This window comes from Hyla sarda, chromosome 4 (assembly GCF_029499605.1).
Source record: "Hyla sarda isolate aHylSar1 chromosome 4, aHylSar1.hap1, whole genome shotgun sequence".
NCBI classification, from domain to species: Eukaryota; Metazoa; Chordata; class Amphibia; order Anura; family Hylidae; genus Hyla; species Hyla sarda.
In genome coordinates, this window is record NC_079192.1 from 164267041 (window position 1) to 164339129 (window position 72089).

The 72089-nt window shown below is 43.9% G+C and overlaps 2 protein-coding genes across 2 annotated transcripts in view; both read left to right on the forward strand.

The window, feature by feature from the left end:
- Positions 1-7233: 7233 nt before the first annotated feature.
- LOC130368630 (Golgi membrane protein 1-like) lies at positions 7234-46585 on the forward strand. Its single transcript, XM_056572569.1, has 6 exons — positions 7234-7277; positions 13784-13954; positions 18705-18759; positions 40071-40173; positions 41171-41397; positions 45832-46585. The coding sequence occupies exons 2-6, from the start codon at positions 13886-13888 to the stop codon at positions 46470-46472; spliced, it is 1095 nt and encodes a 364-aa protein (XP_056428544.1). The 5' UTR covers positions 7234-7277; positions 13784-13885; the 3' UTR covers positions 46473-46585.
- A 15034-nt stretch (positions 46586-61619) lies between these two features.
- Positions 61620-72089, forward strand: part of MRPL18 (mitochondrial ribosomal protein L18) — a 13807-nt gene continuing 3337 nt past the window's right edge. Inside the window, exons 1-3 of the mRNA XM_056572574.1 lie at positions 61620-61781; positions 65013-65199; positions 69470-69701. Of these exons, the coding sequence (XP_056428549.1) occupies positions 61745-61781; positions 65013-65199; positions 69470-69701 (456 nt within the window). The 5' untranslated portion in view covers positions 61620-61744. The remainder of the gene's footprint in view (positions 61782-65012; positions 65200-69469; positions 69702-72089) is intronic.

Genomic DNA, 72089 nt, shown 5'->3' on the forward strand with positions numbered 1-72089 from the left:
GTCCTGAAGAGAGATCCTGGGAACCTGAGGACAACATCCTAGACAAAAGTCTGCTCCTCAGGTTCTCAGGCTCTAAGAAGAGGGGGAGACCCAAGGGGGGGGGGTACTGTTACGCCGAGCGCTCCGGGTCCCCGCTCCTCCCCGGAGCGCTCGCTTCACTCTCCCCGCTGCAGCGCTCCGGTCAGATCCACTGACCCGGGGCGCTGCGATTCCGCTGCCAGCCGGGATGCGATTCGCGATGCGGGTAGCGCCCGCTCGCGATGCGCACCCCGGCTCCCGTACCTGACTCGCTCTCCCTCGGTCCTGTCCTGGCGCGCGCGGCCCCGCTCCCTAGGGCGCGCGCGCGCCGGGTCTTTGCGATTTAAAGGGCCACTGCGCCGCTGATTGGCGCAGTGATTCCAATTAGTGTCTTCACCTGTGCACTTCCCTATATCACCTCACTTCCCCTGCACTTCCTTGCCGGATCTTGTTGCCATTGTGCCAGTGAAAGCGTTCCTTGTGTGTTCCTAGCCTGTGTTCCAGACCTCCTGCCGTTGCCCCTGACTACGATCCTTGCTGCCTGCCCCGACCTTCTGCTACGTCCGACCTTGCTTCTGTCTACTCCCTTGTACCGCGCCTATCTTCAGCAGCCAGAGAGGTTGCGCCGTTGCTAGTGGATACGACCTGGTCACTACCGCCGCAGCAAGACCATCCCGCTTTGCGGCGGGCTCTGGTGAAAACCAGTAGTGGCTTAGAACCGATCCACTAGCACGGTCCACGCCAATCCCTCTCTGGCACAGAGGATCCACTACCTGCCAGCCGGCATCGTGACAGTAACCCATACACGCTGGTTAATAAAGAAGCTTGCGTTGAATTTCCTGGTGAGCTGCCGGCTTTTTTCTTCTACTTTGTCTTGCGATATACAGCTTCTTGAGCCTTGCACAGCCTGTGCACCACCAGTTTCTCTAGCACCAGCAGGTGACTGTGCCTCTACGACTACGCTGGTCAGAGGAAGATTAAGGTGAGGGGTGTATCCGGGACAGCAGCAGTGCCAGCTGACACTTCTACATTGTACAAATTGGACTCTGCTATATGCTTTACAGCTAGAGCACGCAGCACGCAGGATACAGACACCCACCCCTTGTCCCCTACCGACAGGATCTCCAGCATGGAGACAGATGGGGAATCCTCGACACCTGAAGTCGGCACGGCACTCAGTGTGGGAAGAACAGATGCAGGAGCCTACTTCACCGCATGTGAATGTAAGGATACCTTACAGATGCTCAGCTTAAGAGCCCTTGAACAGAAGGTTATGTCACTCTCTGAAAAAGAGGTCCGTCTATTTTGGACGGTCAACTCCCTGCGCTCATATGATGAATGCAACAGAGCACCGAGGGGTTTGCGGATATATAAGGAACCGTCCCAATTCCTAGAAGATGAAAGCTTCTTAGACGAATGGAAGCAAGCACATCTTGAACATTCGCTTCGATTAATGAGAATTGTCCTGAAAAGGAATGAGGTGGAATATAATCTAGTGGCACAAGAATTGTGCAGAGCTAGGCTAGAACTGAGATCTCGTCATTCCGAGGAACAGTTCACATCATTTATGAAGAAGCTAGAAAAGAAATTGCTGACAACCCAAGCCGAGACTAAGGATCGTAAGAGGGATAAATTCCTCAGGGACAAGATGGATTTCGAAACCGGCCGCATCCATGACTGGGGGAACCGAAAACAGCAGTCCAGAAGAAGAAGTCGTCCCAGAAATAAGAACAATGATCAATGGACCACAGATTCGGATTCCAGCCGTTCAGATGACCCAGCCAGTGGAAACGCCAGCACCCGCCCCGCAGGTGTCCCAAAAAACGGGGGACCAACGGAAGGAGGACACGGCGGGGGCGGGGAAGGGGGTCCAAACCGCAGGCAGAAGAGCCAGAAAAGGAAGCAAGTCTCTTGGCGTTAATGGACATGGGTAAGACAGACCCTATTAATGTTATTAATCTGACTGATGTGACCATACCGGAAGACTGTGTGAATCTCTTATCTAGGGGACTCAACTTTAGTATTACCGAACCTTTTGACGAGGTAGAATTCCAGATAGATTTATTCAAAGCTGTTAGAAAAATGGGATTAAAGAAGTTTTTTTAGCAAAAATGTTATGCCAGCTCCCAATACATTGAGTGGGGAAGCACCCATTCAGATCGGCCCTTTAGGGTTTAGTGTCATGACCAATTTGGATGATGATGTATTGAGGGGGGCTCAAATGCTCATGGACCTGGAGAGTAGTGGTCGAGCCGAAGAGATAGAGCCCACATTTTTTTCTGGGGGCAACAGCTCCACTTTTTGTCCACCTATACAGCCAGGGGGCACTCTGGATTTATTTACCTCACTGGTTATCAAGGATGTTAAAATGTTACTTTACCCTAATGAGGAAGATAATTTATCCTGTAAAGAACAGAGAGCACTGAAATGGTTAAGAGACAGAAAGGAATTGATATTCCGGAAAGCAGATAAGGGTGGAAACATAGTTGTGCTGTCTAGAGAACAATATAGGGAGGAGGCCCTTAGGCAGCTCAGCGATGTTTCCACCTATGTTAAATTGCACAGTGATCCAACCAGTAGTTATGTATCCAGATTGCAGACCCTACTAAGGGGCTATGTGGAAAAAAAGGTGTTGTCCGAAAAGACCGCTTCCAGACTTTTGCCCAAATTCCCCAGGAAGCCCTATTGGTACTATCTCCCGAAGATTCATAAGTCATTGAGCCGACCCCCGGGACGTCCCATTGTCTCGGGGATCGGCTCGGTTACGGAGGGCCTTAGCAAGTACCTGGATTGGTTGTTGCGCCCTCTTCTATCGGAGATACCTACGTACCTTGGGGACACTGGGGAATTTCTTGCAGCATTGGATGATGTCCACTGTCTGCCAGGAGCCAGCCTGGCATCAGTGGATGTAGAAAGTCTCTATACCCGGATCCCCCAAGATGTGGGGGTCCGGGTAATTAGAGAATTCCTGGTAGAAATTAAGCTGGAGGCAGACATGGTGGACTTTATCTGTGATTCCCTCAGATTTGTATTAGAGCATAACGCCTTCAGGTTCGGAGAGCAGTGGTACAGGCAGGTCAGTGGCACAGCGATGGGGACTCCCGTCGCATGTTCCCTGGCCAACCTGTACCTTGCTATCTTCGAAAAGCGCTATATTTTTTCGGTAAGGAACCCATTCACTCGATACATATCGTCCATATTGAGATATATGGACGATGTGTTTATCGTATGGATGGGGGGTGAAGAAGAGTTCATTCAATTTGTCAATTATCTTAATAACAATGATGACATGAACATGAGATTCACTTATGTCTTTGGAGGTAATTCATTAGACTTTCTTGACGTGAGGGTAGAAATTTCCAAGGATGGTTTTGTCACGAGTGGGTTTCGTAAACCCACGGCAGTAAATGCGTTACTTCATTTTGAAAGTTTCCATCCCCCTCACGTCAAGAAGTCTATTCCATTCAGCCAGTTCCTCCGACTTAGGAGACTCAACAACAGAGATGAAACCTTTGAGAAACAGTCAGAGGAACTGGCAAGGAGATTCATAAATAGGGGGTACCCAAGAGACATTGTCCAACTGGCTCTAAACAAAGCCTGTAAGATAGGATATGCAGCAGCCAGATATTCCAGAAAAAAGAAAAGGAAGGGGACGTCTGACAGATTTGTATTCTCCTTCAAGCACAGTCCTATGGACCAGGCCGTGCAAACGGCTGTTGGGCGGCACTGGCATCTCATTGAGGAGGATTGTGACTTGGGGGATACTGCCGTCAACCGCCCCCTCTTTTCGTACAGAAAAACTAAGACCATAGGTAACGTGCTGGGCCCGAATCAATTTAGAGAAAAATCTGATAACTGGCTTAACAAATCGAGACCTCAGGGAAATTTTAAATGCAGGCAATGCCAACTATGTCCCTTTAATGCAGAGAATAAGAGCATCAATCTCGGGGGAGTATCATGGTCAATACGCAATTTTATCACTTGTAAAACTAGGTTTGTAGTATATGCAATTGTCTGCGATTGCGGACTGTTTTACATCGGGAAAACAATACGGAACCTAAACATCCGCATTAGAGAGCACCTTAGATCTATCTCCACCGGAGTGGGCTGTCCTAGACTTATCCAGCATGTTCGTGAAGTGCATAAAGGGGACCAGTCGGTCCTAAAATTTTCCGGGCTGGAAATAGTGGACAATGCCATCAATGGTGGAGATAGGAATAAGCTCCTCTTACAACGCGAAAGCAGGTGGATTCTAAGAACAGGAGCTATGGGCGCAGGTGGTCTAAATGATAAAATAGACATGAGCATTTTTCTGTAATGTATCTTACACTGTTTTTAATCATTGTTTAATACTTTGTTTTAATCACTCATTCACATAGTTGTACTTACCTTCCCCGTTTTGTGTTTCCACCCCAACAGTGCGGAGACAGTCACGTGACGCCGGGTTGCTGTGGATACGAAGGAAGCTCTAGCGGACCAGCTGATGAAGTTCTCTACAACGCAACTTCCGGCATAGATGGCCGCGTCCTGCCCGTATCTACGGCAACGGCGTCAGCTGACCGCGCACTGAAATGATGTCATAACGGAAGTTACGTAGTTGAGATGGTCGCATCTATATGACACTCCTACCCTGTTAGAATCTTGATTGGGGGGAACTATATAAGGGGAGGAGGGATAGTACGACAACGAACCGGAGGAAGCACAGTTAGTGCGAAACGGACGTTGTTCGTGCGGTTTTGGGGTAGAGCACCTGCACTTCAAGTTTTGTAACCCATACACGCTGGTTAATAAAGAAGCTTGCGTTGAATTTCCTGGTGAGCTGCCGGCTTTTTTCTTCTACTTTGTCTTGCGATATACAGCTTCTTGAGCCTTGCACAGCCTGTGCACCACCAGTTTCTCTAGCACCAGCAGGTGACTGTGCCTCTACGACTACGCTGGTCAGAGGAAGATTAAGGTGAGGGGTGTATCCGGGACAGCAGCAGTGCCAGCTGACACTTCTACATTGTACAAGTGCAGGATAGGTTTGCTATCTGTATTTGTTCCAGCTCTGGACAGTTCCTGACATGGACAGAGGTGTCAGCAGAGAGCACTGTGGTCAGACAGAAAGGAAATTCAAAAAGAAAAGAACTTCCTGTGGAGCAAACAGCAGCTGATAAGTACTGGAAGGATTAAGATTTTTAAATAGAAGTAATTTACAAATCTGTTTAACTTTCTTGCACCAGTTGATTAAAAAAAAATGTACCCCTTTAAAGCAAAGCAGGAACTAAAGATGGTTTGTGTGGAAATGGATACTGCTCCGTTGTTAACCATATGCTGCTTATAATAAAACCTATTTTCATGTTTAAAAAGGATGGATATAATATGACGCATGCAATAAAAGCTATGATTGAATTCACTCATGCCAGTTTCCTGTTTTTAGAACACCTGTGCTGATATGGGAATACTGGGGACAGACTACACCCTCCGACCTGGACATGCTATTTTTTGTCTTTTGGTGGCTAGTTCAGTAATACTTGGTTTTAGTTACCTGAGTGAAATGTATCAAAGGATTGAACTTCAGGTAAGTAACCATGCATCTCTGCACATATTCCCTCCTGTAACTGCAATGTAGAATATTCCAAAGATAGTTACTTAAGCATATATATATATATATATATATATATATATATATTCACAAGGCTTCACAACAGAAAGTGAAGTGCTGGCACTGCTCTCCCTCTATATATTCTCCCTTAAACAGTCTGTGTGCGTACTCTAGCTAGCAGCGTATCTTCATGTGGTGGTGCTCATGTACTGCGATAGTGATAGGATGAATGCAAATCCAAATAATTAAGAAGAAAGTACAGGCAACTCACCACGTTGTAGTAACTTCGTGTTTATTGCTGGGACATGCAGGTAAAGCGGCTCCACGCCACACCGGGATGCCGAACACTAGTGCGTTAACCGATGACCGAGGTCAACGGTTAACGCACTAGTGTTCGGCATCCCGGTGTGGCGTGGAGCCGCTTTACCTGCATGTCCCAGCAATAAACACGAAGTTACTACAACGTGGTGAGTTGCCTGTACTTTCTTCTTAATTATTTGGATATATATATATATATATATATATATATACATATACACACACAAATAATAAACCCCTAGACATATGTAGATACAGTGGCAGGCATGCATTAAATGCGATCTGTAGGCGAGTTGTCACTACTATCTTAAAAATAATAGTGGTTCCATTCTTTACAAGATAATTTGTAAGGGGCTATATATACTCCTTCCTATTAATATTTCACAAGTACTGGTGGATTGGTATAGCAAGTGATGAATGAGGTGGTCCATGGCTAGCACCCCCCCCATGAAAATTAGTGGTTGTAAATTAAAGGTGTATACACCTTATCCCCTATCCAAAGGATAGGGGATTTGATGTCTGATCGCCGGGGGCCCGCCGCTGGGACCCCCCTCGATCTCCGTGCAGCATCCGCATTCTAAGCGGTGCTGCGTCTCCAGTCTCAGAAATCTCTTTGTTTCTGGGACGTGATGTCCCCACATGCCCCCTCGTGATGTCCTGCCATGCCCCCTCCATTCATGTCTATGGGAGGGGGCGTGACAGCCATCACGCTCCATCCCATAGGCATGAATGAAAGGGGCATCATGAGGGGGTGTGGTGTGATGCAAATGTTGTGATCACAAATGTCTTTCTGTGTGACATCAATGTGACATTATAACAGTGTTTCCATCAGGTAAACTGTTTTGACATCAAAACTCTGCTTCTATCCGGTAATCCAGCACAAATTTAGACAGTAAGCTGGTGATACTTCTGAAAGGCTGGATGGATTTACTGGGCCAGGTGCAGAACACCCAGCCAAGAGAATCTACTGACAGTAAGCAAATGGTGCATAAAGTATCACTGTCTTACTGTAACAGTACAAGTGGTAGGGACTCCAGTCAAATGACAGGAGTCCCAGTCCCTGTGAAGCAGTTTGTATGTGGCACAGAGTACCACAAAAACTACTGTACAGACTGCTGCGGCCCTAAGATGTTGAGCCATTGCCATATATTTGAAGGTGACTGCATCTGTAACCTACTGTGTGTTTCAGCTAGGTAAGCTGCTGCGACATCATTATTGTGTTTCCATCAGGTTACAGCTGTGACATCACAACTAGTTTACGTCTTATAAACTACTGTGATATGATACAATTATTTGAGTCAGGTCACGTAATGTTACATTACAAAACTTTCTCCAGTAAGTTGCTGTAACATCAGAGGTGAGCTTTAGGGAGGGATATCACACTGTGTAGGTGCATACTATTGGACATCAGCATATTCTTATCAACTAACAGGGTGGTCATCTATCATTGCTAAAAGGGTAGTTAATGTGAACTTCAGGATGAGGGAGAGAAGATCAGCTGTAACGCGTGAAAGTTTGTTTTCACATATTTCCTAAAGACTTATTTCGAGACTCATCAAGACTTGTACTGAGGAAAAGGTGACCCATAGCGACCAATCAGACTTATTTATTTATTTTTCAGAGGCCTTTTCAAATTAAGGAAGCAATCTGATTGGCAACTATTTGCAACTGGTCCACTTTTTGTCTGCACAAGTTTTAATGAATCTCCCCCTTAGACTGCAAGCACTAACTTCAAAGGTGATATGTAGAATGTTCAACCAACACAGCTTCACATTAAAGTGCTCTCTATGAGCAGGGGAGGGGTAAGATGCAGCCAGACAGCTCTGGCAGTGGCTTCTCTCTTCCTAACAATAGGGTTGGGCATTAAAAATCCAAAACACTTGACCTTCTCTCCACCAAGATCATTTGAAGGAGGAGAATCAGGAGGATGCTATACCTTAGAGGGTGGTAACAGTTTCGGAAAACTTTAGTTTATGTTGTATAGGCACCTTTTCCTTGTAAAACTTTCTAAATGTAATGTGTCATTTAAAGAGGTACTCTGGTGGAAAACAAATGTTTTCAAATATACTGCTGCCGGAAAGTTAATCAGATTTTTAAATTACTTCTATATAAAAACCTTACGTCTTCCAGTACTTATCAGCTGCTGTATGCTCCAAAACATCTGAGAGAGTTTTGTAGTTCTTTCCAGTCTGACCATAGTGCTCTCTGCTGACACCTCTGTCTGTGTCAAGAACTGTCCAGAATAGGAGTAAATCACTATAGCAAACCTCTCCTGCTCTGAACAGTTCTTGACACGGACAGAGGTGTCAGCAGAGAGCACTGTGGTCAGACTGGAAAGAAATACACAACTTTCTTTAGAAAATACAGCAGCGAATAACTATTGGAAGGATTAAGATTTTTAAATAGAAATAATTTACAAATGTGTTTATATTTCTGGCACCAGTTGTTTGGCAACATTTTCACAACAATAACATCAACCCTTAAAAACTTTGTTAAAAGCATCATACAAAATGCCACAAACATTTTTATTTTCCTTGCCTATGAGGTGTACCTTTTTTAATTTTTTTATGATGACTTAGCCCTAACAAAGTTTGTTTTTGTTTTTTTGTTTTATAACAGCGATGTCAAATTTATAGGATTTTTTTGGTTGTTTGATTTAGTAGTTTGGCACAATAGAAACACTTTTTATTGAAAAAATAAAAGAAAAAAATGTGTCATGTATCTTCCATCAAGATACATGGAGGGGACGTGTTGACTCTGTGCGGTGGTTGACACTGCATTGTGCATGGAGCAGTGGTTGCTCTGTGCTTGAGGAGATCTGGGGTGCTGGGCAGGAGATTGGGGGGGTCCCAGCGGTCATACCCCCCACGATCAGACACTTATTCCCTATTCTGTGAATAGAGGATAAAAGGTTCGGTATCAGAGTTCCCCTTTAACATGCAGAAAGATAGCGGATCCACAGAGGAATTCAGCAAAGTTTCCTTGTTGGATACTCTCAGTGTGTACGAACCCTAATAATGGGCCTGTCAGATTTTGGTTTCTTACGGGAAAGAGTTGTGCAAATGCAGGCACAACACAGAAAAGCATGCGTGAAAAGTTAACCATTCATTCAGTTCATCCATTCACTGCTTCACGGCTAGTCTCCACACATGGATTTCTCTAAACACCACTACTACATTCCAAAATGATGTCAACTTTTTTATTAAAGGGGTATGCCGGTGGAATATTTTTTTTTTTTAAATCAACTGGTGCCAGAAAGTTATACAGATTTGTAAATTACTTCTATTAAAAAATCTTAATCCTTAATCCTACTTATCAGCTGCTGTATGCTCCACATGAAGTTCTTTTCTTTTTGGATTACTTTTCAGTCTGACCACAGTGCTCTCTACTGACACCTCTGTCCATGTCAGAGCAGGAGAGGTTTGCTATGGGGATTTGCTCCTGCTCTGGACAGTTCCTGACATGGACAGAGGTGTCAGCAGAGAACACTGTGGTCAGACAGAAATGAAATATATATATATTAAAAAAAAAAGAACTGTAGTATAAAGCAGCTGATAAGTACTGGAAGGATTAAGATTTTTTTTAAATAAAAATAATTTACAAATCAGTTTAACTTTCTGGCACCAGTTGATTTAAAAAACAAATTCAGGTGTTTCCGGCATGGAAATCTGTTTCCCGTGTCCCCATGATGTTGTGATGTCTGACTCAAAAAACAAGTCCAAGGAGGGCCTGAATGTTCTGGAAAAATATAATATTACAGGTTATGGATACTACATTTATGGGGATAGAACGTTGATCCAGGGATTTATTCTGATCGCCAAATTGGGGTTTGGAAGGATTTCTTTTTCGTCATGGGGCAATTGGCATCAGCCTCATGCGGTGTTCTGCCTTTCTCTGGATCAACACAGTAGGGTCTTAGGTTGAACTCGATGGACTCTGGTCTTTTTTTCAACCTTACAAATTATGTTACCTGACAGGTTTACTTTCACTCTGAGCCACATTCCTTCAGAACCCTGCCATGCATATCCAGTATATTTGCTTTTCTCAATCTGTAGGAGAATATATACAATAATCACCAAAAATCACTCAGCAAAGCAGTGTATGGAGCATATAAGTATATATAGAGCAGAGTTTCCCAACCAGGGTGCCTCCAGATGTTGCAAAACTACAACTCCCAGCATGCCCGGACAGCCTTTGGCTGTCCGGGCATGCTGGGAGTTGTAGTTTTGCAACATCTGGAGGCACCCTGGTTGGGAAACACTGGTATAGAGCATATAAGTGGTTTATAGCGTCACAGATCTGAAGTGGTAGAATTCACTGTTCTGTCAAGACAATATTGGTTAAACATTCACCATCACTTGTGACTATATAGAGGATAAGTAACCTTTGTCTAGTATTTATTTATACGTTTCCTTGTCTTTTGTACAAAAGTCATAGTAAGCTTCCTGATTCTTTACATCTACATGAAAAAGCTCAAAAAAGCTAACTCTGTTAGGCACTTAGCAACCTATTAGTAACAAAGCTTTTATTGTTACATACTATATTTATGATGCTCCTGTAGCATTTTTGCAAAGCTTGCAAATATGTTGGATTAAAGGGGTACTCAGCCCCTAGACATCTTATCCCCTGTCCAAAGGATAGGGGATAAGATGTCTGATCGCGGGGGTCCCGCTGCTGGGGGGACCACCGCGATCTCGGCTGCGGTGCCCAAGGCATCAGATGCATGGAGCGATCTTCTCTCCGTGCTGGATGACTGGTGATGTGGGACGGAGGCTCGTGACGTCACAGTCATGCTCCGCTTGTGACGTCACGCGTCATTGAGGGCGTGCTCAATGCATTGAGGGCGTGCTCGTGATGTCACAAATGGGGCACGGCCGTGATGTCACAAGCCTCTGGCGCTGCACCCGATGCTCTAAAGGAACGCTGGACGCAGCAGGGAGGTCCTTTGGATAGGGGATAAGATGTCTAGGGGTAGAGTACCCCTTTAAGTGGTTAGAATCACAACAAGCCATTTATGTAAAAACATTTGGCCTTGTCAACAATTATGATCGCTGCAAGTGAGAACCATCTCTGTGTCACTTACCTGCAGGAGCAGCCCTGTACTCTTTACCATACGGTGAATGGTGTCAATTTTAAATCCAAGGAGCAACAAAAAAAAAAAGTGGTATCCAGCTTCCAGTAAAAAAAAAAATGGCTAAAATGAATCCATTATTCAATCCGTGTTAAAATGCAAACATACAAAAACACATTTCACTCTAAAAAGCAGTGAAACGCAGATTCTGCGCCCTTAACCGGAATTGTGGCATGAAATGACATCAGTCATGCAGGGGCTGCTGGATGCATCACAAGAGGAAATGTGAGAACATGTCACATGGCTGCCACTGGGAGACAAGAGATCCATCTCTATAAACATGCTGTTACGCCGAGCGCTCCGGGTCCCTGCTCCTCCCCGGAGCGCTCGCGGCGTTCTCCTCTCTGCAGCGACTGCACTGACACTGACGACGGGGATGCGATTCGCATAGCGGGACGCGCCCGCTCGCGAATCGCATCCCAAGCCACTTACCTGTCCCGGTCCCCGGCTGTCACGTTCTGGCGCGCGCAGCTCCGCTCTCTAGGGCGCGCGCGCCAGCTCTCTAAGATTTAAAGGGCCAGTGCACCAATGATTGGTGCCTGGCCCAATCAGTCTAATTAGCTTCCACCTGCTCCCTGTCCATATAACCTCACTTCCCCTTCACTGCTTTGCCGGATCTTGTTGCCTTGTGCCAGAGAAAGCGTTTAGTGTATGTCCCAAGCCTGTGTTCCAGACCTTCTGCTGTTGCCCCTGACTACGAACCTTGCTGCCTGCCCTGACCTTCTGCTACGTCCGACCTTGCTCTTGCCTTGTCCTTTTGTACCGCGCCTGTCTCAGCAGTCAGAGAGGTTGAGCCGTTACCGGTGGATACGACCTGGTAGCTACCGCCGCAGCAAGACCATCCCGCTTTGCGGCGGGCTCTGGTGAATACCAGTAGCAACTTAGAACCGGTCCACCGGTACGGTCCACGCCAATCCCTCTCTGACACAGAGGATCTACCTCCAGCCTGCCGAATCATAACACATGCTGGGGGCATGTAGGCATCACATGATCGTAGTGACGTACCAGAAATTGGGAGACCCACAGTCACATGATCGGACTGGAAACATAAGTGAAAATAAAAATGCCAGCACATCCTTGACTACAAGGGTTCATTCACACGCTCTTTGTTTTTGCGGGTTTTCCGCTGCGTATTTGAAAGGGTGCGGGCTCTTCTCGACTATCCGCAGCAGATTTTCCACGGAGGAATTTACGCTGCGGAAAATCTGGCGCAAGCCCCATTGAAGTCAGTAGGCACTGCGGCAGATTTTCCGCAGCGTGAATTCTGCCACAGAAAATCTTCTATGGACAGCCGAGAAGAGCCCGCCCCTTTCAAATACGCAGCAGAAAACCCAAAAAAACTAAGAGCGCGTGAACGCACCCTGAGAGAGAAAACTTCCAGGCAAAAAGGTTTACATATCTATTATATACCACACAACAATTGGTTCATAAATAGAAGCACATTGATAACTCAGGTTTCAAATGGCAGGGAATATGCAAAGCATACATGTCATCTGCGTCAATACAGAAGTAAGACAGATACGAATCATAATATAGAAAAACTGTACACACAATATTAACCCCTTAGGCACAAAGCCAATTTTCACCTTAAAGGGGTACTCTGGTGGAAAACTTTTTTTTAATCAACTGGTGCCAGAAAGTTAAACAGATTGGTAAATTGCTTCTATTAAAAAATCTTAATCCTTCCTGTACTTATTAGCTGCTGAATACTACAGAGGAAATTATTTTCTTTTTGGAACACAGTCCTCTCTGCTGACATCTTTGTCCATTTTAGGAACTGTCCAGAGCAGCATATGTTTTCTATGGAGATTTTCTCCTACTCTGGACAGTTCCTAAAATGGACAGAGAGGTCAGCAGAGAGCACTGTGGTCATGATGTCAGCAGAGAGCTCTGTGTTCCAAAAAGAAAAGAATTTCCTCTGCAGTATTCAGCAGCTAATAAGTACTAGAAGGATTAAGATTTTTTAATAGAAGTAATTCACAAATCTGTTTAATTTTCTCACACCAGCTGATTAAAAAAAAAAGTGTTAATCCTTTTTTTTTTGCTTTTTATGGTAAAATGTGGAAAAAGGCGCCATTTACATTTTTTTTGTAGGGGGTTCATAATGTTTTTTAAACTTTTTTTTACTATCTTTTTACACTTTTTATGTCCCCATAGAGGACTGTTTATAACAATCAATAGATTGCTAAAACTATTCAGCATATGCATAGCACTGGTTAGTATTATCGGCAATCTACTTCTCTGGTCTGCTGAAAGGCAGGCCAGAGAAGAAGATGCCGGGAGAGCTGTGGAGGAAGGTGAGGGGATCTCCATCTGCCATGGGTGATCTGATTATCCATTAGAATGCTCTGGTGCTCGTGTCATGTACAGGACATGAATGTACGTGCTGGTGCATTAAGTACTAGGACACCTGGACGTACAGTCATTAAGGGGTTAAAACATCCCAACATAGTGCCACATAAGAGTGCCTTTGTCAACATTGAAAGCTTGAAATATTTTTTTCCACCTCTACTGATCTATAGTGTTATAAACAATTGTATTCACCCCAAGTCTTCTTTTTTTATAGATTTTTTGTTTGTATTTTCTTTTTTTCTTTTATAGAGGTTTTCAGAACTATAGAAGGATCTTGTTTAGCCTAAGGGAAAAAATGTAGCATGAGTTTGTGTGACGCCACCGCCTTAATACAAGTAATGCTACATAAGTAATTTACCTTTTGTTTTCACCGCTTTCAGGAAAAGCTGGAAAGACAGACACAACATATTGTAGCAGAGAGATCGGTTATACAGCACAAGGCATCGCTACTCCAAACTCAGATAGAAAATAGGAATAAAGAGATGAAGAGGCTGCAGGATATACATACAATCCAAACTGATGAGCAAAGATCAATTTGTGAAAAAGAAAGGGTAACTAAGAAACTGTTTATTCACATTGTACTGTAATTGTCAGCAATGTATTCTAAAGCAGGGGTTCTCAACCGGTGTTATGCGTACCCCTAGGGGTAAGCCACCGGCGGTGTGGGGGTACGCAGTGCGCTGACAAATACCGGCCATGCATTGGCCAGTATTTGTCAGCGCATTGCTGAATGCGGCATTGTCAGCGCATTGCGGAATAGCCGTGGCAGCTCTCAGTAAAGTATCGAGGCCACAGCTCCGGCCGCGGCTACTTTACGAGAGCTACGTGGTTACTGGGGAGACGTGTGAAATCCCCTGATGTCGTGCAGAGGTGCCACACAGAGCAGGAGGACGTCACCCTTCTGTGTGGTGCCGAACAGGACTCCGGGAACGGGACTCTGGGACCTGTACAAGCCGGGTAATGTAAAAAAAAAAAAAAGTAAAAACTATACTGTATACAGTATATATATATATATATATATATATATATATATATATATATATATATATATATATTAGCCCAGGGGGATCGGAGGGGGGATGGGTGGGGGTAGAGAAATAATGGCACAATGGCATTAAGATGGAGGGGGAGAGAGGGATAATGGCAAAATCAGAGGGAGGGGGGAATTATGGCACAGGGGGATTAAGATGGGGGGGTAATGATGCCCCCCTCCATCTTTATCCCCTTGTGCCATAATTCCCCCCTCCCTCTGATTCCCTTTTGCCGTATTGGATAATAATGGCCCAAGAGGATTAAGATGGCGGGGGGAATAATAGCAAAAGGGGATCAGAGGGAGGGGGGAATAATGGCACAAGGGGATAAAGATGTAAGGGGGAATAATGGCACAAGGGGATTATGTACCACATGAGTATAAAGGTAAGCACATGCCTTTTGTCTGCGGGTACCCCTCGCGCATAAGTTCCATGCAAATTTACACACAAGGGGTACCCACGGACATACTTACAGCCTTTGGGGGTACAGTCGCCAAAAAGGTTGAGAACCACTGTTCTAAAGGGATTATCCCAAGATTATAAATCATCACCTATGAAAAGGGTAAGTGCTGAACTTGGCTATCTTCAACAGTCCCATAGCAATTGAATGGAGCAGCAGTTAAAGAAGCATTCCAGGACATTTTTTTCTTTTATAGTGCAGCATTGGCTATTATAAGAGAATAATAACCAGACAGAGGGGGTGGAATGTTATTGTTTCAGCTAATTATCTTATTAGGCCCCTTTCACACTGACGTTGTGCCCCGTCACAAACGTCCGTCAGGCACCTTTTTTTTTGCGTCTTTACAGAGGTTTTTTTTTTCATGGGGCACAATGGGAAACAATGGGTCCAGACAGATCCCATTTACTATTATGGGGTCCATCGGGCGCTGTTGTTTTTTGATGGGTGTAGCGGGAGGAATAAATGTTGCATGATGTATTTTTTCTCCCGCTATTCTCCCCAGGTTCTCCAACGGACATCACACTGCCGTGTCACAATGGCAGTGTGAAAGAAGCCTTACAATGCTGGTGTTAGAATTCAGCCAGGTGAACTCATTAGACTCATAAGTTGGTTAAGGCCAGTTCACTATGTGCAGTTTTCATGTGTTTTCTTATTAAAAGTGTGTTTTTTAGAGAAATATTGCTATTTAACCTAGTTGAATATGCGTGCTGCCACACCATTTAATATCTAGGGGACTGCCAGAAAGAATCTGAGTACAGGGCTTGGCTATCTTTATTAGTCCAAGTTGAATAGAGCAGAAACGGGCATGCATGGTGACTCAGCTTTCTATTCTTATTATATGTGGGGGTCTCTGTGGCCCCCATCGATCATGAAAGTGATAGGTGAAAATTATGTTCATGGTCCAAATCCTTTAGGCAGAACTTTAGCAGAACTATATTTGTCCTTCCCGCATATTAGGCACTACTAGGAATAGCTGCCTCAATATGAAACATAACATCATGGAAGATAGTCTTGACCATTGTACCCTTTCTTCTGAAAATCATTATTCATGGAGAGCTATAAATTACGCATAAAAGACATCAAAATGTGATTCACTGACATTAGTAGAATGTGAGCATCTGAGCCCTACTACACTGCTCAAAAAAATAAAGGCAACACTAAGATAACACATCCTAGATCTGAATGAATGAACTAATTGTATGAAATACTTTCATCTTTACATAGATGAATCTGCTGACAACAAAATCACACAACAATTATCAATGGAAATCAAATTTATCAACCTATGGAGGTCTGGATATGGAGTCACACTCAGAATCAAAGTGGAAAACCACACTACAGGCTGATCCAACTTTGATGTAATGTCCTTAAAACAAGTCAAAATGAGGCTCAGTAGTATGTGCGGCCTCCCCGTGCCCGTATGACCTCCCTACAGTGCCTGGGCATGCTCCTGATGAGGTGGTGGATGGTCTCCTGAGGGATGTCCTCCCAGACCTGGACTAAAGCATCCACCAACTCCTGGACAGTCTGTGGTGAAATGTGACGTTGGTGGATGGAGCGAGACATGATGTTCCAGATGTGCTCAATTGGATTCAGGTCTGGGGAACGGGCTGGCCAGTCCATAGCATCAATGCCTTCCTCTTGCAGGAACTGCTAACACACTCCAGCCACATGAGGTCTAGCATTGTCTTGCATTAGGAGGAACCCAGGGCCAACAGCACCAGCATATCGTCTCACAAGGGGTCTGAGGATCTCATCTCGGTACCTACTGGCAGTCTGCTACCTCTGGCAAGCACAGGGATGGCCGTGCGGCCCCCCCAAAGAAATGCCACCCCACACCATTACTGACCCACCGCCAAACCGGTCAGGCTGGAGGATGTTGCAGGTATCAGAACATTCTCCACAACGTCTCCAGACTCTGTCATGTCTGTCACACGTGCTCAGTGTGAACCTGCTTTCATCTGTGAAGAGCACAGGGCGGCAGTGGCGAATTTGCCAATCTTGGTGTTCTCTGGCAAATAACAACAAAGACGTGGTCTCAAATAGCAGGAGGTGCTCATCCCCAAATGCAATTGTGCATTTATACTGGGGGAGCAGATCCTGCCCTTGTGGTCTGTTGCTAGGGGCGATCTCCAGCATAAAAATGCATACAATGGAGGATGCCTGCAGCAGACAACAAGTGCCACAATGGCATCCTACACCAGATAAACGGTGTGGATGTACAACAATTAGAATAATACAATACAGGAATTTAAGTGCACTACTGTGGTAGATGTAAACACTGACATTGGCTAACCCTCAAAACTGATGTTAAAATTGAGACATTAGCCAGTATATCCTTATATGAAGGACATACCTGTGCCCGCACACCAACCCCAAGGTTTCTCAAGTGGCACGGGACCTAACAATAACCTACCTGTACCGTGTGAGCAATACCAGGTGCCAGTGGGCAATTACAGCAGCATTACATCCGACTCACAGCCTGCTCCCAGGTTACCTCCAGTGTGGCTGGGCACACATACAACGGGAGGAGGGAGGCAGACTGCGTCTCATGCTACCACTAGAGTGAAAGCACTGCCAGTATTCAAAAGTGACCAAAACATCAGCCAGGAAGCATAGGAACTGAGAAGTGGTCCGTGGTCACCACCTGCAGAACAACTCCTTTATTGGGAGCGTCTTGCTAATTGTCTAGAATTTCCACCTGTTGTCTGTTCCATTTGCACAACAGCATATGAAATTCCTGGGAGGACAGTGTGATTTCACAGAAGTGTGATTGACTTGGAGTTACATTGTGTTGTTTAAGTGTTCCCTTTATTTTTTTGAGCAGTGTATGAGACTTTTAATGCCATTTGCAATCATTACCTGTCCACTAATAGAATTCCTGACATATACCAAATGGGACTGGGCTATTCTCCTCATGGAGAAATCCTTGACCAATGTCAACAGGATTCTCACCAGCCAAGCCAGCGCACCCTGCTCTGTTCTGTAGAGTGGCAACACCCCCAAAACATTGCTGTCTGCAGATGGGTACTCCCGGCTTCTGGAGGGACTTCTGACTTGGCATAGATTCCCAGTTAGTGTCTAAAACTCTGTAGTTGTAGTGAAACACTGATGTTAAAGAGGTTATTCAGTATGTAAAAACTTATCCCCTATCTGTTGGACAAGGGATGAGTGTTGGACCCCCTGCAATCTCCTGCACATCAACCCGACTCTTTGCATGAATAAGGTGTGCCAACCACGGCACAAAGCTGCCGTCAACATGTGCCCTGCCATAGAAATACATGGCTGCAGCTTAGTGTCGTGAAAGACACACAGAAAGGGGAATAAGTACTGGATAACTCCTTTAAGGGAAAAAAAAACTACCTGAAAAGGTGGTGTGCTTAAAGGGGTACTCCACCCCTAGACATCTTATCCCTATACAAAGGATAGGGGATAAGATGTCTGATTGCGGGGGTCCCGCCACTGGAGACCCCCGTGATCTCGGCTGCGGCACCCAAGACATCCGGTGCATGGAGCGAACTGCGCTCCATGCCAGATGACTGGCAATGCCAGATGGAGGCTCGAAACGTCATGGTCACACCCCGCTCAAGATGTCATGGCCACTCCTTTGGATAGGGGATGAGATAACATAGGAGCAGAATACCCCTTTAAGATGTTTTGCATATCCTTTATTGCTATATAAATATAAGAAATACACCATCTAAATTAGGTCTGTCACATATCAACAGCACATAGGCACGCACGCCTGATTTTCAGATATGTACACTTTTTCATTATTTGTAACTTGGAATATTAAATATTCTCTCCCAGGCTGATCTGCTACATAATCTTTCAACAAAGGATGATGCAACTGCAGAATTACAAAGTAAGATTTATCTTCCATTATGGATTCAGGCATGCTTATGTTATATATAGTGAAATGTTATAAAAATGTATTTTAGGCACAACAGCTATTTTCCAACCAATCTGTGATATCTTTATATATGTCCGTGCTTCTCAAACTGTGAGGTGGGTCCTAGTTGTTGGTTAGACATAGCTGGGGAGACAGTTTAACGAAAAAAGTAACTATAAGCTGCCTAGTCCTTTCCCTGGCTAAACAATATCTAGGTTAGCAACGTTAATCACTCATTTTGTACTTGTTCTAATGCTATATATAATTTGGGAGACAAATGGAAGGTAGACCTTTTTTTTTTTCATTTTTGGGCCTTTACTAGGCATCACTATGGTCAATTTCATGAGGCTCCAGTAGAAAAAGTTTTAGAAGCCCGGATGTATATACAACTATATTATTAGGTAAAAAAATTACCTTAACCTTAATGCAAATATTACGGTATATGTGTTTGAGGAGTTCAGTGAACATGTAAGCAGCTAAGCAAGGGTTAAAAAAAAGCCCATGGTTAGATATTGCTTCTCATCAGGATTCTGGACATACATTTTTTTTATTTTAAATCTTTAATAGAAGTAATTTACAAATCTGTTTTAACTTTCTGGCACCAGTTGATTTAAAAAACAAAGGTTTTCCACTGGAAATTTTTTAAATCAACTGGTGGCAGAAAGATAAACAGATTTGTTAATCAATTCTATATAAGAATCTTAATTCTTCCAGTACTTATCAGCTGCTGTATGCTCCAAAGGAAGTTATTTTCTTTTTGAATTTCTTTTCTGTCTGACCACAGTGCTCTCTGCTGACACCTCTGTTCGTGTCAGGAACTGTCCAGAGCAGGAGAGGTTTACTATGGAGATTTTTTTCCTGCTCTGGACTGTTACTAAAATGGAAAAGGTGTCAGCAGAGAGCACTGTGGTCAGAAAGAAAAGAAATTCAAAAAGAAAAGAACTTCCTGTGCAGCATACAACAGCTCATAAGTACTGGAAGGATTAAGATTTTTAAATAGAAGTAATTTTCAAGTCTGTTTAACTTCCTGACACCAGTTGATTTAAAAAAAAAATTCCAGTTGAGTACCCCTTTAAGGATTTTTATAAACTAACATCAGTAAAATGTTTTTTTTTATTTCAATTTTCACATCAGTATGATTACAATGATAGGCAATTTATATAGGTTTTGGTTTTTTACTACTTTTCAAAATGTGTAACTTTTTTTTATGTGACTGTGGGGAATCTATCGGTTCCCATGCCAGCCATGTACCTACATGCTGGCAGACATTACTAGCTGAGTGCTAAGCAATATAATAGAATGTTTTGGTATTAGCAATCTAATAATTGCTCATAATAGTTCCCTATAGAGATGTAAAAAAGAATATAAAATAATAAAAAAAAAAACATTTGATATTGCTTCATGTGGAACTGTATTAATATAACATTCATGATTCATGAAAATTGCTGATTTTTGGTCATATTGCATCCCAGAAAAAAATAAAATAAAAAGACATCTAAAAGTGACAGATCACAGCACAAAAATGAGCCCTCAAATACTCTCATAGACAGAAAAATATAAATGTAGTGGTCAGAATAGGGCAATTTTAACCACCCTGTTTTTTTGTTTTTTTAAACATTATTACATTAATACAAAAACTATATAAATATTGGTATCATTGTAATCTTATTTTCCACAAAATAAAGATAATATGTAAAAGGCACTGTGTAAAAATTAAAACCAAATCTCTTAAAGGGGTACTCCACTGGAAAACATTTTTTTAAATCCTTTTAATCAACTGGTGCCAGAAAGTTTAAACAGATTTGTAAATTACATCTATTAAAAAATCTTAATTCGTCCAGTACTTGTCAGCTGCTGTATGATCCACAGGAAGGTATTTTCTTTTGAATTTCCTTTCTGTCTGACCACAGTGCTCTTTGCTGACACCTCTGTCCATTTTAGGAACTGTCCAGAGTAGGATAGGTTTTCTAGGGATTTTCTCCTACTCTGGACAGTTCCTAAAATGGACAGAGGTGTCAGCAGAGAGCACTGTGGTCAGACAGAAAAGAAATATAAAAAGAATTGTATGTGCATGCCTGTGGATCATACAGCAGCTGATAAGTACTGGAAGGATAAAGACTTTTTAATAGAAATAATTTACAAATCTGTTTCACTTTCTGGCACCAGTTCATTTAAAAAAAAAAAAAGTTTTCCGGTGGAGTACCCCTTTAATTGGCTGGTTCCTCATGGCAAAATGGGCTGTGCCCTAAGGGGGTTAAACTTTTTGTAACACCAGAATAATCATTGTCATATATATATTTTACTATTTAGAGCAACTGTGATTTTCTTTTTACTTATTTCCATTGGCATGAATGTTGTGTCTACAAGCTGTACAAACATCAGAGTTTAATGACATCAAGAGGAGGTCAAGATTTTGTTAACCTGCAATGGAAATAGGCAGTAACTAAAAATCAACATTTCTTGAATAAGGAAAAGTCTGTTTAAAAAGTACATGCAACATTTTTACCAAATATTAGATATATAAATATGTTCTTGTTCTTCTTCTTAATGTGTACCTCTAATGGTTTTTACACAAATGACTATTGTGCAGCACTGTGCACTTTAACTATTTGTGTAAATCACTTTATTTTAAAATTTGGTGCTTAAAACATTTTCCCAGTTCCCTGCTGCTTTCTGCTTAATATTTCGATGCACTATAAATCAGAGTTTCCCGCTCCATCTCCACAGCACCCGTCCCCAATGTGAGATCTAGTGTAATGTGATTGTATGGCATCCATAGGCGTGTGCAGCCTATTGCATTAGGGTGTGCACCCTAAAGCACAAACTCACGCTGTGCGCGTGCATATATATATATGTATATATATACGCACACAGTTAGTATAGTTTCCCCACATTAGGTGCAGTATAGTTCCCCCACATTAGGTGCAGTATAAGTCCCGCCACATTAGGTGCAGTATAAGTCCCACCACATTAGGTTGGCAGTATAAGTCCCCGCACATTAGGTTGGCAGTACAGTTCCCCCACATTAGGTTTGCAATACAGTTCCCCCACATTAGGTTGGCAGCACAGTTCCCCCACATTAGGCGCAGTTCAGTTCCCCCACATTAGGTGCCACCTAATGTGGGGGAACTGTACTGCACCTAATGTGGGGGAACTGTACTGCACCTAATGAAGGGGAACTGTACTGCACCTAATGAGGGGGAACTGTACTGCACCTAATGTGGGGGAACTGTACTGCACCTAATGTGGGGGAACTGTACTGCACCTAATGTGGGGGAACTGTACTGCACCAGTACAGTTCCCCTACGTTAAGTGCAGTACAGTTCCCCCACATTATGTGCAGTACAGTTCCCCTACGTTATGTGCAGAACAGTTCCCCTACATTAGGTGCAGTATAGTTCCCCCACATTAGGTGCAGTATAGTTCCCCACATTAGGTGCAGTATAGTTCCCCACATTAGGTGCAGTATAGTTCCCCCACATTAGGTGCAGTATAGTTCCCCACATCAGGTGCAATATAGTTCCCCCACATTAGGTGCAGTATAGTTCCCCCACATTAGGTTGGCAGTACAGTTCCCCACATTAGGTTGGCAGTATAGTTCCCCACATTAGGTGCAGTATAGTTCCCCCACATTAGGTGCAGTATAAGTCCCTGCACATTAGGTTGGAAGTACAGTTCCCCCACATTAGGTTTGCAGTACAGTAGTGTTGCTCACGAATATTCGCAATTCGAATATTATTCGCGAATATCGCATATTCGCGAATTCGCAAATTTCGCGAATATAGCGCTATATATTCGTAATTATGAATATTCGTTTATTTTTTTATTTATTTTTTTCACAGTACACATCACAGTGATCATCCCTCTCTGCTTCCAGCTTGTGTGGTGTAAAGAAGGCTGTAATACTACTGTGTGAGACTGGCGTGCGAAAATTTGCATATGCGAAAATTAGCATATGCTATTTTTCGCGTATGCTAATTTTGTATATGCTAATATTCTCATAAGTTAATTTTCGCATACGCGAAAATAAAACGAGAATATAACGAATATGCGAATATTCGCGAATATATGACGAATATTCGTCCATATATTCGCGAATATTCGCGAATTCGAATATGGCCTATGCCGCTCAACACTACAGTACAGTTCCCCCACATTAGGTTGGCAGTACTGGCAGTACAGTTCCCCCACATTAGGTTGGCAGTACAGTTCCCCCACATTAGGTGCCACCTAATGTGGGGGAACTGTACTGCACCTAATGTGGGGTAACTGTACTGCACCTAATGAAGGGGAACTGTACTGCACCTAATGTGGGGGAACTGTACTGCACCTAATGTGGGGGAACTGTACTGCACCAGTACAGTTCCCCTATATTAAGTGCAGTACAGTTCCCCCACATTAGGCGTAGTATAGTTCACCACATTATGTGCAGTACAGTTCCCCTACATTAGGTGCAGTATAGTTCCCTCACATTAGGTGCAGTATAGTTCCCCCACATTAGGTGCAGTATAGTTCCCCCACATTAGGTTGGCAGTATAGTTCCCCACATTAGGTGCAGTATAGTTCCCCCACATTAGGTGCAGTATAGTTCCCCACATTAGGTGCAGTATACTTCCCCCACATTAGGTGCAGTACAGTTTCCCCACATTAGGTTGGCAGTATAGTTCCCCACATTAGGTTGGCAGTATAGTTCCCCACATTAGGTGCAGTATAGTTCCCCCCACATTAGGTGCAGTATAGTTCCCCCCACATTAGGTGCAGTACAGTTCCCCCATATTAGGTGCAGTACAGTTCCCCCACATTAGGTGCAGTACAGTTCCCCCACATTAGGTGCAGTATAGTTCCCCCACATTAGGTGCAGTATAGTTCCCCCACATTAGGTGCAGTATAGTTCCCCCACATTAGGTGCAGTATAGTTCCCCCACATTAGGTGCAGTATAGTTCCCCCACATTAGGTGCAGTATAGTTCCCCCACATTAGGTGCAGTATAGTTCCCCCACATTAGGTTGGCAGTATAGTTCCCACATTAGGTGCAGTATGTTCCCCCACATTAGGAGCGGTATAATTCGCCACATTAGGTGCAGTACAGTTCCCTACAAAAGCAAAATAGACATGGAGGCCACCAGCATCTGGGGGTGCTACCTTCCTACTGGCAGGAAGAGGGGGTTAATTTGAGGGTACTACCTTCTTACTGGGGGGGGGTTAATCTAGGGGTACCTGCCTACTAGGGGTCCCAGATTAACCCCCCCTCCCCCGGTAGGCCGGTAGTACCGAAGATTAACCCCCTCCCCCCAGCAGGCAGGTAGTACCCCCAGATTAACCTTCTCCCCTCAGCAGGCAGGTAGTAATCCCCCAGATTAACCCCCTCCCTCCAGCAGGCAGGTAGTACCCCCAGATTAACCCCCCCCCAGTAGGATGGTAGTACCCCCCCAGTTTAACCCCCTCTCCCCCCTGTAGGAATGCAGTACCCCCCAGATTAACCCTATCCCCCCACCCTGTTAGAAGGTAGTACCCCCCTGATGACCCCCTCCCCCCCAGTAGGATGGTAGTACCCCCCAGTTTAACCCTCTCTCCCCCCTGTAGGAATGCAATACCCCCCAGATTAACCCTATCCCCCCACCCTGTTAGAAGGTAGTACCCCCCTGATGACCCCCTCCCCCCCAGTAGGATGGTAGTACCCCCCAGTTTAACCCCCTCTCCCCCCTGTAGGAATGCAGTAGCCCCCAGATTAACCCTATCCCCCCACCCTGTTAGAAGGTAGTACCCCCCTGATGACCCCCTCCCCCCCAGTAGGATGGTAGCACCCCCCAGTTTAACCCCCTCTCCCCCCCTGTAGGAATGCAGTACCTCCTAGATTAACCCTATCCCCCCACCCTGTTAGAAGGTAGTACCCCCCTGATGACCCCCTCCCCCCAGTAGGATGGTAGTACCCCCCAGTATAACCCCCCTCTCCCCCCTGTAGGAATGCAGTACCCCCCAGATTAACCCTATCCCCCCACCCTGTTAGAAGGTAGTACCCCCCTGATGACCCCCTCCCCCCCAGTAGGATGGTAGTACCCCCCCCAGTTTAACCCCCTCTCCCCCCACTGTAGGAATGCAGTACCCCCCAGATTAACCCTATCCCCCACCCTGTTAGAAGGTAGTACCCCCCTGATGACCCCCTCCCCCCCAGTAGGATGGTAGTACCCCCCAGTTTAACCCCCTCTCCCCCCTGTAGGAATGCAGTACCCTCCAGATTAACCCTATCCCCCCACCCTGTTAGAAGGTAGTACCCCCCTGATGACCCCCTCCCCCCCCAGTAGGATGGTAGTACCCCCCAGTTTAACCCCCTCTCCCCCCCCTGTAGGAATGCAGTACCCCCCAGATTAACCCTATCCCCCACCCTGTTAGAAGGTAGTACCCCCCTGATGACCCCCTCCCCCCCCCCCAGTAGGATGGTAGTACCCCCCAGTTTAACCCCCTCTCCCCCCCTGTAGGAATGCAGTACCCCCCAGATTAACCCTATCCCCCACCCTGTTAGAAGGTAGTACCCCCCTGATGACCCCTCCCCCCCCCGTAGAATGGTAGTACCCCCCAGTTTAACCCTATCCCCCCCCTGTAGGAAGATAGTACGGTGCCCCCAGATTAACCCCCTCCCCCCAGACCCAGTAGGCAGGTTGAAATAACATTCACTCACTCAGCGCGGTAATCCTGCGAGCCGCGTACCGTCACGTCACGCTCTGGGGCCGGCGTCCTTGAATACAGCGTGACGTCCTGATGGTCATGTGACGGCAGTAACGTGACCGGACCAATTGAAGGTGAGCCAGAGCGGAGCGGGGCACAAACAGGAGCAGGAGGCAGCACTGTGCGGTGCGCCTGACGGACAGGCGCACCGCACACCGGGGGGGGGGCTGGGGTCTGGGCTGGTGAAGGACGGTCGGGCACAGATGGGGGGTGCTGCGGAGCGTCTTGGTGTCACCCGGTGCGGGCCGCACCCGGGTCGCAACGCCACTGGATTAGGGTGTGCCTGGGCACACCCGGCACACCCCGTGCGCACGCCTATGATGGCATCGGTTCTCATACTGGAGATTGGTACTATGGAGATGGAGCGGGAAGCTAAGTCTCATTGTGCCTAGGTATAGAAAGCAGGGATAGGGGAGAACGGCCCCCCATACAGGGATTTAGGTGCTGAATTTAAAATTCGTCATTTTCAAAAGGCACTACACAATTAGAGGCACATTTTAAAGTACCTCTCATGATCTTGTTAAATTGCCCCCATCATGATAAACCACCCCCTGCCTTTATTTTTATTTGTTTTCTACCTTGAAATTGCTCTGTATTTTCTGCTCAGTCTCAATCAGATTAACAGACTGGGAAAGGGTTGTTACCCAGTAGGTGTGACCTCATCTGAATTCATACACTGGAGAACTTCCTCCCTCACTCTGGTACACACAGCCTAGAGCAGTTCAGTGTGGGATGAACTATGATTGGCTAAGGCTGCACATACCCCTCTCAGCACTCCAGACTGCATTTCCTGATTTTGGACTTCTGAAAGGACAGTCTGTGCAAGAGATGGGGGGAAATGTGCTCTGGACAAGTAGGGAGACACCTAGTGGCAGCTTTTTTAAACACAAATAAAACCTAGATTTTTTTTTCTTTTAAACAAACCAGATTAGAAAGATTTTTTGTTTACCAAATTTTATTTGAAGGAGTCTAATAGCAATAACATTTTTAATGAGAGTGCCCGTTTCAGCATTTCTCATTGCTTAGGCAGATTTGATGCGCAGGATTTGTAACTGCCAATTAGAAGCTGTGCTCAGTCATTCAGTTTACATTGAAATCTTAAGCAGAAAATCATGTGCATCAAATCCTGCGCATCAAATCTGCGTACGTGTAAACATATCCTAAAGGGGTATTTAGCATATGTGCCTAGGCTTCTCCCCTGTAGCATCTATATCAGGGCTCCCATTCTGCGCTGAACTCCACTGACACTTTGCTTCCCAGAGCTGCAGACATTATGTCACATGCAAGTGTCAGAGGAGATCAGCAAAGACCAGGAGCCCAAATACCGGCCACTACAGGGGAGTGAAAGAGGTAAGAATAGGCTTTTTTAAATTTTACTATTCAGCCTGGGCACACACCTTACAACATTATTTTTTTTGCTGGACAACCCATTTAAAGGGGTATTCCAGCTTTAGACATTTTATCCCCTATTCCAAAGGACAGGGGATAAGAAGTCTGATCGTGGGGGGCCCGTTGCTGGGACCCCCCCCCCCCCTGCATCTCCAGGCACGGAAACCGGAAGTTTCCGGGACTAGAGACGTGCCGTAACGGCCCACCCCCCTCGTGATGTCACGTCACGCCCCCTGTGCTTGGGGATAAAATGTTTAAAGCTGGAATACCCCTTTAACTAACATTAATGCTGTCCTACCAGAGGTGGCAGAAAGTGTATGTGAATGTATATGAATGCATGTACAGTGAACGAAAAATTATTTGATGCTGATTTTATCACTAACAAAAAATTAACAGTTTATATTTTAATGGTAGGTTTGCTTGAACAGTGAGAGACAGAATAACAAAAAAAAAAACACACTTTAAATAAGTCATTAATTGATTTGCAATTTAGAGAGTGAAATAAGTATTTGATCCCCTATCAGTAAGATTTCTGGATCCCAGGCGTCTTTTATACAGTAACAAGCTGAGATTAGGAGCACTCTCTTAAAGGGATTGCTTCTAATCTCAGCTTGTTGCCTGTTAAAAGATATCTGTCCACAGCAATCAATCAGAATCCAAACTCTCTACCATGTGGAAGACCAAAGAGCTGTCCAAGGATATCAGGAACAACACTGTAGACTTGCACATGTCTGGTGCAATTATTGACAAATAATTATTCACAAATCACAAAATAGCTCTCTCTCTTGGCCAGGGGCTCCATGCAAGATCTCAATTAATGTAGATTCAATGATCATGAGAACAGTAAGGTATCAGCCCAAAACTACACAGGAAGATCTTGTGAATGATCTCATGGCAGCTGGGACCATAGTCACCAAGAAAACAATTAGTAACACACTCTGCCATGAAGGACTGAAATGGTGCAGCGCCAGCAAAGTCCCCTTGCTTAAGAAAGCACATCTACAGGCCCATCTGAAGTTTGCCAATGAATGATCATCTCAATAATTCAGAAAAGAACTCAGTGAAAGTGTTGTGGTCAGATATGCAAAATCAAGCTCTTTGGCATCAACTCAACTTGAAGGAGGAATGCTGACTTTGACCTCAAGAACACTATCCCCACTGTCAGACATGGAGGTGGAAACATTATGCCTGGCCAGGACAACTTCACTGCATCAAAGGTGCAATGGATGGGGCCATGTACCATCAAATCCTGGGTGAGAACCTCCTTCCTTCAGCATGTCCATGACCCAAAACACACAGCCAAGAAAACAAAGGAGAGGGTCAAGAAGAAGCACATTAAAGTCCAGGAAAGGCCTTGCCATTCTCCAGATCTTAATGTCATAGAAAATCTGTGGTGGGAGCTGAAAGATTGAGTTGCCTAACTCCAGCCTCAAAACCTTAAAGAGTACCTGTCATTAAAAAAACTTTTTATATGTTGCTAAGAAAGCTATTTTTAATAAGTTTCTAAATATATGTTATTTAAAAAAAAAGGTTTATTTCTATGTTTATTTTAACTTGGGAAAACCCACCACTAGGGGTCTCCCTACATGTCTCGGCCGCTAGATTTCGGACTCATGCTGGCCTGGCATGAGTCTGAAATCTGACTGCAGCCGGGACACGTGACGAGCACAGCGCTGCTCCCTGCCTGTCAATCAGACTGGCGGGAGCGAGCACTGTGCCCACAGCAGCTGCAAACATGGCCGGCTGGAGACAGGTGTCAGAGCTGTGGAAGAAGTTCTCACCTTCTTCCAGCTGGCCTGCAGCTTCTCCGCTGCTCCAGAATCCGTGAACCAGCATGAACTGAGGCTGGAAGCTGACCCCCTCCCCTCCTCACATCCTCCTGCCGGCAGCTCAGAGCTTTTTAAAGCTCTTAAATTTTTTTTAAAGGGGGGGGGGGGAGGTGTAGTTAGGGAACATAGCCCGAGTTTGTTTAGGAAAGTTTATTTAGCGACAGGTACTATTTAATGACTTGGAGAGGATCTGCAAAGAGAAGTGGGACAAATTCCCTCCTGAGATGCTAGCAAACCTTGTGGCCAAATACAGATAGTGTCTGACCTCAGTTATTGTCAAAAAGGGTTTTGCCATCATGTACGTAGTCATGTTTTGCAATGTCAGATACTTATTTCACTGAGAAAAATGCAAATCAAATTAGAACTTATTTGAAATGCGGTTTCTGTGATTTTTTGTTGTTGTTATTCTGTCTTTCACAGTTCAAGCAAACCTTCAATAAAAATTATAGCCAGATCATTTCTTTGCCAGTGGGCAAACGTACAGAATCAGCATGGGATCAAAAAACGTATACCTTTTGATGTACATATATGGGTATAACTCCATATTTACCATCTGTCAGTACCTGATAGTATTAGAAAAGTAAAATGTAACAATTTACCAGTAATTGTAAAAGATATACAAAGTTCCAGCTCACCCCCTTGTCCCGTTGCGCACGGACTGGTGCAAACTCCACCAACGTAGTATAAGCAAGCAAAGGAAAATATCCAGCAAAACTCCTTGCCAAACGTTGCACTTTATTAATTGAAACCTCAGTACACAGTCAGTATGGACACAGGTGGCGCGTTTCGGCCCTCACCAATGGGCCTTAGTCATATAAATTGTACATGTACAAATGAATCTTTTATATGGAGAGCAAGGTGATTGCTCTGCACCCAAGGGTGGTACAAGCCTTGCTTTCTTTCTCCAAGCCTAGTCAGGCAGGTGGATCTTGGTACCAATAAGGCCAGGCACACCTACACTGATACGGCTAGGAGATTCCAGTTTTTCTGCATCATGCAAAACATACAAAACACCCAAAAAATAAAAACAGTTAGGATGCGACAGACCAACGAATGGTGGATGCCCCACACATCAAGCCGGAGCACATTCCACAAAGTATTTCTCCACCATTCTCGGAAAACGCATGTTAATAAACATGTAGTGTGAACTGGGTTCTAAAAAACAATTTGAATGAATCGATTGCAGCAGCAACATAGACAACCTCACTAGCTGTTGCTTGTATAAGTTGCCAAATGGCTAATAATTATATCATATCCTTCGACCAATGGGTGCCACAGCCGATTCACATATTACATCATAATAAGATACAGAACAAACAGAACTATAAAATGAAGAGCTAGAGGGTTCTAAATATGTAGCATCCGTTAATGAATAAATAAGTATACATATGTTTTATACTGGAAGAGAGTGTTTGTTATTAGTAATGTAAAATGGTATCCAAACGTTTGTTCAGGCCCCTGGGAATACGGCTTTCTAATTTCAAGATCCAATAAACTTCACGATCCAATAGTTTCTTCTTTAAGTCACCACCTCTAATGTGGGCTTTAACCCTTTCCAGTCCCTGCAACATGAGAGACTCTGTGCTTCCAGCGTGTTTCTCTGCCCAGTGCTTGGATACCATTGATATGTGTTGTGAATTGAAGTGCGGTATGTCTGTTATGTGCTTATGTATACACACACACCTTCAGGGGGTTTGTAGTACACCCCACATACTGCACCTCACATTTATGACACATAAAGACATACACCACAAAGGGTATGTTGAAATTGATGTACTGTTTTATTTTATGTACCTCAGAATGATATGAAAATTTTACAACAGTTGAGTTACACATCAGATTGCAACAGATACACCTGTTACTAAAGCCAGTTAGTTTTTTTTTCATTTTTGTCTCTTTCTGAATACAAGCTAGGCAAATTTTTTTGGCCAATATTCGGGGCCCTTTATGAAATGCATTTATAGCCATGTTTAAATATACTTTCAAAGACAGGATCACTGGTAATGAGGGGCATATATTTATGCAAAATACTACAGAGGTCTTTAAATTCATTGCTGAATTGTGTAGAAAAAATAATAGGTGAGACACCTGACCGCATCCTCATTTTATCAGATGATTTTGCCTTTGGAGCTATTAATGCATGGCGTTCTTTTGGGGCGCTATTCTTTTGCCTCTGTTGATATCCCACGGGGGATATTCACAGGCTCGTAGCCGTCGGTTTATTTGTGCAGCTTCTTTTTCAAAGTCAGAGTCCGCAGAACAATTCCTGCGGGCTCTGATCAATTCTCCGGTAGGAAGATTCCTGGTGACATGTGCAGGGTGACACGAGGATGCATGCAGGATAGAATTAACTGCCATGCTTTTCCTATGTATAGATGTAACAACTTTTTTTGTCTCAGTGTCACCCTGCAAACATAAATCCAGGAATGTCAACCGGCTGTTCTCATGTGAGACTGTAAATCGTAGGTTGCAGGAGTTATCATTCAGGTAGTCTGTGAACTCTGGTATGGTCGCTACTCCCGATCCCCAATAAAGAGGAGGTCGTCTATGTAGCGACCATACCAGTGAACAGGTGACATGAAGGGATTGAAGGGGGAGAAAAGTGTCCCCGTCTCCCACCAACACATGTAAATGTTGGCGAAAGAAGGGGAGAATTCGCCCCCATCGAAGCTCCAGTAATTGAAATAACTTCTGGTTGAACATAAAAAAGTTATGATGAAGTAAAAAATTAACAACTTGTATAATGTATTCCTGCAACCCATGAGAATATTTGGAATATGTTTCCAGAAACCATGACAGCGCACAGGTGGCCAGAGAATGGGGGATCACAAAGTAGAGTGATGTGACATCTGCAGTTATCCACATTAGCCCATCTTGCCATAATATACTATGCATCATCTGTAATACATGTCCAGTATCTTTGATGTATCCTGGCATTTGGGCTATAGTGGCTGCAGAGTCACATCAACCTAGGAACACATCCTCTCATTCAATGATGAAATTCCAGCCACAATTGGTCTGGGGGGGGGGGGTGGGGGGGGGGGGGGGGAAACACTCCTTGTGGACCTTAGGTAGAGAATGTAATATAGGTATTACAGGGATGTCTATAATGAGATATTCCACTTGTTTCCTAAACATTCTCCACACCCCAGTCCACAAGAAGTGTTAGTTCAGTTTTGAAGATTGATATAGGATCCTTTGGCAAGGGCCTGTATGTATCAGTATCTTGTAACATCATCAAGTTAAGTTTACAATATAGGCCCTTGTCTAGGATGACAACTTCCCCCCCTCCCCCCTTTGTCTGCCTGGCGGACTACTATATCATCCATATCAGCTATTTCCTCCAGGGCTCTTTTTTTCTTTTACAGTTAAATTTTGAACCAATTAGGCAAATTTAGAACCAATTCCATAAATTCACGCTCCACAGCCTCTTCTAAATAATCCAGTGTAGCAGTGCACAAAGTTATGGATAAAATCCCGGATTGGATGTTGCAAAAATCGGGGCATCAACATAGTTTTGTTCATTATGTAACTCCTGTAATTCGGACACCAAAACTAAGTCTCTAAATGTAAGACCCTGTGTTGTATTGCTACCTCCCGTGCTTGTCACGCCAGATTCCCCACATATAACACCATGCTTGTTGGTAGATGCATTATTTGTATTTTCAATTGACATATCATAATCATTAGAAGACAATGTATGGACATTAGATGACACAACATTTTCCATGTTACCATCAGAAGACATATAAATCCCTACAATATTGTCCTCACACATTTTAAAATGTCTCTTGGTATATATTTCAGACGAATCGATTTATGTCTAATAATGTCCTATATAAGTCAAAGTGTGTGGGCGGAGAGAATGTAAGTTCTCTGAATTTACAAGTACATATATTACAACATGGTTAGGTGTTCCTTTATCAAACTGCACAAAACATACTGTACTGGCACACTGCCCATCTCCACCATCCCTATCCCACTCTGCCCCACATAATTGATATAAACAGCAGGCAGTTCTAACATGTCAATGTTAGAACTGCTTGGAAATGTGCTGTCTCCATAGAGCGGATTCCACAGAAAGTGGAGGCCAGAACCGGGATTTATGCAGAAGATGTTTCTGCCGTAAAAATTCCCCAGTGGGCATGGTGCAGCAAAATCCCATTGAAAACAATGGGACTCTGGTGCAGTAGAACTTCTGGGCTGAATTTTTCAACCAAATTCCGTTATGGATACTAGATTTCTGAAGATAGGGCGTGAATCCAGGGATTTACACTGGTTGCCATATTTGGCATTAGGAAGGCATTTTTCCCTAGTTTGGACATCATAAGGGTTTTTTTGTTTATTTTTGGTTTAACACTCTATGGTTATAAATTACATTCAATGGACCCTTGTCTTTTTCTTTTTTGTCAACCTTATCAACTATGTAACTTTTTAAGCTGTAAGATGTTTTTATGCAAATACATTTGTCTGCTATGACAAGTTCTTTCAGTAGATTGGTTATTTCAGAACTGGCTGCGTACGTGAGATAGAAAAATACTCTACTGGGAACTAGGATAAACACAACTTTGAATCAGAGGAGAGTAAGATATGCATGTACTCCAGTCACACAATGACTTGAACCATATTGCAGTTACAGGAGAACATAGCTGCATGTCCAGTCTACAACCCACATTATCTAATCTGAGAAGACAGTTTATTTGTCGCTATTTATAGAATGAAATTTTGTCTCAAGAGCAAATTATAACCATTTAAGATCAAAAGCCTGTCCTTACTGACCCTTCTGTATATTTATTTATTCAGCTGCTGTATTTGAGCTTGTTAGACTATAAACGAATCCTATCTCATCATTGTGATTTAACCATTTGAGTTTAAGACAAAACCTAGCCTAAGGTTTAAACAAACTGCTAAGGCCTGCATGAGACTAGCAATTTGAATGCATGTATAAAAAACAAATTGTCATGTTTAAAGGGTTACTCCGCTCCCCAGCGACTGCAAAATTCCACGTCACGCCGGAACATTGAGTTCCTGGATGCTGTGTGTGGGTTACCGTGTTCAGGCCCGCCCCCTTGTGATGTCATGGCCTGCCCCATCAATGAAAGTCTATGGGAAAGGGGTGCAACGGCCGTCACGCCCCCTCCCATAGACTTGCATCGAGGGTGCGGGACGTGACGTCACATGACGGGGCATGACGTGACCAGGGGGCGGGCGCGAACACGGAAGCCCACACACAGCATTCAGGAACTCAATGTTCCGGACGCTGGGGAGCAGAGTAACCCTTTAAAATACAAGTACACTTGTAGCTTGTCAGCAACATGGCAGCAACTCAATGCACTTAGTCACGTAGATGTGGTCAAGACATCTTATTGAAGTTCAAACGGGTATCAGAATGGGGCAAAAGGGGGTTTAGGGGACTTTGAACATAACATGGTTGTTGATGCCAGTCTGGCTGGTCTGAGTATTTCTGATCTACTGGGATTTTCATGCACAACTATCTGTAGAGTTTGCAGAAAATGGCCCGAAAAAGAGAAAATATCCAGTGAGCAGCAGTTGTGTTGATGTCAGAGGCTCGAGATGACAAAAGAATAACAGTAACCCAAATAACCACTTGTTTCCACCAAGGTGTTCAGAATACCATTTCCTAATGCACAACACATCCAAACGTAAGGTAGCAGCAAAAGACCACTCCAGGTTATACTGCTGTCATATAAGAACAGAAAACTGAGCCTACAATTCACACGGGCTCACCACAATTAGACAACAAAATACTGGAAGAATGTCGGATGGTCATGAGTCTGAATTCCAGCTGCAACATTTAGATGGCAGGGTCAGAATTTGGGGTAAACATGGATCTATCCTGCCTTATGTCAACAGTCCAGGTTGGTGGTGATGGTGTAAAAGTGTGGGGGATATTTTCTTGGCACACTTTAGCCTAGTTAAAGGGTTACTCCACTGAAAAACATATTTTTTCCCCTATACAAAGGATAGGGGATAAGATGTCCTAGTGAACTCCACTCCGTGCCGGATGACGGGCGACTATAGCTGCCACGCCCCCTCCATTCATGTCTATGGGAGGAGGTGTGACGGCTATGTAGTCACACCCCCTCCCATAGACGTGAATGGAGGGGCCGTGGGGTGACGTCACAAACACGGGTGCTTTAAGCTTCTGTGTTGCGGATACCGCTGCTGCTGGCTCGGGGATCGTGGGGGTCCCCTATGGCGGGACCATTGCGATCAGACATCTTATACTTCGGATAGGGGATAAGATATGTTTCGGAGGGGTACCCCTTTAAGCATCATGAGTATTGTTGCTGACCACTGATGGCTACTTCCAGCAGGATAATGCACCATGTCACAAAGCTCAGATAATCTCAAACTGGTTTCTTGAATATGACAATAAGTGCACTGTACTCCACTGGCCTCCACAGTCACCATATCTCAATCCAAATGGTGGAACGCAAGAAATCTACAGCAACTGTGTGATGCCATCATGTCCATATGGACTAAAATATCTGAGTAATGTATCCAGCACCTTGTAGAAAGTATGCCACAAAAAATGAAGGCAGTTCTAGAGGCAAAAGGTACCAGCAAGATGTATCTAATAAAGTGGCCAATGAGTATATGTTCACACTTGCCATTTTCTTTGCATATCAAATTTCTTATAGAAAATCTGCAGTGAGGTTTTAAGAAATCCAATCTCAGTACTGCTTAAAGGGGTACTCCGGTGAAAACCTTTTTTCTTTTAAATCAACTGGTGGCAGAAAGGTAAACATATGTGTAAATTATTTCTGTTAAAAAAATCTTAATCATTCCAGTACTTATTAGCTGCTGAATGCTACAGAGGAAATTCCTTTCTTTTTGGAACACTGATGACATCACGAGCACAGTGCTCTCTGCTGACATCTCTGTCCATTTTAGCAACCGTGCATAGCAGGTGTATGCTAAGGGCAGCATGGTGGCTCAGTGGTTAGCACTGCTGCCTTACAGTGCTGGGGACTTGGGTTCAAATCCCACTAAGGACAACAATAAATAAAGCGTTATTATTATTATAATAACGTCAGCAGAGAGAACTGTGCTCGTGATGTCATCAGAAAGCATTCCAAAAAGAAAATAATTTCCTCTGTAGCATTCAGCAGCTAATAAGTACAGGAAGGATTAAGATTTTTCAATAGAAGTAATTTACAAATATGTTTAAATTTCTGCCACCAGTTGATTTAAAAGAAAAAAGGTTTTCACCGGAGTACCCCTTTAAAAAATATGCACAGAATCTTTGCAGAACTTGACATCCGAGTAGAAATTTTAAATCAGTAGCAAGTTCATTTATGTTACAGATATGTTGTGATTTTGTTAGGAGAAGTCAAATTATACTACAGGGTTAAATAAATAGTCTGTGTCCTAGTTAGGTTAAAAAATCTACCGATGATCGCTCATTTATATGTGTGTCAAATGTCTTCAGCTTCTGCCACTTATAGAAATTAACTATTGTCACAGCTAACATGTACTAATTGATCATGGTCCACCTTTTCCAGCGTTCTTTCTCTGGTAAGTTTTTTATTATTTGTGCCGTACCCTCTGCACCCTCTCAGATGTAATGATATCCCATAACACCCTACTTGCTTGATGCTATGTGCTGCCATTGACATGTGCAGTGGATGATGATGATCTGGTGACAATAGGTATATTAGGCAGGAAATGAACAGTCAGCTACTGAAGTTAAAGGGATATTCTGGCTTTATACATCTTATACCATAGCCAAAGGATAGGGGATAAGATGTATGAGCTGGGGACCCCCACGATCTCGGTGCAGCCCCCAGCATTCTGTGCTGGCCGCTGACTCCAAGATAGGGACGTGACATCACAGACATGAATGGAGGGGGTGTGGTGTGACATCACTAGGGGGCGGGGACGGAGGCAGCACCCAGCAAAGAATGCCGAGGGCGGCACCGTGATCGGCAGGACCCCTTCAATCATACATTTTATTCCCTATCTAAAGGATAGGGGATAAAATGTATAAAGCCGGAATACCCCTTTAATGTGTTGGAAGCTGGAAGATTGGGCAAGTGTAGGGAGATGTTCGACTTTGGTAATGGTAACATTGGCTATACAAATGGAGCAGTGCATCTTTAAGATAGCACATCTTGTGTGATATGCAGTGGTTAGTACCTACCAAAAGTGGTTTGAGAATGGACAAATGCTGAAACAACTAAAGGGTTATGGGTACCTAAGGCTCACTGATGTGCTTGGGAAGAAAAATGACTAGTCTGATCCCACAAAAATTCTACTATAGCGAAATTGCTAAAAATGTTAAAAGTAAATGTTTAGTTAACAAAGCATTGCGGCGCGGCAAATAATGCTGTGTAGTGACAGCCCAATCATAGAACCAATGTGGACCTTTATTTACTGCCAAAACCATCTACAATTGGCCTGTACGCATCAGAACTGGACTTTAAAGCACAGAAAGACGATAGCCTGATTTGATGAATCCTTTTTTTTTTTCAAATCATTTGCATGTGTGTGTGTGTGTGTGTGTGTGTCAAACATTGACAAACAACACGGACTGACATTCTACTCATTTGCATGTTTCGGCAACACTAGGGCCTATCAGAAATGCGCCATCCCTATAGAGGCCAATCCATTTCCGAGCGGAATCCGCAGAAACATTGATCAGGTTCAATGTTTCTGTGGACACCAAAATCAGGAGGCAAATTCTGAAGTGTGCACAGTGCAGTGCGTTCCTGCAGTCTTGTTCACAGCCCTGTGTGGCACTCTCTCATCTTCTGCTTCCACACACATAGGCAGAGGGAACGGCGCACAGGAGAGAGCACCGCACAGCACTGTGAACAAGACCCCGGGATCGCACAGCACTGTGAACAAGACCCCGGGTTCGCAGAGCACTGTGAACAAGACCCCGGGATCGCACAGCACTGTGAACAAGACCCGGGGATCGCACAGCACTGTGAACAAGACCCGGGGATCGCACAGCACTGTGAACAAGACCTGGGCATCGCACAGCACTGGTAGTGTTCAACTGTGCCCATATGGTTTGATGGAGTCGGGGTTACTGCAATCAGTAGGGGGTTAATGGATGAGAGAGTAGCAGCAGCTGCTATGTGTACTTGTACAGAGTCTCAGTACAGGCAGCAATGAACACTTCCTCATAATTTTATATGCAAGTCCCTTTTAGCCTGTACTGTGACACTTGACCATTATAGTAATGGAGTGCCCCACCATCTGACGGATTCGTGATCAGCCCCCTACCTTACCCTATCAGCATATGCCAAGAAACTGCTGATTCTGATTTGGCCACAGGTCCTCTTTAAAAAAAAAAGTATATTACGTACTGTAAAATTACCGTATTTTTTGCCGTATAAGATGCACTTTTTCTTCCCCAAAACTGGAGGGGAAAAGTTGGTGCGTCTTATAAGGCGAATACACACCTAACGCGGCAGTCCCTGCGGCCATCAACGGCCGGCACCCGTGGCTAATACAGGACATCACCGATCGCGGTGATGCCCTGTATTAACCCTTCAGACGTGGCAATCAAAGCTGACCGCCGCGTCTGAAGCCAAAGTGACACTAACCCGGCTGCTGAGTCGGGCTGTTCGGGACCGCCGCAGTGAAATCGCGGCGAAATCGCGGCATCCCGAACAGCTTACAGGACACCGGGAGGGAACTGTTAGGATCCAGAGTGGTATGCAGGGATGACACAGGTAGTGGATCCCCTATGTCAGTGAGGTGATGGCGTGGGCCGTACCAGGGGAACGGAATCTAAGGGGTTACTGATTTTCACCAGAGCCCGCCGCAAGGCGGGATGGACTTGCTGCGGCAGGTAACCCCCAGGTCGTTCCACCCAATAGCGACTCAACCAGGTTAAACCCCCCAAAGGACGAGGGGGCACTCCCTCCATCTGGAGAAGAAAAAGTTTAGTCTCAAGGGGCAACACGCCTTCTTTACCATGAGAACTGTGAACTTATGGAACAGTCTACCTCAGGAACTGGTCACAGCAGTAAAAATTAACAGCTTTAAAACAGGATTAGATACATTCCTGGAACAAAATAACATTAATGCTTATGAAGAAATATAAAATCCCATCCCTTCACCAATATCGCGCCACACCCCTACCCTTCAATTCCCTGGTTGAACTTGATGGACGTATATCTTTTTTCAACCGTACTAACTATGTAACCTCACTGACTGCTGAGTCAGGCGTGGTACACATGGACTAGGCAAAAGGCAAGGTCAGACATAGCAGAAGGTCAGGGCAGGCAGCAACGGTTCATAGTCAAGGGCAATGGCAAGGGTCTGGATACACAGGCAATGGACACACGGGAACGCTTTCACTGGCACAAGGCAACAAGATCCGGCAAGGACAGGAAGGGGAAGTGGGTTTTTATATGTTTGGGAGTGATTAGCACTGATTGGGCCAGGCACCAATTAGTGGTGCACTGGCCCTTTAAATTTCAGAGAGCCGGAGCCAAGAGAGCCACACGGACCGCATCCCCACCGGTGATAGTACAGCAGTGCTCCCGGTCAGCGGGTCTGAGCGTGGCGCGGCGAGCAGACAAGCGCCGCGAGCGCTCCGGGAGGGAGCAGGGACCCGGAGCCCTCGGCGTGACAGGAACTTACCTGCCTCCTCGGTGTCTGCTCCGGACCGGGATTCCCTGCATGGCGGCGCTCTCCTTCGACGTCATCACGTTGTCGCGCACGCCGTCCCGTCATCCAATAGGAGCGGCGTGCGTAGCGACGTGATGACGGCGACGGAGAGCGTGGATCCCGGGGAAGAAGACGTCCGGAGCGTCGGGGACACCCCAGGGATACGGAGACAGCGATGGAGCGACATCCAGGGCAGCGGTGACGAGCGGTGACAGGTCCAGAGCGGCAGGGACACGTGAGTATTACCAGTGGTCTTCAACCTGAGGACCTCCAGATGTTGCAAAACTACAACTCCCAGCATGCCCGGACAGCCAACGGCTGTCCGGGCATACTGGGAGTTGTAGTTTTGCAACATCTGGAGGTCCGCAGGTTGAAGATCACTGTTGGGTTCAGAATCTTTTTTTTCTAGATTTTGCACCTTTAAAATTGGGTGAGTCTTATATGCCGGTGCGTCCTATAGGGCGAAAAATATGGGTACATCAAAATTCTATCTGGTTCTGCATAGTAGATGTGCTGCTAGGTCACTTTTTCTTGTCTTTAAATTTCCCTTTAGTATATGTAAAGCATCTAAACAATATTGCCTCTGTCTGAAATCTGAATATGTGTTTTTGACCAAATGAGAATTGATAGGCCTTCCTTTCTAAAAAAAAAAAAAAAATAAATGACATGTGATTTTTTTTATTACTCCAGGTGAATATGAAAATTTGAAGCAACGTTTTGAGAATCTTATGTCTGTAATGAAACAGTTTGAAAAAAATCAATCAAGACTTTTGGAAAAATTTTCTACTCAGTCGTAAGTTGGAAGATGATACAGAAAAATTATAACTCGCCCAACAATGGCACCACCAGCATGAATATGTCATGCCATTGTAGGGGGCATTATCATATTATAATATATACCGTATTTTTCGCCATATTAGATGCACTTTTTCTTCCCCAAAACTGGGTGGAAAAAATCGGTGCGTCTTATACAGCGAATACACCCCTATCGTGGCGGTCCCTGCGGCCATCAACAGCCGGGACCCGTGGCTAATACAGGACATCACCGATCGCGGTGATGCCCTGTATTAACCCTTCAGACACGGCGATCAAAGCTGACCGCCGCGTCTGAAGGGAAAGTGACACGAACCCGGCTGTTCAGTTGGGCTGTTCGGGACCGCCGCGATTTCACCGCGGCGGTCCCGAACAGCCCGACTGAATAGCCGGGTTAGTGCTTACAGGACACCGAGAGGGACCTTACCTGCCTCCTCGGTGTCTTCTCCGTTCAGGGATCCCCTGTATGGCCGGCGCTCTCCTTCCTCGTCATCACGTCCTCGCGTACGTGCGTCGACGTTCGTAACGACGTGATGGCAGCGACGGAGAGTGAGGATACCCGGCCGGCAGCAGAGACGTTCCGGGGCGATGGGGACACGGCGACAGCGATGGAGCGACATCCAGGGCAGGGCAGCGGTGGAGTGGCGGGGACACGTGAGTATTACCTCCTATGCAGTGGTCTTCAATCTGCAGACCTCCAGATGTTGCAAAACTACAACTCCCAGCATGCCCGGACAGCCAACGGCTGTCCGGGCATGCCGGGAGTTGTAGTTTTGCAACATCTGGAGGTCCGCAGGTTGAAGACCACTATTTGGTTCAAAATCTTTATATTTTTTAGATTTTGCACCTATAAATTGGGTGCGTCTTATACGTCGGTGCGTCCTATAGGGCGGAAAATACGGTACATCTGTTTGAGTATAATGTTTTTGAATTAGATTTTGCTTTGCTTTATAAAAATATTTTTTTTTTCCCTGTAGGACACAGTGCATGAATGTCATTAACAAGATAAGTGAGCTATGTAGTAAAGGAAAAGGCGCTCTGGTGCAAAAAACAGCACAAGTAACAAAACTAAATGAAACATCAGTAAAAGGAGCACAGCCAAATAATTCAACAGTACTACAAGATTTCAATAGAATTAATAGGATGCAAATGACAGTACTTTTAAGTTCAAGTCCACCTACTAAGGCAACCACACATGACTTAGGTAAGATCATATAGAAATGATATTAGAATCTTAACATGGAAATTTATCATGAACAGTTTTCCGAAAAGCAAGGATTAACCCCTTAAAGGGGTACTCCGGTGGAAAACTTAATTTACAAATCTGTTTAACTTTCAGGCACCAGTTGATAAAAAATAAAAAATAGCTTCTATTAAAAAATCTTAATCCTTCCAGTACTTATCAGCTGCTGAATACCACAGAGGACATTCTTTTCTTTTTGGAACACAGAGCTCTCTGCTGACATCACGAGCACACTGCTCTCTGCTGACATCTCCGTCCATTTTAGGAACTGTCCAGAGAAGGAGAAAATCCCCATGGAAAACATATGCTGCTCTGGACAGTTCCTAAAATGGACAGAGATGTCAGCAGAGAGCACTGTGGTTATGATGTCAGCAGAGAGCACTGTGTTCCAAAAAGAAAAGAATTTCCTCTGTTGTATTCAGCAGCAAATAAGTACTGGAAGGGTTAAGATTTTTTAATAGAAGTAATTTACAAAACTGTTTAACTTTCTGGCACCAGTTGATTTAAAAAGAAAAAGTTTTCCACCGGAGTACCCCTTTAAGGACCGAGCGTTTTTCCATTTTTGCACTTTCATTTTTTCCTTCTTACCTTAAAAATCATAACCCTTTCAATGTTTCACCTAAAAATCCATATGATGGCTTATTTTTTGTGCCACCAATTCTACTTTGTAATGACGTCAGTCATTTTACCCAAAAATCTACGGCGAAACAAAAAATCATTGTGCGACAAAATTGAAGAAAAAATGCCATTTTGTAAATTTTGGGGACTTCCGTTTCTACGCAGTACATTTTTTGGTAAAAGTGACACCTTCTCTTTATTCTGTAGGTCCATACAGTTAAAATGATACCCTATTTATATAGGTTTGATTTTGTCTTACGTCTGGAAACAATCATAACTATATGCACGAAAATGTATACGTTTTAAATTGTCATCTTCTGACACTAACCTTTTTTTTTTTTTCAGCATAAGAGGCGGTATGAGGACTAATTTTTTGCGCCGTTATCAGAAGTTTTTAGCGGTACCATTTTTGTATTGATCAGACTTTTTGATCGCTTTTTATTCATTTTTTCATGATATAAAAAGTGACCAAAAATATGCGATTTTGGAATTTTTTGCGCATACGCCATTGACCGTGCAGTTTAATTATTGATATATTTTTATAGCTCGGACATTTATGCACGCGGTGATACCAAATATGTTTATTTTTATTTTCATTTACACAGTTTTTTTTTTAAATGGGAAAAGGGGGTGATTCAAACTATTGCTACTTATTAGGGGAGGCGTTAAATGATCTTTATTTACTTTTTTTTCATTATTTTTTTTTTTTTTTTGCAATGTTATAGCCTCTATAGGGGACTATAACATGCATTACACTGATCTCTTATACTGATCAATGATATGCTATGGCATAGCACTGATCAGTGTTTCTGCCGCTTAACTGCTCCTGCCTGGATCTCAGGCACGGATCAGTCATTCGGCGATCGGACAGTGAAGAGGCAGGTAGGGATCCTCCTTGCATCCTGAAAGCTGTTTGGGATGCCGCGACTTCTCCGCGGAGGTCCCGAACAGCATCACTGAGCTAACCAGCAATATTTACTTTCGTTTTAGACACGGCGATCAAGTTTGATTGCCACGTCTAAAGGGTTAATGCCCGACATCAGCCCGATCGGCATTAGCCGTGGGTCCCGATTGCTTTTAGCAACCGTGACCCACCAGGTATGATGCGCGCTCACCTACTGAGCGCGTGTCATACCTCGGGAGCCGCAAATGGACGTGAATGTACATCCATTTGCGGCAAAGGGTTAAACCGTTAAGGACACTGCCAATTTTGGCCATGAGGACATTGGGCTTTCGTTCTTTCCTCCTCACATTTTAAGAGCCAGAACACTTTTATTTTTCCATTCACAGACCCATTTGTGGGCTTGTTTTTTGTGTGACCAATTGGATTTGCAATGCCACTTTTCATTTCACCATAAAATGTAAGGCACAACCAAAAAATTATTATTTGTGGGAGGGAATTGAAAGGAAAAACAAAATTTTGCTACTTTTGGGGGTTTCATCTTTGTGCGGTACACTTTACAGTATAACTGACATGTGGGTCAATATGATTAAAATGCTACTCATGGTTCCATGCTTTTGTACTATTGTACTTCTTGAAAAAAAAGTAAGATTTTTAAACAAAACAAGTAAAATGGGAAAAGGGGCAATTTAATTTATATTGGTGGAGGGGCTCATACACATTTTAAATTTATTGTACCTTTTTAGAATTTAAAAAAGTCTCCAAATTGCTATAGGTGTAGCACTGAACAGTGTAATCTGGTAAGGTCTACTTGTATGGTCTGCAGACCATACAAGAGTATTCCCGGAGTGGCCCTGGAGTAGGTGAGCAGAGCTCTGGCCACCATCTTGACTCATTGGACCCTCACAACCACAAAGACACAGTAATGGTATATACACCATGATCAGTATTGATCACACCATCTTAAGGTCAATGGCAGGCATCAGCACGATAACTGATGTCAGCCATTAGTGGTGGGTCTCCAGCCGCTCCTGCGCTCAATTCATAGATCATACATGCTGCAGAGCATAAATGTACCCCCTGGTGCGCTAAGTACCAAACAACCAGGGCGCACATGTATGCCCTTTGTCCAGACGTTAAGGGGGAGATTTGTAAAAATGTGTGCAGAGATACAGTGGAATAGTTGCCCATCGCAACCAATCAGGTTCCAGCTTTTATTTTTATAAAAGCCTTTAAAAAAATAAAGCTGGCATCTGATTGACTGCTATGGGCAAGTGCTCCACTTTTCCTTTGCACAAGGTTTACTAAATCTTCCCCTGAGTCTTTTTCTACAGTCAACACATACTATTACAACTACTAAAAAGTCCTCTGAAGGTAATCACAACAGCACTATAAGAAACCACAAGAGCCTACTGAGTGGAGGTGATGACATGGCTTACAATATATGAAGGCACTATCACAAGTCTTATTTGGCAACTTAAAGAAGCACTCTAGGGAGAAAAAAAATTCCCTCCTGGTATTAGTGCGCAGAAGGTATATGGCTGCCCTGCTCCCTTTTTTAATGGGTGGCCATTATTCCTTAACACAATACTGATGCTAGTCACCGCTTCTCTGACAGTGACTAGCTGATTTACATTGCGCTTGCTGTGCTGACCAGAGGTCACATTCTCAATGTATATCTATGAGTCAAACAAGTAAGGATGGGTACACAGATATCAGTTGTCCTGCACAGTTTCCCTTCAGCGTGCACTGGAGGGAAACTGATGCTAGAACTGATCCCATTCATTTGAATGGGACAGTTCACAATCATCCAGCATCTCATTTTTGACACCGGATGGTTGGAAACGCCATAGAGCACCAGACAGGGGAACACAGCTTGCTGTGTTTCCCTGTCCGCCGTCCAGAAACAAAGGGCGCCGGATGCCATACAACTGATGACAACTTGGCATCAGTTGTGGCATCAGTAGCATGGAGATCTAGGCTGAGTGCCGAATACCGAACATATGTGAACCCAGCCTAAGCTAGTAAGCTTTTTGCAAAGGAGATTTTTTTAAACGCTCCTATTTAACAACATGTGCCAAAATACATATGTAATTTGGCACATAAACAACCCAAAAGACATCAATTTTATTAAATTCTACACCCATAACAATTTTGGACATAAAATTTAACTAAATGTGAACTACTAAAGAGACATTTTCCTATTAGACTCCTTTTGAATCCAGTTAGTCCAAGTTTACACAAGGAATCTCTGCCCGGAAGTATTAACCAGTCGGCACTAAGACCACGAGAACATTACTGGTCCCAAGTTCATTACTGGTCCCAAGGACATATTGTTATGGATATGTATTTTCAACAGATATTATAATAAAAAGAGGCTAAGGATTTTACAGGTCATCCCACATTTGCTGTGTTACTATCTTCAGTATATTTCTATCCTGTAATTTACCTCAAGGTGGCAGTGTGTCACCTAACTTACGTGTCACTTGATAATGAATAGAATGTTTGTGATTTACCTCTGAATGGTGATCAACCTAAGTCAACATTTCAGCTGCATTTGTATTAAGTAGAATTATAAATATTTTTTCTATCTTTTTTCTTTATTCTAGTAATGTAAAAATAATGGTTCACGAAAAGTTATATTTTGGTTCCTTTCAAGTTTTCTAGTAATAGAAAATTATTTTATAAATGTGTTTGATTAGTAATTTGCATGAATTATTGGAATTAATACTAATATTAGTATTAAATGTGATCCTTATCCAAAAGTGTAAAAACTATTTATTTCAGAGAAGGAAAACCTCCTAAAAAGTCACCTGCAGAGGGTAATCATTACATAAGATAAAGTTATAATAAATCATGTTTGTGTATTCTTCTAGATCATGGCAAACAAAGCAGCCTGAAGGCCATGCAGAAATTACAAGAACAGGTTTTAGTACTAAACAGCACAACAAGTACTAAAGATAATGAAGATGAGCTTATCGAATATGAGAATAAAGAGAATTCAACAGAGGAGAACAACGTCTTAGAATCACAAACTGAAATGGGTGAAAAAGACGATAAAACATCTGCTAAAAATGAGCTACCTAAAAATACGCTACTAAAAGAGATCAAAAGTCAAACACAAGCTGCCAAACTAGCAGAAGAGAATGAAACCCCATTTGATTTAAATGAGGTTTCAGAGTCTGAAACACCTAGCGACACTATGGGTAAGAAAGTCAACAATCTTCAAAATCCCAATATTTTAAAAAATGAAAATCTGCTAACAAATCAAGACAAAAAAACAGCAGATAGAGTCATCAACACAAAAGGACTGGCTGGTAAACTACAAGAAAACATCACCCAGGCAGTAGATAATACAAAAGAGGGCAGAGCATACAGCACCGGAAAAAGTCTGGAAGATCAAAGAAAACCTCAGAGACTGACTCTGGAGAAAGTAAAGACACCAGGAAGTGATATATATAAAGCAATAGGAGAATCGGAGTATGAAAACAACACTGAAGATATGGCCAATAAATAACCAAGAAATCTCGGAGATAACATCATAAACGTATAATATCCTTGAGTTCATGCTACTCTGCATAAATTATGGTCAGTAATACCCAAACATTATTGTCCCTGACAATAATAACCTTTTTGCATCCCATACAAATTGTTATTTTCTTCATATCTTCATTTTCTGAAAACAGATCCTTTATAAAAAAGAAGCTCGGTCCAGCTTCTCTTGCCAAGCAAGACATTTTCCTAATGTTGGGCTCTGCAGAGGAAATGATATTCTATTAAATGGTCATTATTGAAACTGCAGGCAAGATCTGCCACAGAGTTGCTTGTTGTAAATGAATGACTCCTTTGTAAAAACTGCATACAAGAAGTTCCTGAGCTAAAAGGAATAGATGTTTATCTGCACTGGATAAGGTGGGCATAGGGAATGAGAAGAGTCTCAGAAGGCATCAACTGAAAAAATGGCAGCTCCGGTCTGATCTTATTCTATATAGTGTCTCTGTCCTATATCTTATCTCACAATTACTTTATGTTCAATGACACCTTTAATCTCCAGCGCGCAGGTGCCTCAACTAGTATATCTTCAGTGGTAGCAATCCTTTTTTGGAATGCATAAAAGGGTATAGGAGATATGTGGATGATGTAGTCGTCCTCTGGTCATCCTCGGAAGCTATGACTATAAAATGTATAGATTACATCAACAACAATTGCCACAACCTCTGGTTCACTCATCATTGGACTAAGTCCCTGGTCCTTTTCTTTGATGTGATGTTACTTGCCAATTAGGCTGATGCCAAGGTAGACACCATAACATACAGAAAACCCCTGGCAAGAAACACAGTTTTTAGGGCCGATTCATGTCACCCACAAATCACTAGCATTGGGGTTTCAGTAGGGTAGTTGTTGCAAGCAAGAAGAAGCTGCTCAAACAGGATTTTTTGACAAGCAAAACAATGTTTGTACGTACCTTAAAGCCAGTGGGTACCCAAATGGACTTTGGACAGAGCTAGATCCAGAGTGTTTGGATTTAAGTTGTTCACTAGACGGGTGCCCAATTTGGCTAGCTTATTGTCCCCAAGTATGCTTTTAATGCAGGATCGAAGCAAAAGGGACAGTTGGCTGTCTCTTAAGGAGTTTTGTTTAAGTGTGGGTTATCCCGATGTGTCACTTGTAGGGTTGTCAAAAAGAAAAGGTCTTTGTTGATACAAGAGATGATAAACAGCATGCTATTAAACACTTTTAAATTGTGTTTCCATGTATGTGATCTAGAAAGTTTATTGCACAATCTGTAATCTGACATACATGTTTTTTTATTATCTTTATTCTTACAAAGGGTATATATATATATATATATATATATATATATATATATATATATATAAATCATAAAATGTTGCAGTATCTTGTAATACCTCTTTTATTGGACTAACAGCATTTTGTAGAGACAAGCTTTCGGGATTCTTCCCGAAAGGGAGGAATCCCGAAAGCTTGTCTCTACAAAATGATGTTAGTCCAATAAAAAAGGTATGCAACATTTTATGATTTGCATCACTGGACTAATACGGCTACTCAAATTTAATATATATATATATATATATATATATAAAGCAGCTCATTACATCACCTTCTCAGGCGATGTTCCCTGGTATCAGCTTAGCTCCAGTTCAGGGAACATCGCCTGAGAAGGTGATGTAATGAGCTGCTTTGCATATTCCCCTACCCAGAATGCCCGCGGAGTGCTTAGTGGCCCTAGAAGGCTCCGTCACACCAGGAGTGGTGAACTCGCCCTGAGTTAAATACTCATCCCCTTTAGATATATACATATATATATATACATGCCAAAAAAATACACAAAATCTTACCCCTTTATTTTAATTAACCACCTTTTATCCCCCTTACCCATATCCCCCACCCTCCCTTTTCCATCTCTAGAGATATAATTCAAACAGGAGAAAGAGGTCAGGAGGACAAGAGCATATAGGCCTTCAAACCAGCCAATTATTGATGTTACTTTACTTAACCTCTATAGTTTTTAACCGGCCCTTATCATAGTTTAATACTGTCTATCCTTATTTGATTTCCTCCTGTTCTCCCCGCCCCTTCACAACTTCAAGTTTTATGTATATAATAATACAATAATGATGAAGAGAAAAAAAATTAGATTTTGATTCTCTTTTTTTTATCTCCCTACTACTCCCCCCCCATCTCCCTCCATTTATATATTCCTTCATTTATTTATTTTTTGCATCATTAACCCCTTAAGGACGCAACCCATTTGGGCATTAAAGGGGTTCTCCGGTGCTTTCTCATCTTTTCCCCTATACAAAGGATAGGGGATACGATGCCTGATCGCGGGAGTCCCGCCGCTGTGATCATGCACGCGGCACCCCGTTTGTAATCAGTCCCCGGAGCGTGTTCACTCCGGGTCGGATTACCAGTGACTACAGAGCGGGCGGCGTGTGACGTCACGCCTCCGCCCCTGTGTGATGTCACGCTCCACCCCTCAATACAAGCCTATGGGAGGGGGGCGTAATAGCTGTCACGCCCCCTCCCGTAGGCTTGCATTGAGGGGATGTCACACAGGGGCGGAGGCATGACGTCACACGCCGCCGGCCCGGTGGTCGCCTGTAATCAGACTGGAGAGAACATGCTCCATGGACTGATTACAAACGGGGTGCCGCGTGCATGATCCCAGGGGTCCCCAGCGGCGGGACTCCCGCGATCAGGCATCGTATCCCCTATCCTTTGGATAGGGGAAAAGATGTGTAAGCACCGGAGAACCCCTTCAAGGACGCAGACAATTTTATTTTTACGTTTTCGATTTCTCCTCCTCGCCTTCAAAAAATCATAACTCTTTTATATTTTCATCCACAGACTAGTATGAGGGCTTGTTTTTTGCACGACCAGTTGTCCGTTGTAATGCCATCACTCACTTTACCATAAAATGTATGGCGCAACCAAAAAAATACCATTTGTGTGGGGAAATTAAAAAGAAAACCGCAATTTTGCTAATTTTGGAAGGTTTCGTTTTTACGCCATACAATTTACGGTAAAAATGACATGTGTTCTTTATTCTTTGGGTCAATACGATTAAAATGATACCGATGATAACCTACTTTTATATTACTGTTGTGCTTAAAAAAAAAATCACCAACTTTTTAACCAAATTAGTACATTTAAAATCCCCCTATTTGAAGGTATGAGGGCTAATTTTTTGCGCCGTGATCTGTACTTTTTATTGATACCATATTTGCTTATATAAAACTTTTAATACATTTTTTATAAATTTTTTTGGGAATAAAAGGTTATAAAAAAGCAGCTATTTTGGACTTTTTTTTTTTACGTTCACGCTGTTCACCATACGGTATCATTAACATTTTATTTTAATAGTTCAGATATTTACACACGCGGTGATACCAAATATGTACATAAATTTTTTTTTTACACTTTTTGGGGGTGAAATAGGGAAAATGGGACAATTTAAGTTTTTATTGGGGGAGGGGGTTTTCAATTTTTTTTTACTTTATTTTTTTACACTTTAATAGTCCCCATAGGGGACTATTTATAGCATTCGATTGCTAATCCTGTTCAGTGCTATGTATAGGACACAGCACTGATCAGGGTTATCGGTCATCTTCTGCTCTGGTCTGCGGGAAGGCAGATCAGAGCAGAAGACTCCCGGAAGGCAGTGGAGCCAGGTGAGGGGACCTCTGTCTGCCATTCTGGATGATCGGATCACCGCGGCAGCGCTGCAGGCGATCATCCATTTAAGTGACCGTGATGCTGCAGATGCCGTGATCTGTATTGATCACGGCTTCTGAGGGGGTTAATGGCGGACATCCGCGGGATCGCGGGTGTCCGCCATTACCGGCGGGTCCCTGGCTGCGATCAGCAGCCGGGACCTGCCGCGCATGATCCATGCATCGCTCCGATGCCCGCGGTTATGCTTAGGACGTAAATGTACATCCTGGTGCGTTAAGTACCACGTCACCAGGACGTACATTTACGGCGCTCGTCGTTAAGGGGTTAAACCATTCTAAACTACTAGGTGCCTGAGAGGACATCCATTTTCTAATTAACATCAATCGAGCATAAAAAAAACAATCTCATTCTAATTCTGCATCATATTGTTATATTCTTATTAGCTTTCATTCCAGAATCATCTCCCAGAATTGCCAATATTGGGGAAAATTCCATTTCTACTCCTATTATTTCTTGTATTTTTTCCATATACTTCTTGCAAGTATTCATGAATTGCTGTGCATCTACATAAAATATGGCGGTGTCCAGCATTCTCCCTACCACATTTACTATTTTTTATTTTACCAATCTTCTCCAAAAATATGAACATGTAATACAATCTATGTATTATATTAAACTATTATTCAATTATTCAAATTTGGGGATACAAAATTGATGTTCCTTAATATTGTATCCCATCTTACCCTTTCCATTGGCCCAACCTCTTCTTGCCATTGTTGATAACTTCTATGCAATAATTTATTCAGGGCATGTATACGATGTATTTTTATTTTTTTTTACTCTCCCCTCTACTATTTTCTTCAGAACATCTGAGTTTGTTACATATGCAACTCCCTCTTTACCTATAGATTCACAGAAGGCCATTTTTTAGCTGTTATACTCCAACCATCCACCATCTTTTATATTTAATTCAGCCTTCTAATCTTGCCATTCCCTGAATCTACCTCTGCTCCATACATCCATAACACTTATGCATCCCACCTTTTTGAACAAACTAAATTTTCCTATTTTATTCACTTCCCTTGAATCTAAATTATCCCACAGCGGTGATATATCCATTATCCCTTCTATATCCATTTCCTTTCTGAACATCTTCCAAGTTTTAACCAGATTTTTAACCATTAGAATATTTTTTTAACTGACCTGATTCCGACAACTAAAAAACATCCACAAATCTTCCAACACTGATGGACAATAGATACCAAAAAAAAGGTGAATCTTCTCCATTCAATAAAAAAAAAGCATTTGCCCTGTCAAGAAATATTTGCCAATATCCGGGAATGCTATTCCTCCATTTTCCCTTGTTTGACATACATTGGTGGCACAAAGAGGTGTTTAAAAAGGGAAGGTGATTGGCTGAGACCATCCAGAAATAAGGAGATCTTTTGGATCTACCTGTTTGATTGCTTTCAGCCAAAAGGTATGGGAATGGGAATTATCATTGTGTTTTAGTCTCCTATATCATTATATCATAGTTGCAGATATCATACGTGTAAATGGGTTTCTTTGGAGGTGAAAAGAGATTAAAATTGTCTCCTGAAACTCCATCTAAAAATGAATTTTTATTGCTACTATGTAGATTATGATAAAGGATCAGCTAATCCGAAATGCATCAACCGTCTTGCATTTCTGCCAGTGCTTATGGTTTTATGTATTTTGTTTTTACATGTTTGTACATTTTCACCTGGCTGCAACAAAAGAACAAGATTCTTAAGAATGCTGGCTTTGTGGATTTCCTGTGCCGTATTGAGATGATGGCCGATCACCACACCCTGTGTATGCTGACTGTACCTGTAATGCGTCTTTAGTGGTTTGTAAGGTTTTAAAGGTACAGTGTAAAATCAATGAATTAAAGGTATAATGTATGTATTTTGGACATTTGCAATCATTCTTGGGTCTAATGTAACTATATGTCCCTACAAAGTGAAAACTGAGTAAACAGAGAAAACGATGAAGCATTTTTGGAGGAACGTCTGAAGAATTAGGTGTCACCATATCCAAGAGTAAGCAGCACTCCAAGAGATCCAATGAAATGTCAATGTTTACTTTCACCCCAAGAACATGGTTATTCTAAACACTGGACTTCTTGTACTGCTGATGATAAGCCTAAAGAATAAAGCCAGGGGAGAGAAATCTCTATTACATACAGTATTTAAACAAGGGGCATCATCTGCCCAGAGCTTTATAGGTGGTCAGATATGAGAGGAAAGACTTGATTTGCCTTTCAGTCACAGTATGGACTCTCTTGAGGAGGCCGCTAGGCTCATAGATTGCAGATACACCGCCCACATTCACCCCTCTGCATTGCACTAGCTAAGCCTGTCCCCACTTTTTTGTTCTGTCTTGGTTTCTTTGTTACTAGAGACAGAATTCCCTTAAAGACAGGCAGTTGACAGCAGAGTTGACAGCAGATAGCAGGGAAGTAAGACTTAGTAAGACCATAGTGGGCAAGACTTTAGGGCATTTTTCTTTCGAGGTAATTTTTGGTAAATTATTTAGTATTCACATAGGCTATCATAGGAGGAAAGTTGTTTCAAATGACAGTGACCATTTAAAGGTATTTCTGATGTAGAATTTTTGGGAAAAAAGGGACAGTCACAATTTTTTACATCAAATCTGCAGTGTGTGAATATGCCCTTATAGTGGCTAAGGTTTTTCTGATACCGAGTTCTAAATCCTTGCATAAACAAACAACAATAAAGCTGATATTAATATCTGCAGCTACTGGGGGTGTCGGCATACAACTTTAAGAACTAAGTTTACAGTAAAACAGCAGTAACCTCCTACACTTCCTTTATGATAATACTTGGGTTAGCCCAGAAGTAAATGAAATATAACTACAAATATAAAAAAAGAAATCAAGTGCTCCATGAAATGGCAACAGATATAAGTACCGTAATTGGTGCTTGTGTATCCTCATCCACATTTTGCTGTCAGGGCCGGACTGGGGATGAAAACCAGCCCTGGAAATAATTGCTGACCAGCCCCACAGCCTAGATTTATCCCTTTACAGTACACTAATATATATTTTTTTTTCTTTCCTCGATATATATTTCGAAGAAATAAATTGCTACTGTATTTCACTATGCTGGAGCAATTTATATATGTGTCAATTTCCCATGCATTATGATACTGTATATGTCTATATAAGTCATACATTTACCAAGTAAAAATCATATGGGAGGAAAGGAAATATTACCATCACACTGTAACTGACCAAGTCCTCTATACTTAGACTGATATTAACAATAATGGCACTATAAAAGGAGGAATATTATCACCATACATAGTGCCATCATACTGTTACTGACCAAATCCTGTATACTAGTGTTTCCCAACCTTTTTCAGCTCAGGGTACCCCTCCGGAAAAAAAAAAATTTGCGGGGCACCTTGACCGAAGTTGATGAGCAAAGAAATAATAATAATAATTATAACATTTTTTAAAAAAGCCGCAATGCACACACATTCCAATATCTATTTATCAGTGGGTATGTAGTTTAAAGTGCTGCTTTATACAGCAACTCACATGTGACGTCTTCTCTGATCAGCGTCGTTCGTCTGGACCGGACCGTCCTGACCATTTCTTCCAGCCACAATTCTTCACCGTTAAACCTGCAAAACAAATCTATTAGGCTCCGCACTTTACCAGCATTTTACAAGTGAAGAGGAATACAGGGGCGTATAGGTGTAAAGGGGTAACAGAGGGGGTGTACATGGGAGACAGGTGTGTATAGGAGTATACGGGGGAGACAGAGGGCTGTACATGGGTGACAAAGGGGTGTACATGGGAGAAAGATGTGTAGAGGAGTATATGGGGGTGACAGAGGGGTGTAAGGGGTGATAGAGGGGTTTACAGTGGTGGCAGAGGGGTGTAGAGAAGTGTACATGGGTGACAGAGAGATGTACATGGGTGACAGAGGGATGTACATGGGTGACAGAGGGGTGTAGAGGAGTGTACATGGGTGACAGAGGGGTGTAGAGGAGTGTACATGGGTGACAGAGGGATGTACATGGGTGACAGAGGGGTGTAGAGGAGTGTACATGGGTGACAGAGGGGTGTAGAGGAGTATACATGGGTGACAGAGGGGTGTAGAGGAGTGTACATGGGGGGATGGACATGGGTGAGGGAGGGGGGATGGGCATGGGTGAGGGAGGGGGGATGGGCATGGGTGAAGGAGGGGGGGATGGGCATGGGTGAGGGAGGGGGGGATGGGCATGGGTGAGGGAGGGGGGGATGGACATGGGTGAGGGAGGGGGGGATGGACATGGGTGAGGGAGGGGGGGGATGGATATGGTACAGTACCTTAAGAAAGCCATTTTTCTTCTCTGTTCTTCCCCTCTCCGGAAGGGCACCGACTCAGGGCTCCGGCAGGGCAATCATTCACTGGGCAGCAGGGGGAGGGGAACGCTGGGGCACGGGTCACTACACCGGCCCGGCGCAGCTTCCGCATACTTCCCCTTTCGGGCAGGGAACTCACTGGGCCACAGGGGGAGGGGGACGCTGGGGCACGGGTCACTACACCGGCCCGGTGTGAGGTTGTTTTTTGCGGAGCGGATGCAAGGATTCACGGGGCGCAAAAAAAACACCTCACACCGGCGCAGCTTCCGCATACTTTCCCTCTCGGGCAGGGAACTCACTGGGCCGCAGGGGGGAGGGGGACGCTGGGGCTGGCGCACGGCCGCACCGGCCCGGCTTCCGCGTACTTCCCCTCTCTGGGCCGCAGGGGGAGGGTGAAGCTAAAGGAGGCTGGGGGACGTAGGGGTACGCTGAGGCCTAGAACAGCAGCCCCTGATCATGTGACTCCTCCATGTGACTGATCACATGATGGTGACATCATCGCAGGTCCTGTTACAGCCTGCGGTGACGGGGAGGGAAAAAAAAAATAAAAAATCTAAGTTGGGAATCACTGCGCTCTGGATGTGCAGGTACTGGGTTGAGTGGCGGGGCTGGGAGCCTACAGCTCATAACTCCGCCTCTCTGTGGCCACTTGACACAAGGCCCTGACTTAGTGTCAGGACCTTGGGTGAGTGAGCAGCCACTGTGTAGCCGCACACAGGCCAGCCCCTGCCGGCCCATTGTGCGGTCGGCCTAGCAAGAATTTTCCCGGTATCCCGCTAGGCCAGTCCGGCCCTGGGTTCTGTACCTGTGCTTGATGGTGATCTCGCAATTCTTCTGTGATTTTTGGCCCAATGTTTATTTTTAACAGCATAAAAAATGTCATCTCAGGTTTTCCCAGGTTGCAATGCAGCCCGAGACATTACATCACAAGTCAGGTGTTCAGAGGGAGCCTGCTACAGTGAATTGTAGGCTTGCAACAGCTGGAGGCACCATTGTTAGAAAACACTAGTCTACAGCATTGAAGGGAGCACCGGCGTGTTTCAATGGCTCATGTGTGGGAGGAAGAAAAATGACCTCACACTTACAAACAAGGAATTATGGGACATACACAAAATAGCCAGTTCCCAAAATGTTAGCCACAGTGTTATGGTAATCTCACAACAAAGCCATTTAGCTCAAAGACAAGCACAGATCCTTCCTAAGCATGTCCATTACTGTCTGGCAGGTAAGTACTAAAATCACCTTATGGTGGATAACCTCTTTAAGTTGAGGTCTAATGTACAGTTAGGAGCAAGTCAGTTTCTGGAGCAAAGTAAAAAGTTTATTAATGTAAATCTATTTCCTAGGTCAAAAAGAGTTCCATTTAAGGAGGACCTGTGCCACAAACCATGGTTTGTAGGTCCCCATGTCTTCCCTGCACACGTGACCTAGGGCTGTTACTGTAAAAGGGTGCTCTGCTCCCGCATTTTTTATACACACCTATCTCAATAGGCCCTATGAGTTACACACACCCATAAACCAGTCCACATGCCCAAACACCAAACTTTGCCACCACCTGTCACTATGGCAGACAGGAAGTCCCCAGACTATGGCTCCCAAGCAGAAACCTGAAACAGCCTGTTCTGTGCAGTGAGCATGTGCAAAGTATACAGTCCCTTCTTTTTTGCCTAGAATACTGTCGCTGATCATTTCTACATGGACATGTTAAAGAAATGGTTTATGCCACAGAAGGATGGTTAACTTCAATGTTGCACTGGCCTTCACAACTGCTAGATCTAAGACCCTGCAGCCCCTGTCTGTGGGGGCTACATCCATGACTGCTCCTCTTCCCCAGCCACGGGATCTAAACAACCTGAGACAACGGCCCTGATTTACTAAGAGAGGAGTGTAGTTTTGCTTTTTTTACACATGCTCTGAGCTGTGGGGGTTTCCAGAGCTAAAATCCACCACATTTTCTGTGGCATTCTTTCAAAAATGTCCCGACAGCCATGCCCCTTTTTAAGGTTTTCTAAGTAAAATGAAAATTTTATCTGGTTTTTGAAAATTTTCTTGGCACAATGCACCAAATTCTGACACACACCCCGGCAAAAAGTCCGATTTTAAATAGTAAATCAGGGCCAATGCATCACTAAGTGGAGTCCATATCTGAGTATATGTTGGCATGTTCTGGACAGAACTGGACTATCACCTAGACATTTGCCATGCAACAAATGGAGATCACTTTAAACAACCGTAGTGTATAGATGACACGTGGATAAATAGTGTGTCTTATTTGGTTTGAAGACCAAAGATGCAAAGATACTCATGTGTAAATAATGATAACTTTGGTTTAGATAAGTACAAACATGAAAAAGTATGCAGATAAATCCTATATCACTGGCAAGTGTATAGATGGTTTAGGGTAATCCACGGAACCTATGTACAGTATATATTGATGATCCTAGGGGACCTGGTCATAACCTGTTGCATCACACTAAATCTTGTGTGGTGACACAGGGGTGCAAGATAGAGTTGTCAATTCATGATGCCAGGGCACCATTAGCCTATACATGGTCCGAGGTGGAGACAGCTTCTCCTGGGCCAGACACGGGAGTAAGAAACACACCAACGATGGTTTACGGATAACTGTCTTTTACTGAGCAGGTGTAGATGTACAACACATTGTATGGAGTAGAGTAGAAGGGATGCAGTGTAACTCTTGGGAGCCCTGTTGCCTTGCTGGGAGTTATGGTGCTTTTCACCCACTTGAATTATATAGACTTCAGATCTGAGACTTAAAAATATTCCATGCTGACTAGGGTTCTGACAAGGCAGGGTTTGACTCACCAACTGTACGGAGAACTCTTGCAGAACGACAGGGCTGATTTGATTCATAGTTTTCCTCAGGCTTCCCTCTGGACTCACCACACACTGCTTCCACCTCCTTTCCGCACTGAACTCAACTCCACTGGGCCAACTCCTCCCCCCTGCACTATACAGTGACCCCTCGACCTACGATGGCCCCGACATACGATAATTTCAACATGCGATGGCCTCTCAGAGGCCATCGCATGTTGAAGGCAGCATCAACATACGATGCTTTTTTATGTCGGCCATCACATAAACGGCTATCCGGCAGCGCAGACTTCTTCAGCTGGCACCGGATAGCCGTTTACGGTGCCCCGTGAGCTCCGGTGATGTCTCTTACCTGTCCTCGGGGCTCCGGCGCGTCCTCTTCGGGATCAACTGCATCATCGGCGCTCTCCGTCAACGTCATCACGTCGCTGCGCACGCCGTCCTGTCATCCAATAGGAGCGGCGTGCGTAGCGACGTGATGGCGGCGAAGAAGAGCACAGATGCCGGGGAAGCAGAGACCTTGCCGGAGCGTCGGGGACAGGTGAGTACAACTTCCTCTTACAGTGGTCTACAACCTGCGGACCTCCAGGTGTTGTAGTTTTGCAACATCTGGAGCTCCGCAGGTTGTAGACCACTGTCCTATACTTTACATTGCACGGATCCCTCAACGTGCGATGGTTTCAACAAACGATGGTCCGTTTGGAACGGATTACCATCGTATGTTGAGGGACCACTGTATACAGAAGAATTTGGAGGTTCCCATTGGGCAGACAGGGTCACCTGGTTACTACTGCATCTCCTCTTAAAGGTACAGTACATAACACAAAATACAGTGAATATAATAAAGTGCATGAACGTAATAAACAATGCAACAGTGGGCCCAACACAAGAGCAGCAGGCATGCCTGAGGAGATCTGCAGCCCACAGGACAGCCTTTGGTGCTGGGATATTACACTTGGCTTTTCAGTCTAATTCTACGATTGCCTCACTGTTTCAAATATTTATTACTGATTATTAACATACAGCAATCAGCCATAATATTAAAACCTAACATTGCGTAGGCCTCCCTTGTGCTGCCAAAACAGCTCTGACCAGTCAATAAGAAGAATGCAGGTCTCTTCAGCTCACCTGAGTAACCTCTATCAGAGCAGGGATCGGGTGGAGGACAATACTGAAGTACAATATCAGCAAAAGATGCAGGGAGCACCACAAACAGTGCAGTTAAATCCGCTGACGATTTATCATCAAATCTTTAAAGCCGCACAGACATCACTGGCTAAGCAATAAATAATGTGTTTCAGGCATCCTATTGACCCCACAGGAGCTTTGATAGTATCTGGTGGCAATGCCCTGGGCATCACACTGCCTCCACTGACTTGTATTTCTTTTTATAGTACCATAAACCTTCTGACGCCATCTCTACCTCAGGTAAGCAATGCCGTAGTAATTCTAGTAATTCACATGCCGTAACAGAAAATGTGCTTCAGCACCAGGCCACCTTCTTCTTCATGGTCATGGTCTAGTTCTGATGTCACATGACTGTTGTAGGCAGAGGGGTCAGCATGGGCACTCTAATCAGTCAATATCTACATAGCCACATACACTGCAAACTGAGATGACCTGTGTGTTCTGACGCATTTCATTAAAGGGGTACTCCGGTGCTTACACATCTTTTCCCCTATCCAAAGGATAGGGGATAAGATGCCTGATTGCGGGAGTCCCGCAGCTGGGGACCCCCGGGATCATGCACGCAGCACCCCGTTTGTAATCAGTCCCCTGATTACAGGCGACCACTGGGCCGACGGCGTGTGATGTCACACCTCCGCCCCCGTGTGACGTCACGCTCCGCCCCTCAATGCAAGCCTACGGGAGGGGGTGTGACAGCTATCACACCCCCTCCCGTAGGCTTGCATTGAGGGGCGGAGCGTGACGTCACACGGGGGCGGAGGTGTGACATCACACGCCGTCGGCCCAGTGGTCGCCTGTAATCAGGGGACTGATTACAAATGGGGTGCCGCGTGCATGATCTCGGGGGTCCCCAGCGGCGGGACTCCCGAGATCAGGCATCTTATCCCCTATCCTTTGGATAGGGGAAAAGATGTGTAAGCACCGGAGAACCCCTTTAACTGTTTCAGCAATTTGTGCCACAGCAGCTCTCTTTGATTGGACCAGAGGGACTCTCCTTCACTGAGCATTGGACACGTGTGACCCTGCCGCAGGTTCACCGGTTGTCCTTCCTCGGGCCAATTCTGTCAGGTACTGAACGCGGCATACCGGAAGCATCTCACAAGACTTACTGTTTAGAAGTGCTCTGAACCAGTCATCTGGCCATTAGACACTTCTGACAAAGGAAGTTCAAGAATTACTTATTCACTTCACAGCTAAAATATTCCATCCATGTATAACCAGTGCTATTCCCTTTAGGCTACCTGCACACTACCGTTGAGTTCCGCTAAAGGGAGCTCCGTTCGCTCATCCGCTTGAAAGGACAGGTGTTAGCGGCGAAAAATTACTGCACGTCTGACAGACCCTATTCAAGTCAATGGGATCCGTCGGGAACCATTGGTGTCCGTTGTGAAGAGTCCATTTGGCTTTGTTGTTTGGCGCTGAGCGGACCCTAAACAGGAGGGAGCACAACAGTGGTGTGCACAAAGCCTTACCTGGTTTTAATGATATGGCTTTATATTTTACCACAACCAGTTTCCTATTACTGAACAGACACATTGGGGGAGATTCATCAAAACCTGTGCAGAGGGAAATTTCCCCAGTTGCCTATAGCAACCAATCAGCTTGCTTCTTTAATTTTTAACAAGACCTCTGCAAAATGAAAGAAGTGATCCGATTGGTTGCTATGGGCAACTTTTCCTTTGCACAGGTTTTGATAAATCTCCCCCATTGGTTTTATTTAATACTTGCTGTTTGATAAGGCTGGGTCCACACTACGTTTTCTCCCATACGGGAGCGCATACGGCAGGGGGGAGCTAAAACCTCGCGCTCCCGTATGTGACCGTATGCGCTCCCGTATGTCATTCATTTCAATGAGCCGACCGGAGTGAAACGTTCGGTCCGGTCGGCTCATTTTTGCGCCGTATGCGCTTTTACAACCGGACCTAAAACTGTGGTCAACCACGGTTTTAGGTCCGGTTGGAAAAGCGCATACGGCGCAAAAATGAGCCGACCGGACCGAACGTTTCACTCCGGTCGGCTCATTGAAATGAATGACATACGTACGGGAGCGCATACGGTAACATACGGGAGCGCGAGGTTTTAGCTCCCCCCTGCCGTATGCGCTCCCGTATGGGAGAAAACGTAGTGTGGACCCAGCCTAAGCCAGTTTCTTCTTGTTCAGGTATTCAAATAATTTTTGCTTAAGTTTTCTGTGATACATCGGGCTTTATTTTTAAGTTATTTTTTTAGAGATGAGCGAACTTACAGTAAATTCGATTCGTCACGAACTTCTCGGCTTGTCAGTTGAGGACTTATCTTGCGTAAATTGTTCATCTTTCAGGTGCTCCGGTGGGCTGGAGACTCTTTCCTAGGACTGTATCCACCTTTTCCAGCCCACCGGAGCACCTGAAAGCTGAACTCATTTATGCAGGATAAGTCATCAACTGCCGAGCCGAGAAGTTCGTGACAAATCAAACTTACTGAAAGTTCGCTCATCTCTATTAGTTTAATTTTAAAAAATATGGATTTTTTTTGTTTGTTAGGAACATAATAAAAACAATATATATGTATTTTTTAATATCATATTAGGGGCCAAATTTGTTGTTTTGGTGTGTTTCTTTTTATCCTAAATTCTTTAGTTTTATTTTATTTAACATATAAATCAGTGTTTCCCAACCAGGGTGCCTCCAGCTTTAGCTGTCCGGGGATGCTGGGAGTTTTAGTTTTGCAACAGCTGGAGGCACCCTGGATGGGAAACACTAAGCTGTATCTAGTCATAATAGACCTTTGGGGGCATAATGCATTTTTATAGCGGCTTCATTCCCTCAGACTCCCTGCAGGGCAGATTTACATCTGTATCTCCATGACAGTATATTTCGCACCCAGCTCTACTGTATACGCGTTATAGAAACACAGGACATCAGCGCGTCCTTCACATTTTACATGCCGCAGAGCCTGCATAGCAGTATGCATAGTATGTAAAAGGACCTTTGATGATGTCACACCCATGTGATCAGTCACATGCAGCAGTCAGACTCGCACACTTACCATAGCCACAGCGCTTGGCTCCGCCCAGTGATGACATCACCAAAGGTCCTGTAGACTTACATCTTTTGCCCTGTCCTTGTGTCCTGAAGCCAAGGCAGAGCGTACCTCATAGGTGCAGCTGACGTCACCTTGATGCCGTCATGTCCATCCTCAAGAGAAGCAGAGGTCTCCTACAAGGTGAGGCTTTGTGTGACCGTGAAGGTTGTATAGAGCGTCTCCCATGCACAGGGTTACTAACTAGGTATAGACAAACAGCACAGTAGTGTTATGTTTAGTATACATTTTCGTTTACTGCTGAACCTGTCATAGGGAAACATCCATTATGTGTTCTATGATGACATCCAGGCTGGACGCCATGTTTGTGAAGCCCATGTGCTGCAAAGGAATGTGTTGGAACTGGTGTCAGACTGAAGCAGGTGCCTTGGAGCTGGGGCATGTACAGCCTCTTTATCCCTTACCAACCACAGCTCCGTATAGTATAGGCCAGTGGTCTTCAATCTGCGGACCTCCAGATGTTGCAAAACTACGACTCCCAGCATGCCCGGACAGCCGTTGGCTGTCCGGGCATGCTGGGAGTTGTAGTTTTGCAACATCTGGAGGTCCGCAGGCTGAAAACTACTGGTATAGGCGGTAGTGGCATGCCAGGCACAGCGGCTACCAAATGTACATGGCTGTGCCAGGTAAGGGTCAGCAACAGGAGCACTGTGGCCCCTTTTAGTGAATTGATTGGTGGTCCCCCCCTAAATCTGTTATTGATGCTATCTTAAAGGGGTACTCCGGCGCTTAGACATCTTATCCCCTATCCAAAGGATAGGGGATAAGATGCCTGATCGCTGGGGACCCCCGTGATCTTGCACGCAGCACCCCGTTTATAATCAGTCCCCGGATCGTGTTTGCTCCGGGTCTGATTACTGTCGATCACGGGGCCGTTGTGACGTCAAGGCTCTGCCCCATGTGACGTCAGGCTCCGCCCCCTCAATGCAAGCCTATGGGAGGGTACGTCACACGGGGCGGAGACTTGACGTCACAACGCTCTGGCCCCGTGTTTGACAGTAATCAGACCCGGAGCGAACCCGCTCCCGGGACTGATTATAAACGGGGTGCGGCGTGCAAGATCAAGGGGGTCCCCAGCGGCGGGACTCCCGCGATCAGGAATCTTATCTCAAATCCTTTGGATAGGGGATAAGATGTCTAAGCGCCGGAGTACCCCTTTAAGGGTATGCAGTGCAAGGCTATCGTCACACCTCGGAATGTCGTTACGGAAAATCTCAGTGCAGATATTCTGCAGACCTGCGGGCGCCAGCGTAACATGCCACCGCTAGGACCACACGGGAATGCATTGTCTCGTAGACAGCAAGGCATTCCGTGCAGATTCCGCAGATAGAATGCACAGGTTCATTCTTTCTGCGGACACGGAAATCTGAATTTCCATGCCAGAAACATCTGGTGCAGAAATTCTGCAGTGTGCACAGCAGAATCCCATTGAATACTTAACAGACTTCCTCACAGAAATCTCGGTCTCGTCATCATGGCCTAAAAGTCCCCCCAAAAAAAATATAGGAGTGAGTCAGAGCTGTGTAAGTTTCCCTTAGGCAATGTTCACACGGTGGAATTTCCAAGCAGATTCTAGCAGAATCAGAAAAATTCCACTCCTAAATTCAGTTGCAGCAGCCTCCTATTGTTTTCTATGGGATTTTGCTGCACCGTGCACACGGCAGAATTATCTGCCACGGAAATTCTGATTCCAGCCTGAACAGGAAGAAACAGAAAGAAATGACATATTTCAGGGGAATCCGCTCTGAAATACATTGCCGATGTTTGCGGAATGTCTGCCTGGAAATCTTCTGGGTGGACGTTCTGCGGTGTCAGCATGGCCTTACTTCTGTGCACTGCAAAGAGTGAAATCTGTAAAATATTGATATTATGTAATGATGGCAATTGGCAACCTATCCTAAAATAGATTTATTTTATTTTTTATCTGATTTGTTGTTTGGTTTAACACTGACCACATTTCAGTGCAATATCCAAAATGGGCATTTGTAGTGTCTAACCATGAAGTGCATAAGAAGTGGTGTTTAGCGCTGTCCCTCTCTTTTATGGCTTCCCCTGTATACAGCCAAAGAAGCATCGGCAAAAGAGTGCCATGATGCCGTTCTCATTGATTCATGCAATGGTTTCCAAACTGTGGCCCTCACACTGTTGCAAAACTACAACTCCCAGAATGCCCTAACAGCCAATGGGTGACGCTGATTACAATGCTGTTTACCTTTTTTATTTTTTTATTTTTTTTATTTCCCTCTACGTGGGAACGCTTCATCATTTTCATATTTGGATTTTCGGGCATAACTTGGGTCACATAGGGTAAACAGCATTGGAATTCACATCACCCTATTACCCTGTACCAGCAGTTTAGTATGTATGATGCTGGAGATGGATTTTCCAAAAGAAAGAATGTAACAAAAGCAATGGCAAAATAGACACATAACAACAACCACCTGCCACATTCCCAAACAGCACAACCAAAGCATACAAAAGAATATCACCCCTTACAATATACTATATATGACACACAATACAGTGATCCCTCAACTTACAATGGCCTCAACATACAATAGTTTCAGCATACGATGATCTTTTCTGGACCATTGTAACTTGATACCAGACTCAACATACAATGTACAGACAGTCCAGATCTGTGAAACGTCAATGGTTGGAAAAACCGACCAATCAGAATGAACATTTTACTGGTAAAACCCCTGTGTTACTGAAGTGTATGCACTGACTGGTGTCTGGTAGTGCCCCCTACAGTACAGGGAGGTATTACATGTTCTTTACTCTTTACCTGTGCCACAGTTAGCTGCTCCTTTGGACATCAGGTGAGGGCGGCTCCATGTTACTTTTTTAGGACATTGCGTGTTCTGTACAGGACCCTGAAGAAGCTCCTGTCCTCTACATAGACAGTGATTACAGCTCCCAGCAGATATTTCTTACTTTTATATGTAAGGATTTGCTTTATCTATATTAGTTATCTACTTATTTTTCTTTAATCCTCACTTTTTCCTATTTTTGGATGTCATTTTGGTGTCTTCAGGACCAATTACCAGGTTTCCATAGAGTTATGGTCCCAACATAAAATGGTTTCAACTTACAATGGTTGTCCTGGAACCTATTAATATTGTAACTTGAGGGACCACTGTATACATGGAAAAGTGGAATATTCGTGCCATGAGAAAATAAAAATTAAAGAGGTATTAGAAAAGTAGTCATCAGGGAGGGAACAGAACAACCCTGCAGGATTATACAGATGGCATAAAACCATCCATAATGGGTACATAAAATGTATCATCTGATTGTTACTTGTTACTAACACCTGTGGATTTCCTTTTTATTTGTTTCTTGTTGTTTCAGCAATCCGTCCAGCTAGTACATCTGCCAGCATCCAGACCTCAGAGGTGGTTGACGTAGACACAAACGAGAATGAGATTGTAAACCCAGATTTCACCAACAGAAATCCTCGAAACCTAGAGCGTCTTGCACTGGCTGTTAAGGATCGGGGATGGGGCACAGTGTGGCCAACACGTCAGTACTGGCATAGGTGAGAAATGACAGAGAATGTAATATGTATATATATATATATATATATTAGATCAGCGCAGAGAGATGGGTGGTCAGATTGTAGACGGCCCAACAAGTTCCTTGCACAGGCCCATTTATGATTAATAGGACTTGTGCATGGCATCTGCTGGCGTCATACAGTTGCCTTGGCACACCGACCACCCAGCATGGATCGCATCTCTTCGTGCCAGATCTGAAGAACGGACAAGATTTCAATGTTACAAATACACTTTCAATATTCAGTGTGATTTTCTTGTGCAGGGTCACAAAGGGTTTGCCCAACTTTTTTGTGTTTGGACCTTAGAATTTATTTTAACATTCTTTTCCATGCTTCAAGTTTTGCTAATTAATTCTGTATACATTTTTAACGCTATAAGCCCCTTAAAATTTGGTTGACTGCTCGATATAGTGTATACACATACACAGGATCCTCTATACATTTTTCAGGTTGTAATCCACAACAATTATTGATTTGAGGTTGTAACATGGGCAGCATGAAACAGGCATCGGTTCCCTCACTACAATGCATTCTGACTTAGGCTATGTTCACACAGCGCAGTTTTTGTTCATAATTCTGCCGTCATTTACTGTACATTCATTTCAATAGGATTCTGCTGTCCCAATCACACAGAGGAATTTCCACTTTCTGCAGAAATATAAGATCAGTATTATATTTTGCAGAATTCCGCAGTGGAATCTCATTGAAGTCAATGGGGCTTAAATTTCAGAGGAATTCTGTGTTCTGAGAACAAGAGAAATTCTGTCAGAGTTCCATCGGAATTCCGGAATTTTGTTCATCAAACTTTGCTCAATGGAATTTTTGCGGAATTGCAGAAATGTAGCTGTGTGGACATACCCTTATTCTGAAATACTGCATGATTCCGACAAAATCATAGTTTCAGATATGAGCCAGGTATATACTCAAGGAGTTGTATGTCTGCTAGCTTTTCCCCAACCTACTATGCTCAACTGTTAAGTCTCTCTTTTTAGGTCATACCTTTTTCCTTGCTCATCTTTAAGGTGTTTTTTTCTGAAATGCTGCAGCATTGTAGAGTGGGAGCTCATGCCTATTTCATGCTGCCTTTGGTTTAGGTCCCTTTTTAATAGGGTTATTCAGGATTAGAATTGTTACAAATAAGCGCCACGTCTATTCTCAGGTTGCATGTGGCATTACAACTCTGCTCCTTTAAAGGGGTACTCCGGTCCCAAGACATCTTATCCCCTATCCAAAGGATAGGGGATAAGATGTCTGATCACGGGGGACGCGCCACTGGGGACACCCGCTATATTGCATGCGGCACCCACCTAACTTGGTCATCACGCCCTCTCCCATAGACTTGCATTGAGGGGGTGGGGTGTGACGTCACATGGGGGCGGAGTCGTGACGTCACGATACTCCGTCCCCGTGGTCGGGAGGCATAACACTGAGAGTCTCCAGTGCTTACAGGTGGGTGCTGCATGCTAGATTGCAGGACCCCGGCGATCAGACATCTTATCCCATATCCTTTGGATAGGGGATAAGATGTCTTGGCGCAGGAGTACCCCTTTAACAATTGATCTAAGCTGCAATACCACTAACAAACTGAGGACAAAGAGTGGCACAGGGTCTGTTAGGGTCTGCTTGCGGAATGCCAGCTCAAATTAAAGCCCATAGATTCTGCACTCCCATTCACACTTCTGAATTTCCACTAGCGAATGGGAGTGCGGAATATCATAAAAGTCTATGGGCTTTAATTTGAGGTGGAATTCCGCAAGTGGAAATTCTGCCGTGTGACTAAAACCTTAAAAAGCAGATATGTTTTTCTAATCCTGAATAACCCCTTTAACTCCTTAAGGACCAGGCCCATTTTGGCCTTAAATGAGCACTGTCATCAACATTATTTTTTGATGTGTTGTAGTACATATGTTGCAGATCGCAGGGGGTCCTACCGCTGGGGCCCCCTGTGATCTCCTGTACGGAGCCCCGACAGCCCGCGGGAAGGGGGCGTGTCGACCTCCGCACGAGGCGGCGGCCGACACGCCCCCTCAATACAACTCTATGGCAGAGCCGAAGCGCTGCCTTCGGCAATCTCCGGCTCTGCCATAGAGATGTATTGAGGGGGCCTCGTGCGGGGGTCGACACCCGCTATCTCGGCGGAGAGCCGGGGCCCCGTACAGAGAGATCGCAGGGGGCCCCAGCGGTCGGACCCCCCGCGATCTCAAACTTATCCCCTATCCTTAGGATAGGGGATAAGTTTTTCACCACTGGACTACCCCTTTAACATGTTCTAATTTATGCTTGAAAACCGGCCACTAGGGGTCTCCCTCCTAGTGGTCGGCTGCAGGCTGGCGTGACATCACGCCTGAAAAAGGACTGATGCGGCCGGGCATCGGTCCATTTTTCATTCAGCCTGCGCTCGCTCCCTGCCTGTCAATCAGACAGGTGGGAGCGAAAGCATTGGCTCCCTGGCCTGACACGCCAGCCCCGCCTTCCGCACATGGAAACGCTGCTGCTGCCACCGATGCGTGGCTCTGCAGTATGTATATGAGAGCGGGGATCATGATTTTAAACAGGGGTTGGGGGAGAGCGGGGCTCGGCGTATTAACAACGGGGGGGGGGGGGGGGAGAGAGGGAACGGGGTAGTTGGCCAGCATTTATTGTTTTCAACACTGGGTGCCTCCAGCTGTTTTACCACTGCAACTCCCAGCATGCCCTGACAGCCAATAGATGTCAGGGCAAGCTGGGAGTTGTAGTGGTGAAACAGCTGGAGGCACCCTGTATAGATGAAGTAAGGGCGGAAGTCGCCCCCAGCAGGCATCAGTGACGTGGTGCCTGCTGGGGAAGTCTGCCTGGTAGTGAGCACACTACCATGCAGACAAAAAGGTATTTTTAATATAGTAAAAAAAAAAATTAAAAGCAGGGAGGGGGTTAGGGATAGATGGGCAATAGGCAGGGACAGAAAAAAAAAAAAAAAAAGATGGTGGGAGCTACCCTTTAAGGACACAGCCAATTTTATTTTTGTATTTTTGTTTTTTCCTCCTCGCTTTCAAAAAATCATAACTCTTTTATATTTTCATCCACAGACCCATATGAGGGCTTGTTTTTTGTGTGACCAATTTTACTTTGTAATAAAATCACTTATTTTACCATAAAATGTACGGCGCAACCATAAAAATATTATTTATGTGGGAAAATTGAAAAGGAAACCACAATTAAGCTAATTTTGTTTTCACGCTGTACACTTTATGGTAAAAATTACTTTTTCTTTATTCTGTGGGTCAGTGCGATTAAATTGATACTCATGTTATATGCTTTTCTATAATTGTACCAAATCTCAAACTATTTTAACAAAATTTGTATGTTTGAGATTGCCCTATTTTGACCACCTATAACTTTATCATTTTTCCGTTTTACGCCGTGATCTGTAGCTTTTATACCACATTTGCCTAGGTTTAACTTTTTATTTTTTTTATAAACATTTTTTATGAAATATTATGTGACAAAAAAGCATCAATTTTTGACTTAAATTTTTTTTTCACATTTACGCCATTTACAGTATGGGATAATTAACAATATATTTTGATCAGACTTTTACACTTGCTGCAATTTTCCAAATATGTTTATTACATGGGGGGGAAAATGGGGAAAAACTGATTTTTATTGGGGGCGGGGATTTTTCACGCCCACTCCCATAGACTTGCATTGAGGGGGCGCGTGTGATGTCACACGGGGGTGGAGTCGTGACGTCACGATCTTCCATCCTTGTGGTCGGGATGGTATTAGCCTGAGGGCCTCCAGGGGTTCCGGAAGCCGTTACAGGTGGGTGCCGCATGGTAGAATGCGGGGGTCCCCAGCGGCGGTACCCCCGCGATCAGACATCTTATCCCGTATCCTTTGGATAGGGGATAAGATGTCTAGGGGCGGAGTACCCCTCTAATGGCACACATCAGCGCGATCGCTGATGTCTGCCATTACCGGCAGGTCCCTGACTGCTGATAGCAGCCGCGACCTGCCGTGCATGACGTGAGCACCGGTCCGGTGCTCGTGGTCATGGCAGGGTTTAAATGTACATCATGATACGTTAAGTACCACGGCATCATGACATACATTTACGTCCGTTGTCGTTAAGCGGTTAAATAGAACCTCTCACTGTTGAATTAACCATATTTATGTAGAAATAAACCTTACTGGAAATGTTTCTCCTTTATGGAGCAAATAGAAAGATAAATTCTCTGTTTATATAATTAACTTACATTATTTAATGTTAAAGGGTACGGCTAGAGCGCAGCGGCCATCATGTGACTGCAACTGTGGAACATTGTAGCGGTAATATCGTACTCTCTGCCTCCACCCAGGAATGGGCTGTGAAGAAACATCTCTACAGTACAAAAGATGCCATGGCATGTGAGAATGTTGGAAGAATTATGGCTCAGCGCTGCTTAGAGGCTGGAATACACTTCACACTTTTTCGAGAGATCCCATGGGTGTTCCGTAGTGAGTCGGTACGTTGTAAAGTTGACATATAAATCCACACAGCAATCTACGGTTCTTATTTCTTGCCTTAATAAATCATTCGTTTCTTGGCGTATTGATGTCATAGAGACAACACTATTAAGGTCGCCTAAAATGTTAATGGCCAAAATAATGAAGCACTTGAGAGACTAGCATGCTGCAAGTAAAGCATTTAAATGGGCTCTGTCAGATCCAAAAACGTTGTTACCGATAAAAATTAAAGACCTTTTGTAATATAGTTGAATAATTAAAGGGGTACTCCGGTGGGAAAAAATGGTTTTCAAATCAATTAGTGCCAAAAGGTTAAACAGATTTGTAAATTACTTCTATTTAAAAATGTTAACCTTCCAGTACTTATCAGTTGCTGTATACTGCATAGTAAGTTGTGTAGTTCTTTCCATTCGGACCACAGTGCTCTCTGCTGCCACCTCTGTCCATGCCAGGAACTGTCCAGAACAGGAGAGGTTCGTTATGGGCACAGTTTGAAGGCCTATATATGCTTCACTGTAACTCTAAAACACATGTGACTGCAAAGTGGTAGACCCGTGAGCTGTGCATAATCGTGTGATATATAAAGGTCATCGGTAACATGGTAAGGCCGCCATCTTTGTTTTTCTGTAAATTTTTGCACAATATTGAAAAATCTTCTTCTCTGGAACCGCTACACCTTCAGATTATATTATTTGCTGTATGTGGTTACACTGTTGTCCCGAGTCAGATTTGTTAATTACAAGTCTATTCATCACAGGGTTTGGCTGCCATATTGGATTGCACAATATTCTACAAACATCTTCTTCTCTGAAACCATTTTTTATAATTTGGCACATGTTCATGGTTACCTCCTTTACCAAGGTTGTTAAAGCTGGTTCATTTCATAAGCAATATGGCCACCGCTTGCCAATAACATTTAGATAGCCTTAATAATAATAATAATGCGCAATATTTTTAAAATGTGTGTTATGTGTAGACTGTAATCTAAAAGTACTCACTTTCTGTACCACAATTGATCACAAGATTTGGCGGCCATATTGGGATATTCTGCAGACATAGTTTTATCTAAAACTATTGGCCAGAACAATGTGAAAATTAGCACACATGTTCGTGATCACTTCCTGTACCACAGTTGATTACATATTTGGCCGCCATATTGGATTGCGCAATATAATATTCTGCAAAGTTTTCTCTGAAATTGCTAGTCAGAACACTGTGAAAATTAGCACACATGTTCATGATTAATTTCTGTACCACAAATGATCACATGGTCCACGATCACCTTCTCCACCATAAGGGGACAAAGCCATCGTGTGCTATAACCCGGCTGTGCAGCGTGGCCACCTGGATTGCTGCTTGCAATGGTCACTGGCCCTTATTGACAGATGATGATCTGATTGAGAGATCTGCCGATCAGGACCAGTGATATGATCAGTTTATACATATAAGGCTGCATTCACACCACGTTTTTGCAATACTTTTCCCGTATCAGGTTTTTGATGGAAATATGGATTCCTCAAAATCTGACTAAACTGTATCAAAACATGTGTACAAATTTCAACCCGTATACAGTTAAAAACCATATACGGTTTGAAAAATGATGTCCGGTTGCATCCGTTTTTTAAGAAAAAAACGTATAGGTTTTTAACTTTTCACTCCATTTTGAATAAAGTTTCACTTGTTTGATAGAAATTCCAAGAAAAAAAACTGTGCAAAGTCAAAAACCGTATGGTGAAAATCGGATGGAACCGTTCGCACATACAGTTCTGTACAGTTCCCATTGACTCCCATGTTTAAAAAAAAAAAACGTATACGGTTTAATACAGTTTTTCACCCGGACCTAAAACAGTGGTAGACTATGTTTTTGGGTACGAGAAGAAAACTGACAAAACTGTACAGGATGCAAAACGGGCACAACCTGATGCATCTTTTGACTTACGGTTTTCAATGGAAAGTCAATGCATATGGTTTTCAATAGAGTTCCATACGGTTTTCACATTGCAAAAACGTGGTGGGAATACACCCTAACACAACTTCCTTGGCATCTTTTTGTTCTGTATGTCCTTGCCCTCTCTGATTTTATTAAAGTTGCAGTTTTATGTGGAAATGGAACCTGATGTAAGCTTTGGTTACATTTCTATCCCCAGGAATCATGGTAAATGTATTACAATTACCATGAACTAGCTGCATAGGTCAAGCTGCCGTGTTCTCTATGTATTTAGTGTGGTTTATTATTCTATTTAATCTCACGGATATGTGCATGTGAAGCCCTGAGGTTGTCTCAGTTCTTTTATTATGGATACACAAACAAGTAAAGCACATTGCCATGTCAATATATACACAGTAGTGCCCACACTGTTTTCTCATGTTATCATTTATTTCTGGGT

Coding starts and splice junctions, on each gene's coding strand:
- LOC130368630 (XM_056572569.1), top strand. CDS start 13,886: ATGAAGAGGCTGCAGGATATACATACAATCCAAACTGATGAGCAAAGA. Junction 18,760..40,070: donor TGCAACTGCAGAATTACAAA/GTAAGATTTATC, acceptor TTATTACTCCAG/GTGAATATGAAAATTTGAAG. Junction 41,398..45,831: donor GGCAACCACACATGACTTAG/GTAAGATCATAT, acceptor GTATTCTTCTAG/ATCATGGCAAACAAAGCAGC.